Source organism: Mya arenaria, chromosome 9 (genome assembly GCF_026914265.1).
Source record: "Mya arenaria isolate MELC-2E11 chromosome 9, ASM2691426v1".
In the NCBI taxonomy this organism is placed as follows: domain Eukaryota; kingdom Metazoa; phylum Mollusca; class Bivalvia; order Myida; family Myidae; genus Mya; species Mya arenaria.
In genome coordinates, this window is record NC_069130.1 from 72,591,979 (window position 1) to 72,664,067 (window position 72,089).

At 35.5% G+C, this 72,089-nt stretch overlaps 1 protein-coding gene and 1 long non-coding RNA gene across 2 annotated transcripts; both read right to left on the bottom strand.

Annotated features, from left to right (window-relative positions):
- Positions 1-19,185: 19,185 nt before the first annotated feature.
- On the bottom strand, positions 19,186-19,923 carry LOC128246359 (keratin-associated protein 16-1-like). Its single transcript, XM_052964545.1, has one exon. It carries the CDS (start codon positions 19,921-19,923, stop codon positions 19,186-19,188), a length of 738 nt encoding a protein of 245 aa, XP_052820505.1.
- Positions 19,924-31,245: 11,322 nt separating this feature from the next.
- Positions 31,246-52,633, bottom strand: LOC128246474 (uncharacterized). The gene is made up of 11 exons (XR_008263258.1): positions 52,593-52,633; positions 45,989-46,044; positions 43,094-43,240; positions 41,993-42,181; positions 41,365-41,511; positions 40,979-41,174; positions 36,851-36,978; positions 35,597-35,709; positions 34,001-34,224; positions 32,994-33,116; positions 31,246-32,418 (listed from the first exon to the last, which is right to left on the bottom strand). It is a non-coding gene; the product is annotated as an uncharacterized LOC128246474 (long non-coding RNA).
- Between the last annotated feature and the right edge of the window lie 19,456 nt (positions 52,634-72,089).

The window sequence follows — 72,089 nt, forward strand, 5'->3', positions numbered from 1 at the left end:
TGGCCTGAATAACATTCCATCACATTGTAGCAAACAAGATGAAAACAAGATTTCATTGTCTAAGGTAATTACATGTACATGGTATGTGCTTATTCTTTTTGTAAAGAATAACATCTAATATTAACTTATTTTATGACAGTTGTAATATATATATGTACATTGTAAGTGCAATAAAATAATTACTTCAATTATTTATGACAGCTGTATACATGTACATTGTTAGAGCAAAAAAAAATAATTGTAAAGAATAACAAATGGAATCATTTTTTTTTCTCAGACAGATGTATTTAAACTGTAAGTGTGATAAGAAAATAACACCGATAAGTGAGACAATGCTGTCTCAGTTCAGTAACCTCCATCAACCTCTTTCAGCCGAAATACAAGTTTAACTGTGTTGCATTCATGGAATACCTTTTTGAAACCAAATATAAGGGATTTAAAGAGCAGTGTTCTCAACTTCGGAGGGTGATAAGTCGACCGAAGAATAACGAACTCGGCGTTCCTCGGAGGGGTTAACTCCGCGAAACTCTGCGGATACTAGATAAGAATCTACGCTAAAGCTATATTTATTTTATTAAAATTTTCAACAGATTACGACGGCTCCAGTAAATTGCTATTATTCTTTTTCCTCTGCCCGTTTTGCATGAAGTTAGCTTACCACAAGAATGCAGTCGTATTTCACTAGTTGCACATGCATCTTATAACCATGTTTTTGCTAATGACTGATAAACACATTTATTCTGTCAAACATGCGTTCAAAGTTCACAGCGCATGGTTTTGAAGGCCTCGTTTTCTGTGGAAAATTCCATGAGACGTCATAGCTATTTTTAACCATCAATAATAAAAAGTATATTCTACATTGTATTGATCACGCGCTTGACGTCAGAGGTCATGGTTCAGAAACGTGTAAATAGTCGGCTGCTTTATGATGCAATAACTTAGTGGATATACTTTAATGATTCAATGTTTATAATTCAAGACAATATTCATTTGGCGTTTACGGACATAAATACAAATTAAACGTTGGTACCTGTAACAATCTTTTACGCTTAGCAATGTGCATAAGCATAAAAATAAATAACTTCTAAACAAGAATGATTTCTTGCTTATCTGATTAGACTCGGAGTTCCGCCGCGGGATCATAAAATCGGACGATTCTCAACGCTATCGTTCATATGAAACTCGATGGTAAGCCAGCCACTCGGAGGAACTCGGGGGATTTTAGTAAGGGCAACAGTTTTACCCTCGGAGGAAACCCGCGATCATCGACTTCATCCCTCGGAGTGAGCGAGGAAAGTGGGTCTAACTCGTTGAGTGTACTGTATCTGAAGACTTTTTCTTAGATTTTAAATCACCCTCAGCTCTTCAAACTGCAGAATCTTCTACCTTTGACGAATTACTTTCTGTACTAGACAAATCAAAGTCACTGTCAGTCAATGAAAAAACAAACTTAAGTTTTTTGCTATCACTTTCTGTAAGTCTTGCATCTGTTTGAATGATGTAATGTGCAATTTACTGGAAGTGAAATATGCCCGTGGTCGGTTTTAGCTCCTCGACTGACCGTTTCTTTCGTCTGAATCGTCCCACATCTTCCAAAAAACCCTCCACACAAACCACCGCAGAGTCTGCCACAGCTAATTCGCCCAGGTATAATTGCCGCCCTGCGCGCATGAACTTCTGGTAAAATCCCCACCAAATGCCCCTGCACCACCAGGGGACCAGATCCATTCCCCACTATTTTTGATGTGAAGACAAACCACCGCATTCACCCGGCACTGTGGGGCCACCTGGAAGGTTAAATCATGGCCCATTTCCCAAGCTATCCCCAGTAAACCCCCGGACCTTGGGGGGGTGTCTCAATTGACTGGTGCATAATGATAACCTGATGAGACACATGCACCGATTAGTCCAAATAAATGTACGTCGATTGATTTTTTTTAGATTTTTAATATGGCAATCCTTCACGACGTTAGGGATTGGAAGAATCCCATATAACACGTCTATTATTTTAGACTAATGCACCGATGTGAAAAAAACAAAACAAAGTTATGGCCTACCAGAGTTAAACAAGAATAAACAATCGCAAATTAGTCACAAGTGTCAACTTAAAATTAGATATTTTTTTTAAATCAGTTCACTCCAGCAACTCGATAAAAACTAAAGAAACTGTTTTTTGTTTTGTTTTATATATGCTACTCAGGACGCCCATATAAAGAACAGCCAATCAAAATAAAGTTTAAATGCAATGACCCAATACGCAGCTAATACATACATAGAAAGTGTGAGGGTACGTTACGCTGTAAATAAGTATAATTATATTTAAAGTTTTAAAAATGCGATGATGAGCTTTTAATGACAGCAAATGAAAACTTAATAACTAGGGGAGGTAATCGTGCGGCGGTTACATTACACTTATCATAATGGCTTCCAGACAATTCGGCCCCTTACAAATCGGTTCCTAGTTGAAACGGTAACCTTTTGGGCCCCTTACCAAATCGGCCCCATCCTGTTGACGTTTCGGCCCCTGATGACAGAGACTTTCGGCCCTTATTTTTTATTTTGTTTTATATTCTAATTTACAAGAGGTATAAATCGGAACAGTACCTAAATATGGAACACCCGTTACAAAAGCATTAAATTTCCGAATGTGATCTGTTTATTTACGATTTTAATCAATATAGACGCTTGCCTTAAATACATGTTCCAAATAACACAATACTCCGGTAAATATTTAAAATGCTGCTATCATTCAATGTTGTTCATGTTCAAATGTCAATACATGGCACGCGGGGGAATGACTTCATGCTTGCCAAAATTACAGCATACTGGCACAGTCTGTATTTTTTTTACTTAAATCGTCAAATTTTACTGACAAGAATGGCAAAAAGAGAAGCTGGAAAAAAAAAAAAATAGTTTACTTAAACAAAACATGTAGCAATAATTTTAAAAGGTAACTCAAAAATAAATAACGAATTAAAACTGTTCCATATTTAGGTACTGCAGGGACAAAAATGGCAGTCTTTGACTGTGCGGTTAATAAAGTACTATTCATGCAGATTGAAAGTATCATGAAAAACACCATTTATATCAACCAATTGGTCTTGAATCCTAGTATGCTGATGGAAATTTTTGTTGCTGTGGTGCAAATCTAACTAAAAATATTTTAAAAAAGTGCCGAAAGTGTTCCGATTTAGGTACTCAGCCAGTATGTGTTTTACATAAAGTCCACTTAAAAAAACAGGATCAAGTATCGCCCGCCGTAGATTGCACCAACATTGTTCATGAACTCCTCTTATGGCGAGTTGTCACATTCCACACATGTGTCAGACGTCGGAATTTATGACACTTCACGAGTTTACAAGTTTATCCGTCTACTGGTACACTCAGGTCACCAAAAAATGACAAAAAGTACACAGCAACTTAACGTAATCATGAAGAAGTGTGCATTTTTATATTTAAAATAAGTAGGGTACATACTTCTTTAAACTGAACTAGATGATTTTAAAATGCGTAGTTTTTACAACTATTAATAAAAGGTTTAGATTTAATGATTTTTTTGCAATCTTATCAATATATTTCATGAATATATGTCTATTTGTGACATTTACAGATCTCATGTACAACTTCTTTTGAAATAAAATTTGACAATTTATATGTTTTTTCCTTTATATTCCAAGTAAAAATATGGGGCCGATATATCTCAGTTAGAATTTAGTAAATGGCCGAAACATCTCGAGTCAATTAAATTAAGGGGACGAAATGGCAGGGCCGAAACGTCGTAGGGGCAAATTTGGCAGTAGGCCGATTTGTTAAGGGGCCGATTCGTCTCGCTCCCATCATATTCACTAGCGGATCCCCCTAAAATTCCCGGAGCTTACATGTTCTTTGGTATGGAAACAATAAAATATACTATATTTTCCTATTTTTTCTTCGCTCGCTTCGCTCGCGTATCTTTATACAACATTGCCTTTTGAGATGTACTCGTACACAACACAGAGTGCACGCAATTTAAACGTTCCCGCCTTCCCTTACTGTAATAATTCGGCACTATATAACATGATCATGTTGATGCGCCGTAAAATCCATACAAACAAACACATCAGTCAATTAATTTCCTTTGGGTACATTTATACGACAACAAATATGGGTGCGCCGTCAAGTCCCACAAATTATACATGTATCTTCCCTCGTTTTTCCCGCTTAACGAAAATATACAAATTATATAAGCCACTTAGTCGTCCTAATAGAAACCTCGTTATGATATTAGAACTATAGGTATGCCCCTGGATCTGCTAGTGCAACCTTTAGAGTGATTAAAAGTTACGCCCCCCCCCCTAACCCAAAATCCTGGATCCGCCCCTGATATTTACTTTCATCTAAAACTAGATACCGCATCTTTTGGTTTCTTTGAAGCACAAATGAGTACGATTGAATATCGGAATGTTCAAAAGAAATTTCAATTTGATATTTAACTTTCATGAATGCCTTATCTTCAAAGTGCAACTTCGTTCGGATATCTTAGTCAACTGCCATATTACAGCAAAAAAGCACGGAAAAATTATATTTGAAAAAAATAAATAAGCGTGATTCGAGTGTTGCTTATAATTTATTTATTTTTTATCGAAACGAGAATACATTTTTTTTCTTTCCTCCGGAAACTAGATTCCTGAGTACTCCATAGTGAGCGCGAATCCCAGCCCTGCCATTGACTAACTTGTGTAATACTGATATATTCATTGCAGTACTCTCCACTATTGAAGCCCCTTATAGCCCAGTCAAAGTGTCACAATCTGACCGCAATATAGCAACGTTGTGTTACGTGGTATAACGTGGTTGTGACACAACGTAAACATAACGCGTCCTGTCGGCTAGTACGTTTTTTTCCTTTAATGGACTTGTTGTGCTGCCGGTATGCTACGTCGTGAACCCGCTGCACCCTCATTTTCCTGTCACGTAATGACACGCGGTGTCACTATGTTATACTTTGAAACACGTTATATTACGTTATATGCTGCTGTTTGCTACGCTGAACGAGGTTGTGTATTACGTTATGCGCTGCTGTTTGCTACGCTGTACGAGGTTGTGTATTACGTTATGCGCTGCTGTTTGCTACGCTGTACGAGGTTGTGTATTACGTTATACGCTGCTGTTTGCTACGCTGTACGATGTTGTGTATTACGTTATATGCTGCTGTTTGCTACGCTGTACGATGTTGTGCATTACGTTATATGCTGCTGTTTGCAACACTGTACGAAGTTGTGTATTACGTTATATGCTGCTGTTTGCTACGCTGTACGAGGTTGTGTTATGTTCCAGTCACGTTCAGATACTCATGATAGCACGTTATCTGACATTGCGTTATGCTCTATAAGCATTTATTCGTAGTTGACTCTGTTATGAGTGAAAACAAAGTAGAAGTACTTCAGTTTAATTTAAAAACAACACACAAATTTGCACTGTACATCCACTAAAAGACTTACGAATCATAAAAGAATTAAGGCTTTGTAGAAAGGCAATTTCCTTTGTAAATGGCCTAAGCACCAGGGGCCGTATTCAATAAGCAACTAAGATTGAACTTAAATTTAAGATTAGAAACTAAGCGTTTTGATTGGCCTGTAAATTTGACCAATAGGCTGAATGGGATCACTGAGGCATGTCTAGGATAAGATCAATATTTGATACTAGCCCACCCAGCAAACATTTTCCTTTCTACGACCATTCACACTGTACCACTGCCCCTGGCATGTACAGAAGTTGTCAGTTCCTTGCAGAGGTGAAGGCACCTAGTACTGGTTAACCGCCCAGGATAGGTGTGCGGTGGTTGAACTGTCACTCTGGGACCCTTCAATGTGCTCACGCCGGGACCCGGAGTATAAACTACTAATACCACCACCACCAGTGGATTTATTTCACTCTGGGACCCTTCAATGTGCTCACGCCGGGACCCGGAGTATAAACTACTAACACCACCAGCAAACATTTTATATCGGCCCGATGTCGGGCCGATATGGAACACTTCATCGGCCCGACATCGGCATTTACATCGGGCCGATGTCGGATGTGCAACACGGCTCGACATCGGGCCGATGTCGGCATATTGTAAGTAGCCGACATTTAGCCAGCATGATGCCGAGTTCCTTTTTCGTCCCTATTCTCATACATCTGGATTGTCATGCTCAATGACAACAGAACATGGTAGTTAAACATAAGATTTTGTCTTGGTTTGTCTTCAGAGAGAAATATGATAATATAATAAACCTACCATAAACCTACAGGCATAATATATACACAGTCACAAATTCCTACATAAGAAAATAAACTGTTTGATCTTACACATTTTTATTATCATTGCTTTAAATATTCAAACAATAGGGTTACCACAGAATGTGGATAAAAACCCTGAGCAGTTTTATCAAATTGTACAAGTTATGATACACAGACATGCCATAATACACACATACTGTCACTGTATAATAAACAAAAAAAAGACTTGAAATAATAGTTATTTCATTGAACAATACTTAAGGTAAAGCTCCTGCATTAAGGGGTTTTAACATAAGATTTTTTTTTCATCCTGATGTTCCAATGATGCACTCAGACATCTGGGTCTGCCTCATTTCCCTCCTTATTTCCCTTCCACCATCTCTTTCCGATGCTGTCCTCATTCAGGCGGCATATGTATCTCGTACCTCTCCCGTGAGAAACGACGGAATTTCACGACAGCCTCTGGAATAAGTGCGTGTACTATTAATACAGAGGTAGAGATATGTTTTTTTCAGGATATGGATATTTTCAAAAAGCATTTACAAAGAATTGGGTATTCTTAATTTTTAATTGGCTTTTTGTAAAATGTGATCTTTTATTCTTTTGTTTGTATAAAATTTGCCTTCATCCTTTCTTAAATTTCTGGACGATCATAAATTTGAACTTTGCTTGAATACAAAGATTAAGAACGGTATATACCTGTAGCTATGGTGCAACTGTTGGGGGATCTTGTAGTTAATGTTGTGATGCTTGCAGAACAGTCCTGCCATTGCCACTGTCACATGTAAAGGCTTTCGTGGTGTTGTCACTGACATTTATTCATCATCATCTGATTTAAACACTATATCCCTGAAAATGCATCACATTTGGTTACAGTAACAAATGCATTACTTGGTTATCGATGCAGACGCTACCATTGCAAGAAAAAAATACAAAGAATTTTTTTTTAAAACTTACATAAAATTGACATCGTTGTGTACAACTCATTGGATCTTACTAATGATGTATCACATCACTTAAGTCACATGCAGCTTTCGCAGTTTATGCGCATGTGTTCACTTCAAAGTTTAAAAAATAGCGTCTGCATATATATTTGTACTCTTAAATTGGGAAACAATTGTGCGCTATTTAAACGGGGAAATTCAGATGAGACAGCAACATGATTGTTGCGTTTATTCTTTGTATCATGTAAAATGATGTATTATCGGCCTCTGAGTAGCTCGCGTTGACAATTCTAGGCATATTTGGAGGAAAAACTGTATTTGCCGGTTGTTGGACCATCTGGTGTCTAGTCCCTTTAACATCACGAACCTTTTTCTTTTTTTTCAAAAAGACACAAATTTCGCAGTTGACAATTATTCATTATTGTGTATAACGTCATTGTTTGTACTAAATTGCTATGCGACAGAAATACTGGTAGTATACACTGAAAGTAGTACAGTTATTTTTATACATTGTCATATATCTATACTAAACCCCAGATGTACTTAATCATACAGCAAAGGGAGGTAACGGATACTAACGCCGCGTGAAGGTTACAATGCAGTTATCTCGCTCGAGTAACAATATAACGTGATCATTCCAGGCTCATTCAAAGCTCTACATGTTGGAAAAGTTTTACCTTTTCGATGTTGGTAAAATATATAATATTCATTAATCATGCACAGCGTCAAAACATACTTAGTATGGATAAGACTCTAGTGTCAAAGGTATTTCCATATAAAAACACAAAAGCCGAAGATTTTACCATTGTTGTGAGGTTATTTGTGACATATATATTTGATCATCCAAATACTAAACGGAAACGTCGAACCTGAAATACGACGTCAGTCTTTTGCGTAAAGTACGCATAATTAATGCTTTATTAAGTTTTAGTGGCAATGCGTTGCAAATGTAAAATAAACTGACAACTGTGTTTAAAATGGGCTTATTAATGTATGGTTCAAGATCTACCCAAGAACTTGAGGAAGACAACTTTCTATTTTTCAGTGACACTAAACACATTCCAAATGATCAACCATTATAATTTATAAGACCGGAAAGACCAGTACATACAACATGCTCAAACAGTGCGTAATTACAGGTCATAACAGGTCTGACACAACGGTACGTTAATTCTCGATCGAAACGACATAAGAAATAAAATAAATATAATTACATGTATAATGTCATGAGAACAGGCTTGCACACTCATAACACAAAAAATTATTAATTTACCTACGATAAAGAGGAAGCCGTGAACTCACATCAGATAACGAAGAAGCCGTGAATTATCTCTGATAAAGAAGAAGCCGTGATTCACCTACAATAGCTAGGAAGTCGTGATTCAACTATGATAACGAGGAAGGCGTGATTCACCAACAATAGCTAGGAAGTCGTGAATCACCTGCGATAACGAGGAAGTCGTGATTCACCTTTGACAACAAAGAAGCCGTGATTCACCTGCGATCGCGACGAAGTCGTGATTCACATCTGATAACAAAGAAGCCGTGATTCACCTGCGATAACGCGGAAGTCGTAATTCACCTCTGATAAAAAAAAAAGCCGTGATTCACCAGCGATCGCGAGGAAGTCGTGATTCACCTCTCATAACAAAGAAGCCGTGATTCACCTGCGATAACGAGGAAGTCGTGTTTCATCTCTGATAACAAAGAAGCCGTGATTCACCAACGATCGCGAGGAATTCGTGATTCCCCTGCGATAGCGAGGAAGTCATGATTCATCTGCGATAGCGAGGAAGTCGTGATTCACCAACAAACGCGAGGAAACCATGATTCACCAACGACAGCGAGGAAACCGTGATGCACTAACGGTAACGATGAGCCGTGACTCACCAACGATAGCGAGGAAACCGTGATTCATCTACGATGGCGAGGAAACCGTGATTCACCTACGATAACGAGGAAACCCTGATTCACCAACGATAACGAGGAAACCGTGATTCACCTACGATAGCGAGGAACCGTGATTCACCAACGATAACGAGAAAACCGTGATTCACCAACGATTACGAGGAAGCCGTGATTCACCAACGATTACGAGGAAGCCGTGATGTACTAACGCATACGAGAAAACCGTGATTCACCAACGATAACGAGGAAACCGTGATGCACTTATGCTAACGAGGAAGCCGTGATTCACCAACGATAACGAAGAAGCCGTGATTCACCAACGATAACGAGAAAACCGTGATGCACTTACGCTAACGAGAAAGCCGTGATTCACCAACGATAACGAAGAAGCCGTGATTCACCAACGATAACGAGGAAACCGTGATGCACTTACGCTAACGAGGAAGCCGTGATTCACCAACGATAACGAAGAAGCCGTGATTCACCAACGATAACGAGGAAACCGTGATGCACTTACGCTAACGAGGAAGCCGTAATTCACCAACGATAACGAAGAAGCCCTTGCTTCTCAAGTGTTGCCAGGATAGATCTTCACGAAAAGCTTCCGATTCTGCGGCTCGCTGCCCCTATGTGCCTTCATGTCGCACTGTATAGGGCACTGTTTTAGAACTCTTCATTTTACAGGGTACACACATGTCCTTCCGTTATACAACTTATACAGTCATAAATTCATTCATAGCCATATTTTCGCACCTTTCATTGTGATGACCAAAGGTGTTACTGTCATTGTTATTATAATAATACATTCATTTATAGAATATTTGATAATAATATAAATAAACTGAACAAGCAATAAACGGAAGGCAGAAAGTAATACTAAATCGCTTAAATAAGGCAATTTACTCATTTTTTTAGGAATTGTCATTCCTGACTTGTGCCTCTTAAACATGATATTATAACATGTCGACAAGAAGTTGGTCGACGTAAGCCAATTACAAAGATGTTGACAGGACCCCTCCTTGACTAACAGAACGTCAAATGGCTCTGATTTAAGTCCTCGTACTCTTACCACACATTTCAGGTCATTGTACGAGCTCATTAAAAGTCGCAGACATTTACCAGTGTATCCGGATTTGCCTAACTTGAAGAAGAGTTCCATGTGCAAACGTGGTCAAAGGCAGCTTTCTAATCAAATAAATTTATATTTAGCCATATTTATTTAAAAGAACCTTCCATTAATAACCCCGTTAGATTATCCTTTATTACTACTATTCATATAAGCTAATGTATGTGAATACACAACTCTTAACTCTATAGTATTTGTTTGCTTGAACGGTCTTTCATTGCTGACGTCCTTGACGAAAACCAGACTTGTTTTGGTTAAACGTCAACTTCAAAAAAAAGTAACTGAAATAATACTAAAACGCTGAAAACTGTTGCGGTGTAGAAATACTCCTACCGCATTTATATTACCTTGTTCATGTACATCATGTATATAATATATCTTAATAATTGTTTACTCTTTATACTTTGTCAATGATTTTCCAATGAAATACTATTAGTTTCCTGAATTGGCTTGTTATGAAAGAAGCTAAAACAAATCCACCGACAGTTGACGATATCGCGCACTTTTGCCGTGTGAAGGAGAAATGCCACGTCTCGGAAATTCGGGGGAGGGTCTTCAAAAAGATCCGTTTAAAATTATATAACATCGCATTTTTACTCAAAACCTCTGTTGGAACATTTCTCTATTTGTAGATATTGGTTAGTAATGGAAAAATAAATTTAATTTTGAAGAAAATATTTATAGAGATTATAATTCCACAAAGTAAAGAGCAGGGATCTGAGGGCTGCGGCGCCCATACTTAATGACGTCATGATTTCACCCTTAAGGTGGTAAACAAACACTGATGCGATTACAAGCGTGCAAAGAACAACTAACATTTGTTTTTTTCAAAAACAGGCGCAAGTCACTGCACAGAATGAGATCAAGGAAATCTTTATAGTTAATACACTGGTGTTTTTTTTAAATGTGGAGAATCCCCATAGAATTGAATCAGCGCTATATATTATGGTCAAGAAAGACCATTCGTGATCATAGTTTTTACGATCGAGTTGTTTCCCTTGCATGAATAGAAAAAAAACACATGATTTGTCTGTTTTCAAATGTCACTTGCGCAAACGGACGAGGGCAAAGGAGCGAAAGAAGTTACCTCCGCTCCTTTGCCTTCGTATTCCGTAAAGATTATTTGTCGTTTACTTCTGTGGGTACATTTTTACGGGTTGGTACATTTCCTATCTTAACGCTGCACTCTCAAAGATTATATGTTTATACAACATTTTTTTATTTTTTTTTTGTCTTGGAACGAGCATTTTTTGTGTAAAAATCTGCAAACCAGTGATAAAAGACTGCTGACGAAAAATCAGATCGCATATTTTCATAATTCCGTTCCAAAACGAGTGTTTTTTTGGCTTTAATCGTTACTTACGGTTTAAGAAAAAAGCATAAAACATCAATTTTAAACTTAAATATAGAATGTGCAATCGAATGTTTGACATCAGTCTCATATGAGTGTTTTCCTTGGATTTTCGAATTAATTGGCTCGTTCTTAGACAAAAAATAAAATAGTTGTCAAAACGTTCGATCTGTGAGAGTGCAGCTTTAATTTCACTTTCTCATTAATGCATGTACACGCCTAGTCATATCTCATAACCTATAGGTCTAACAGGTGTTTGAGTCTAGACTACATGACTGGTAATGAACAAGGAAGTTAGACATAAAGAAATAAAACAACTGAAAATGTAGCTTTAAACGGTACTGTAAATGTGATTTCTATATTTTTCCATTGTTTTTAGTATGGCTAGTGTTTTACTCAGGCCACTACTTTTATATAAATTGGTTTACAAAACCGGCGGGTCTAATTTTCCGAAAAGTAAAAAAAAAATAAAAAATGAATTTCACTTTTTTTTTCAAAATTATTTTCCCGACCGTATGATTTTGGTGCGAAACGAAAGAAAAACGAACAGATAAGAGTACGAATGCAGTAGATCTCGACAGGTTTGTTGTTCCGTAGCCGTATTCGCCAATTTATAGTAATACCATGTGAGCCAGTCAACTGTTATGGCAGCGCCGGTGGCAATGGCGGAATTGACGATAGCAGTCATTCTTTGAATGAAATAATTAATTAAAATATGCAGGAGTTGTTAAAATAACATTAGCAATAAACATTGGTAAATTGAACAGCCGACACAAACAATAACTGTCACGTGATTGTTATTTTTCCCCGCCAATTTAGGTAATGAAAATATTGTTGTTTAGGCCACTCCTTTTTTATTTTTTGGTTTACAAGAATTTTTGGGAAAAATGTCCACCGGGCGGTCGAAAAAAAAAAAAAAAAAAAGGAAAAAAGTCACAAAACGTACTCTTAAAGGGTAAAAATCAAAGAACAACATAAAAACATTGAAAATTTATATCATTTACATGACATTTTAAATTTTTAAACTGCTATTAATGCATGTTTTAATACACTCAAAGTTTCAAAGTTCTAATTAAACACACAGTTTAAATCTTACATACTGTGCATATAAAACATCAATGAAATTGACTATAAAACATGTTTACATGTATAAACTATACTTTTTTTTAAAGATACATTGAATATCACTCAGCAAGACATCTGTTAAGCTTCAAGGGTATGTTAAAGCAAAAGTGAATGCAGAACACTAAACTGAACAATATTAAATTGAAACAAAAAAGAGAAGGCAATTTTACGCATTAAAATACAAAAAATTGCACTGTATTAAAACAATACATACTATTTTCTAAACATTGTTTCAGTTATTTCAATATTGGAAAATGCCAATAAAGTGAAATAATTACCAATTTTGTAAATAAGGAAGTAACATTTTATGAAGACATTTGAGCTTTAACTTTGTGAAAGCAATTCCTGAAAAACTAAAAACCAAACTAGACCTAGATTTGAGTTTTAATAACCTTTACCATGGTGGGTCCTAGTTGTGTGTAACTCGATCCATGCTAAGTTCGGATATTTTCGGACCGGGATATTTACCATGGATTGTTCACCAAATCCATTTCAAATTCAAATCTTGCAGCAAATTACCACATCAGTACATAAAAATCACATAACAAAATAATAAATCTAGCATGTGACTTAACTTTATGTACCAATGATAGTAACCGAGAAATCCATAATTATGTATCGGATATTTTCATCTTCTTCTAACTCCGCCATTTTGTGTATACACGAGTTCACAAGGCATCTATACTTCATGCTTGTTTATTTTTCATTTTAAAGAGTATTCCTTGGTTACAACAACAAATCTCATTTATAGTGAAATATCAAGTTCATTACAAATTGAAATGGACTTATTCAAAATAGTTTTCCGTGTTATTTTATCTAAATGTTTTGCACACAACTCATGGCATTAGTATTAAAATGTCATTGAGGCATGTGTTCAACTCTTTCATTGTTTTTACTTTACTATTAACCCAAACATGAATAAACATGTAATCTAGAATAAACACAAGCTTTACATTGACTCAATAACAAGTATTTCCAAACCATTTTGTGATTTCAAATCCACGTTTTTATGTTGTTCTCTGATTTTCACCCTTTAAGAGTATGTTTTGTGTCTTTTTTCCTTTTTTTTCGACCACCCTGTGGACATTTTTTCCAAAAATTCTTGTAAACCAAGAATGGTGTTTTAGTTTATTTTAAGGAGCATTTAGAAAACGGTATTCAAATTGTCAGAAACCATTATGATTCTATTATTTGGCTAAAACTAGAACATAATTTCTTTCATACTGAAGAAGATGTGTATATATACATGTGCAAGCTATATTTGGGGAGCTGACTCTCCTGTATACAATACTATAAATGTTGATCTATTCGATATTCTAGAAAATGATATAACATATTTTTCTGAAATTGGCAAGGTATATATTGCTGGCGATTTAAATAGCAGGGTTGGTAATAAATGTGATTTTATTGTACATGATAATGTAAACACTGTATATGATGATATTGATTATGTTCCAGACTACACCTCTGTTAGGGCCTCAGTTGATACGGTTAACAATAGTCATGGGATCAAATTGCTTGATCTTTGTAAATCTTCATGTATACGCATTGTCAATGGTAGAATTGGCGATAGTTGTAAACATACATTTTATTCTCATAACGGTTCTTCCGTCATTGACTATGTATTGACCAATGAATGTAATTTTTCATTGTTATCTAAGTTTACTATAGGTGATTTTACTGAATGGAGCGATCATGCCCCGTTACATTTTCCATTGTATTGTAATAATTATTCACCGAGTTATGAGACATTCAGTGATGTTAAATATAATTGGGATAATACGCTACGTGAACAATTTCGTTCAGGATTAATTACAAAATTGTCTGTACTAAACGATATTGTTGAAAATATAGACTATACAAGTAGAATGTCAATTAATAGTGTTTTAGATAGGTTTACAACGACTATCCGTGATATTGCAGATCCGTTATTTTCTAAAGTGTTTAGTTATAGTAATAAACCATCGTTTGATGATAATAGTTGTATGAAAAATGCTGATTGGTTTGATAACGATTGTGTTGATGCAAGGCTATTATACCAAGAGGCTTTAAGTAGTTATAACATAGACAAATCTGATGTAAATAGGATTACTCTTTGTTCACGAAAGAAGTATTATAAAGATTTAATTCGTAGAAGGAAACATTGTTGTTATCGACAGAAAATGAAGGAAATTGAAAATTTAAAGAGATATAAGCCAAAAGATTTTTGGAAATTTTTCAAGACAAAAAATAAAGTAAATAATCATAATATTACTTTGGATCAATTTAAAGATTTTTTCGAAAATCTTAGTAATAATACTTTTGATAGTAATAATAATGATGCAGAGGATTTCTGTTCAAACCATGATTTTAATGAAGATAATTCTACATTTCCAGAATTAGATCAACCTATATCTGTTAATGAAGTACACATGGCAATTAAGCATTTAAAACATAATAAGGCTGCTGGTAGCGACTGTATACTAAATGAATACTTTATTGATTGTGTCGATATTTTATCCAGTCATTTATGTGATGTATTTAATGGTATTTTATTGTCTGGTTATTTTCCTGAAAAATGGACTGAAGGTGTTATAATTCCTTTACATAAAAAAGGTTCTGTTAATGATGTTAATAATTACCGAGGAATTACACTTGTCAGTTGTTTTTCCAAAGTATTTACTACTATATTAAATAAGCGTATCGAAGCATTTTGGAAATCTAATGATACTATTTCTGATGCCCAATTTGGATTTCGGAAAGGTTGTTCTACTGTTGACGCCATATATATATTGACGTCCGTTGTAGAAAACTATTTAAATGAAAATAAACGTTTATACGTTGTGTACGTTGATATGTTGAAATGTTTTGATAGTATTTATCGCAATGCACTATGGTTAAAAATGTACAAATCTGGTATTAAAGGTAAACTGCTCAGAATAGTAAAGGATATGTATGAAAATGTTAAATCATGTGTGAAATCATGTACTTTTTACTCAGACTATTTCAGTTATGCTGTTGGCTTGCGTCAAGGGGAGGTAATGTCCCCAATATTGTTTTCTCTATTCGTAGAGGACTTGGAATTTTACCTACTGAATAACACTGCGTCTGTTTATTCAGGTTTAAATATTGATGATATTGTGTTAATTTTATTACTCTTTGCAGATGATATGGCCATTTTAGGCAAAACACCAGAGGAATTACAAGAACATTTAGACAACCATAATTTATATTGCAATGCATGGGGACTAAAAGTAAACACAATTAAAACAAAGATTATGGTGTTCCGTAAGCGGGGTAGAACACGTCAAAATGAGACATGGACTCATAATGGCCATAACATTGAGGTTGTAGATAATTTTAATTATTTAGGTACTGTTATTAACTATACTGGTACTTTTGTATTGAACCAAAAACATTTAGTTGGAAAAGCCCTCAAGGCTATGAACACATTGTTATATAAATGCAAGCAATTTGATCTTAAACCTAAAATATTTTGTCAATTATTTGATGCCTTTGTTGGTTCTATACTTAATTATGCATCCGAAGTATGGGGTTTTAGTAAATCCAAAGAAATAGAACGAATCCATTTGAAATTTTGTAAACGATTGTTACAAGTGAAATTTAATACATGTAATGCTGCTGTATATGGCGAACTAGGAAGATATCCTCTATATATTAATAGATATGTACGCATTATAAAGTACTGGTTTAAAATTGTTAATAGCAATAATATTATTCTGAAGTCTATGTATACTCATGCACCTGATGATTACAATAATAAGGGTTATACCAACTGGGTTTCAAATGTGAAAACTTTGTTAAATAATTATGGTTTTGCATATGTGTTTGATAATCCCAATGCGATACATGTAAATACATTCATTAGTGAATTTAAAAGTAGAATCGTAAATACATTTAACCAAGAATGGTGTGTAACTGCTAGTAATAGTCCAGTTTTAGATATGTATAGAGTGTTTAAACCCACTTTAGATTATGAGCAGTATCTAGATATTGTACCTAGAACTCTACGATTGTATTTTGTTAGATTAAGGGTTTCTGTACACCCTTTAAGAATTCAGACAGGAAGGTATGCTCGTATTAATTTACCTCGCAATGAGCGTTATTGCTTATGTTGTAATACTAACGATATAGAAGATGAATACCACTTTATTTGCATTTGTCGTTGTTATGCTCAATTACGAAAAAAGTACATTAAACGATTGTATTATGTTAATCCATCTGTATATAAGTTCCATAATATGCTTACTTCAACTGATAGGTTGGAGGTTATAAATGTTTGTAAATATATGAAAGAGGCATTTGTTATTAGAAATACATTAATTAACATTGTGACTTAACTTTATGCAGTTTTTTTTCCTCACTGCCTATGTTAAAAATTGATCTATGTACTATTTATTACTCATACATATTAGGTTTGATTGAATGAATTTATTTAATTAGTTCTTTTGATCTATAGTCTATTTATTATACATAAATATTAATTTTACTGTTTGAAGTCATGAAATTATTTCTTTTGAAAATTATAATGTTTAGACACGTGGCATTGATTTGGGTTTGAAAGCTATATTGATATACTACCCAAGAATCTTTCATTGCATTTGCTTAAATTTAGAATTATGAATCACAAATTTCCTATTGAAGTAGGGCGTGGTCAAAATGTTGAGAGATTTCGTAGAACATGTCATTTGTGTAGTAGTAATAGTTTAGGTGATGAATTTCATTATTTGTTTGAATGTCAACATTTTTCAGACGATAGAAAGAAAAATATTAAATTGTACTTTTGTCGTAACTCTAATTGTATTAAGTTAGATCAATTAATGAACAGTAAAAACAAAAAAGAACTTATTAAACTGGCTTTATTTTGTAAATCCCTTTTATATAATGTCAAATAGTCATTCTCCTTTAAAAACAATACGACTTATTTGTCTTAGTATTTCCTATTATAGGAAACTGTATGTAATATATGTCCACTTTGTTTATATATGTTTAATTATTTGTTTGTTAAAGCGTTATTGTTCTGATCACATGGTTGTAATAACCCATGATCTAAATAAATCTTGAAATCTTGAAATCTTGAAATCTTGTTAAGTTATCAAAGACAGAAAAATGTTATGGACATTTACTTACTTTTGCAAAAAGCATGACTATATATCATCACACATACATTCCAGGCTTAACCATTAGAATGACCATGATGGTACTATGTATAAAGAATGTACGTTTCTTAATGATATTATGAACTTTCGATTATTGTCCGATAGTAAATCGAAGTACTTGGTCCGATTCGATTCGATTATCGATAGCAAATGGAGTCCGATTTTCAAACACTACTTTGTAGCATGGTGAACAGTATATATATAGTAATATTGGCAGAAATTTCGGTACAATTAATAACGCAAAAAATGAGTGTGTTGATAACAGAAGAAGTAACTCCTCCTTCCACGAGTAAACAACAATTCACAGTTGTGTGAATCAGTGTGGTAAGCGAAGTATACGACATTCGACATTCAAAAAATTACCTGTATGCCTAAGGTTGAATGTCATACTTTAAGCTAACTTCACACAACTTCAATTTACGCAAAAGTATGAACAATGAAAATAGTGAAATCTTTTTTATATATACAAATAAATGTTAGGACAATGAAAATAGTGAAAAAAATATATTAACAAATAAATGCTGCAATTTGGAGAGCACTTGCAATAGAATTTCATATCTGTTTCATCATAGAGAAATCTTTGTGATCTGGCCTCGCAAGACCATGTACAGCCGGGGTTTCTCGGACAATTATCGGCGATTCCTTTAGAATGAAGTTTTGTTTCTTTACTTTCTCATATAGGTAACGTTCATCCGTGAACTGTCTATTTAAAAGAAAAATCGCTCATCGACTCGGACCAAGACACGTGCGTGGACACCAATTCGGACCAAGAAACGGGCGTGGACACCCGCTCGGACCTAGGCGCGTGCGCGGACACCCATTAGGACCAAGACACGTGCGTGGACACCCGCTCGGACCAAGACGCGTGCGCGGACACCCGCTCCGATCAAGACACGTCCGTGGACACCCGCTCGGACCAATACGCGTGCACGGGCACCCGTTCGGACCAAGACGCGTGCGCGGGCACCCGCTCGGACCAAGACGCGTGCGCGGACACCCACTCGGACCAAGACACGTGCGTGGACACCCACTCGGACCAAGACACGTGCGCGGACACCCACTCGAACCAAGACGCGTTCGCGGACATCCACTCGGACCAAGACACGTGCGCGGACACTCATGCACGTTTGAAAAATACCCATGTCAACATGTTTATTGTTGAGCGATTTTATCCGGAAGGTCCCGGTCATGGACACTGGCACAGACACTGGCCACGGTACACGGAACTATGGAATAACGGCCAAACCACACACAATACACGACGTTATCAAAATAACCAACTTATTCGTAATTGCAGATGTACACTGATCACGTTGGGTGTTCACAGAGCTGTATTTTGCTTTCGCCTCGTGTAACTACAATATACGAACAGGCATCATTACACCATATCGGTTCTGTAATGCTATCATCCAAGCAGGCATCATTACACCATATCGGCTGTGTAATTCCATCATCCGAGCAGGCATCACTACACCATATCGGCTGTGTAATTCCACCATCCAAGCAGGCATCATTACACCCTACCGGTTTTGTAATGCTATCATCCGAGCAGGCATGATTACACCATATCGGCTGTGTAATTCCACCATCCAAGCAGGCATCATTACACCCTACCGGTTTTGTAATGCTATCATCCGAGCAGGCATGATTACACCATATCGGCTGTGTAATTCCACCATCCGAGCAGGCATCATTACACCATTTCGCCTGTGTAATTCCATCATCCAAGCAGGCATCATTACACCATATCGGCTGTGTAATTCCATCATCCAAGCAGGCATCATTACACCATATCGGATGTGGAATTCCATCATCCAAGCTGGCATCATTACACCATATCGGATGTGAAATTCCATCATCCAAGCAGGCATCATTACACCATATCGGCTGTGGAATTCCATCATCCGAGCAGGTATCATTACACCATATCGGCTGTGGAATAACATCATCCAGGCATACATCACTACACCACATTGGATGTGGAATTAAATCGTCCAAGCAGGCTCGTTGTCTGATGTCTCGTCGTACACACGTGATACCAGGCATTAAAGATTGTGCAGATACATGACATTGTGCCCAATTGTAAAGGTGCAAGGATTTCTTTAAAAACTGGTTGGAATAATTCTTGTTAACGGTTTATTGAAGTATGACGATGACGAAATATACATCACATGTGATTGGCTGGAATATGGATTTCCTATCGGCTATTGCAAAACTGACCTACCGGGTTCTGACCCAATCAATCATAAAGATACTCTCTTTTTTCTGATCACGTCGATAAACATAGTGTCACGAAAATGCAGCATTGGGCTATGATAGGGCCATTTAAGGAGTGCTGTGCTGTGATCTATGCTTTTCTCTTAACACTGTAGAGAAGGATGAACATTCTAGAAGAGTTATTGTGGACTTAAGCTGGCCAGAATTGACAACTGTCAATAGTGGATTTTTTAAAGACTTTTATCTCGGTGAAGAGGTTACGTTAACGTGCCCGACTGTGGATTCGTTAGTTAACATTGACATTGTGCTAGATTTCGGACGCAGCGCTCTTATGTTCAAGTCGGACTTATGTCGTGCATATAGGCAAATATTTGTTGACCCTGGAAATATTCATTTTCTAGCCAGTGGCGGTTCCAGGATTTTCTTAATGGGGGGCATAACTAATTTTAAACATATAAAACCTTTTTTAATGCATTATTTTAATCAACTAAACGACATGAATTAACATCAACGCTGTCACGGATGTTTCGCAGCTTCAACCGTAAAAATCTGAAAACAGTAAACTTACCCGTATAACCGCAGCCATATTTGTTTACATTTGATAAGCTGTTTATGTAAAACGCGATGCCGATTTATCAGAATCGAATGTAAAGCAGAATTATCGAGTGCTTTTATTTTGTTGGGAATAAAAATGAACGCCTGTTTACCGGAATAAGCATGTTTATACTCTTTTTCTGGGTTGAGCTGGAGCAAAAAGCCAGGGAGCTGGAGCCAAAGCGTGGAGGCTGAGCCAATACACTGTTTAATAATGCACTCAACTCGGCATATTCGGAATTGTTGAAGTTTTGTATTTATAACTAGTATTAAGATATTGTTGTATTTCTTAAAATAAATATTTATTTATGAATATTTATTGCAATTTATCTGATAATGAAATGTTGATGGAGCTAAACAATCCTTTCACAACATTTTTATAATTGTATGGTTATTGTTTCTTGACCAGTGTTTTACTCCAATCAGATTCCAAAATAAATTAATTGTAGTGGATCAAAGAAGGTGTGTCATTTAACAAAGATTAGATAAACGAAAAACTAGTAAACTATGTGCTTAAATGCATCAACTCTGAAATGAAATGACCGCTAGTTCACCAATCGGATTGAATACGTATTAGTATTAATTTTCTTATTTTTCTGTACATTTGATTAATATTTGCTATTAATATATAGCAAGGTCGTAATGCAGCATAGTTAGCACACGATGTTTAGCCGATAAACATCAGTGTATATGTGTGTGTGTGTGTGTGTGCGCGTGCGTGTGTGTGTGTGTGTGTGTGTGTGTGTGTGTGTGTGTGTGCGTGGTCTTTCATTTGGGATTGACAAAGTTAGTTGCTAGACATTGTGGGTATAGTGATGGTACCCGATAGTACAGCCACAGCGCCAGACTTAAAAAGAATCACTAACTGGTTTAAGTGTACATTTTTGTCATTGAAAAACTAATGTATTTGTTTACATTACGGTTCAAAAGTTATACATTGAAGTTCATCGCATTTTTTTCTTTACCATCCGTCTTTGATTAAAACACTTTTTAAAATCCCTTAACCCTTTTAAGATATTGTCAAACTAATTAATTTATCATAATATAACACAAAACGGGGTTGCTTTATTATAACGATAACTTAAAGAATTAAACACCTTATAAGTATCATCATTTTTTTAAAACGTAATAATAAAAACCTGCGATCTGATATTTTATCGTAGATCACTGGTTTCCATGCATTTATGCAATGGTTGGCCTATACATATTCAAATATTCAAAGACATGAAAACAAAAGTTGTTAAAACGGTTAATCGGTGAGAGTAAGGTTTAACTGCATCTAGCGATGAGTTGAGATCCTTTTCGGATGATCCCGGGGTTTTCGTGGTGCATCACACCTATTGTACAAATTCATACTCATAAAGTTATTCCACGGATCAAAAGCGATCGGTTGTCCGTACGTTACTATCGTGTCATAAGCTGTAAGGTAAGTCCATCACCTACCGCGAACAACAGGTATAAAACAAGTCTTCAATATACAATTGTGTTATTCCCGACGTCAGGCCTACGACTATTCAACGATATAACTATGATTTTCGTCCGATTTTAGTCGTCCTCAGAATCTTAGGCATTTCCTTCGGTTTACCCCACGAACGTTCTACCAGTCGCCTATGTGTATGACGTGTCTCCAAACCGCACATCATTTCTGCAATTCTCGTTGGTTGATCCTTCATATGACAAGTCGTGGTACCGTGACACTTACAAGAAATGGGTAGATCGTCACAACAAGTGCGTGAACTGCATGGGAAAATATTTTGAAAAAAATGGCGTGACGTTATGTTGGCGTTTTTGATATCAAAACCTTGCTTAAAAGGCAAGTTGTACACGAAGACAAGCGACATGAACTAGACTGCACATTCGACAAAAACAGTTGCGTCATCTCGGTGACAGAAACGAACACGGAACTATCACCACACCAAGCAGTTTGTTTTCCGTCGATAAAGATAAATAAATGATGTCGAACATGTAAATCATTTTTTTTATATCATCATCATCATCACCATCATCATCATCATCATCATCATCATCATCATCATCATCATCATCATCATCATCATCATCATCATCATCATCATCATCATCAACAACATCGTCATCACGACTGACTCGAAATACCAGCCTTGGCGGCCTCACACACGGCGATGCCGGAAGCCCGGATTGATGTGGAAGGGGGGTCAGAACCGGCAGCTGCTTAACCGCCTCCGCTCCCGTTTATCCCTCCACGCATATCGTCCGCACAAGAGCCATGTCTGTATGTTCCCGGCTCAACTTCTCACGCTGGATTATAAGAAACGGTAACTGGTTCGTGCACATGTAAAAACTAATAATCACCGTATATGATGTTTGTCGGTAAACACCAAACCACAAAGAAAAATGTAAGCACAATATTCTTTAACTTGTTTGAATTCTGTGCTCGGTCAAGCTTTTCCACACCATCCAGTATCGAAGTACATTTTCACAATATGTTTCGTCAACGAGCACATATTTCACAATTGTGTTCGTCTGTTTTGTCAACGAGCACGTATTTCACAACTGTGTCCGTCTGTTTCGTCAACGAGCACGTATTTCACAATTGTGTCCGTCTGTATCGTCAACGAGCACGTATTTCACAACTGTGTCCGTCTGTTTCGTCAACGAGCACATGTTTCACAATTGTGTCCGGCTGTTTCGTCCACGAGCAGATATTTCACAATTGTGTCCAGCTGTTTCGTTGTCCGTCTGTTTCGTCAACGAACACGTATTTCACAATTGTGTCCGTCTGTTTCTTCACAAGCACATATTTCACAATAGTGTTTAGCTCTTTCGTTGTCCGTCTGTTTCGTCAACGAGCACATATTTCCCAATTGTGCCCGTCTGTTTCCTCCACAAGCACATATTTCACAATAGTGTCCGCCTGTTTCGTCAACGAGCACATATTTCACAATTGTGTCCGTCTGTTTCGTCAACGAGCACGTATTTCACAATTGTGTCTGTCTGTTTCGTCAACGGGCAAATATTTCACAATTGTGTCCGTCTGTTTCGTCAACGAGCACATAGTTCACAATTGTGTCCGCCTGTTTCGTCAACGAGCACATATTTCACAATTGTGTCCGTCTGTCTCGTCAACGAGCACGTATTTCACAATTGTGTCCGTCTCTCTCGTCAACAAGCACATATTTCACAATTGTGTCCGTCTGATTCGTTGTCGCGTCTGTTTCGTCAACGAGCACGTATTTCACAATTGTCCGTCTGTTTCGTCAACGAGCTCATATTTCGCAATTGTGTCCGTCTGTTTCGTCAACGAGCACGTATTTTACAAGTGTGTCCGTCTGTTTCGTCACAAGCACGTATTTCACAATTGTGTCCGTCTGTTTCGTCAACGAGCACGTATTTCACAATTGTGTCCGTCTGTTTCGTCAACGAGCACATATTTAACAATTGTGTCCGGCTGTTTCGTCAACGAGCACGTATTTCAAAATTGTGGCCGTGTGTTTCGTCAATGAGCACATATTTCACAATTGTGTCCGTCTGTTTCGTCAACGAGCACATGTTTCACAATTGTGTCGGTCTGTTTCGTCAACGAGCACATGTTTCACAATTGTGTCCGGGTGTTTCGTCAACGAGCACATGTTTCACAATTGTGTATGTCTGTTTCGTCAACGAGCACATGTTTCACAATTGTGTCCGGCTGTTTCGTCAACGAGCACATGCTTCACAATTATGTATGTCTGTTTCGTCAACGAGCACATGTTTCACAATTGTGTCCGTCTGTTTCGTCAACAAGCACATGTTTCACAATAGTGTCCGTCTGTTTCGTCAACGAGTACATATTTCACAATTATGTCCGTCTGTTTCGTTGTCCGTCTGTTTCGTCAAAGAGCACATATTTCACAATTGTGCTTATTTCGCATATAGCTGATGTATGTCTAAATGTTGAATTCGTTATATCCAAGTTTAGTGTTGTACTTGTAAAAAGGAACCAGAACTCTGTTTTCTCCCACCTCAGATAAGTAGATCCAATAATTTAACCATGCTAGAAATTCTTATCTTGCCCACGGGCGAAGATAAAATGCCCGTATGGAACTCCTTTTTAATGGTCGTCACATTGTAATTACCTTCCTTGTTTAAAGACTGTCGTCTGTAGCATAATAGAAACCTTGTTTTGTGCCAATATTTAGAACGCTTATTAAATATTTCTTGCATCAAAAATAATGTTTCACTTTTTTAGAAATATCTAAATACCGATTTGACTATTAACATAATCTGAATCAATGCGTGCATATCCATGACAACCACGAATAGTCGCATATCCATACGCAAAAATAGTTCCAGCAAAAAATACATTTTTACTTAAATTTGTTTAACTGAGGTGGAAGAAAAAGCATCTACCATAGCCGCTTGTGTAAGATAGGTTCATCCCGACCCTAGCGCAGGGTGTTTTGCGGAAACTCGGTAAACTTCGTTTCCGCGAAAAACCCTGCGCCCTGGTTGGGATGAACCTATCTTGCACTCTTGGCCATTGAATATACTTAAAATACATATCTATCATATTGCTTCCCTTGTTTGAATTATCCATTTGTTTGTTATGAAGCCAGTATGACTGAACGACTGCAGGATAATACTGATTTACATTTTCGTAGTATGAACTCGTGCGCATTACAAAAACTAGAGTTTTGTTGCCCTTATTCACTCAATAGAAAAAAAGAGTTTTAACTTTTCATTAGAACTTGATTTGTTTTGGATGGAAGTGAATGAATTCTACCTTATAATAGTTATCATCTGTCATTTGTGGGGTTTCATGGCTTGTCTTGTGATGTTGTACGACAGTCGTAGGAACAAAGTGTCTCGTAGAAACATCTGTCGAGGCTTGAATAAGGAGTACCCTTTTTAAGCCACGACAAATTCTTCGAGTTTCTGCCAACATGTAAAATCGGCAATCGTATGACATTCACACAACATTCGTATAAAAAAATCATGATCTGGATGTCCGTTAGTAATCGCTCGAAATCCTGCCGAAATGAAGCACCTTAGACGGAATTAGCATGATTCTCTGATGTTACTCCTGCGTTATTCATAAGTCACTCATCCATCACAATGTGTAGTGGGAAATGGTGCATTTATGCGTATTTAATTACTTTATTCTCCAATATTGAAATAAAAAGTAGACTTGGACGGTTTTAGAGGGGGGCGCTAGCAGGGTGGGCCCTAGTGCATGTACGCGCTAGAAATGATTTTGGCATTAGAAAAACACTTAAACTTTGCATAATTTTACAACATCATGTAATGGTGTGTCCCGCATTCTTGGTAATCAGTGGTTTATATCTGTGTATCTAACAATCGAACTATACAGAAATAGAGAACCAGTGCCGTGAGTATGTAAAGGACACGTGACTGGACGTATGGCCATATGTTACCGACAGACGTACGAATGAACAACGGAACAATAGTGTTCCAGTCAAGTAAACTTCCAGATGTATGATATACAGAAGATGTATAAGACAACTTGTGTGTAAATTGTGCCTGTGTATTTTCAAACGATATTTGAATGCCGTTAAGGAATGTTTGACAAGAAAAATGCGTCATAAAACGGTCATTTGAAAATGTCTTAATATGAAAGAACTGGCACGTTTTCATGCTGAAATTTGATATTTTCTTGTTTCAATTAAATTTCGTCATTTTGGGTAATAACTTAATAAAATTAAAAGTCAAAGTAAATTCAAATAAGTACAGAGACCATGGACGCCGTCAAAGCTTCGCATGTACTATTTTGCCGTGTTCGGGGGCGCCAACAGCCGGAACACCTCCAGACAGACTCACGGGGCCACCTACAGCTGCGATGATGTCAGTAAACTGTCCGCCCATGAACTTGAGGGTTTCCGGCATATATCTGCCGAGATTCAGGTGCAGTATAAATTTCTTGGACAGATGAAAGCACACATGGACAGTCATTGATCTAATAATGGAAAGAGTAAACGAATGTGGGGCTAGACGAACGACATTCGACACTGAGTAAACGAATGTGGGGCTAGACGAACGACATTTGACATTGAGTAAACGAATGAGGGGCTAGACGAACACCATTCGACATTGAGTAAACAAATGTGGGGCTAGACGAACACCATTTGACATTGAGTAAACGAATGTGGGGCTAGACGAACACCATTCGACATTGAGTAAACGAATGTGGGGCTTGACGGCGAACGACACTCGACATTGAGTGAACGAATGTCGGGCTAGACGAACGACATTTGACATTGATTACGTTTATGTCGAGCTAGTTCGACAAATAATTTTGTTCACTTAATGTTGACCTGACCTGCCTTGACAATGGACGTTTCACACTAGGAAATGAATGTTGAGTTGCCTCTTCAAACAGCATATAACGTAAGAAAATATAAAGCTCAGAAAATGAATGTTGTGCTGGCTGGTCAATATTTGTACATGTTTTTCAAAACAAAATGGAAACTATGACCGTGCTAAGCCAAGTCCATATATATATATATATATATATATATATATATATATATATATATATATATATATATATATAAATACTCTGACAGGGATATTCTTAAAAGGACTCGCTCATGTTATTATAAAATGCACTTTTTCGTATGACGAAATAAAGAGTGGCAAATCATTAGGAGTGATAATTCTAATATACTGACGGCTGGCACACTTCAACAAATGTTGGTTTATGCTCAAATATTGTCTTTAAATAGAGTTAGCAACGCTTTTCAACAAAATGCTTAAAGAATAAGTCATCCTAATATCTGTGTATACGTCCTTGTGGTAAACATTGAAATGTGCCCTTGGGCCATCATCTACGCAGTCAGCAAAGGGAAGTAACGGCTATTACCGCTGCATGTAGTTTACTATGTAGTTAGCTCCCTTGAGTACCTGCATGAAAAATGTTAACACTTGCTTGTGGTGTTCTACAAGTCAATGTTCATCTTTCCTTTCCAGTGGCGTAGCTACAAATAGGCCAAGGCCTACAACCTTTTTAAAATTGGCAAAATTAAATAACCCAGAAATGCAATAAAAGCTAATAGCTACTCAAACACTTTGAACAAAAGTTTGTATTTTTTTAACAAAGCAAGTTTATTTAAACTCCTTGCCGTGTGTATTGCTTGAGTTTGTCACCTTTGCAATAATAACTAAGTGTGTGCAATGTTTATATAAAAGTCCCAAAACTCACATAGAACCATAGGACCTACAAGTTTTTAATGTAGATGTCGACTGTTTTAATAAATATAAAAAAGTAAATTATTTTTCACACTCCTAAATATACATATATCATTTTTCTTATTTAGTTTTAGTTACAGTTTCCCCTGGTTATTATTATTTTTCAAGTTGGAAAATACTTTTGCAATTGATGTTAGTGGTGTGGCCTAACCGCGCATCCTACCCCTGTGTTAAACAATGTGGTTCGGGCAAGGCTGCACTTCATCATTGCTTATTTCATGTATAAATTATCAAAACAGCCTGACCATAAATAAAAATTGTTACTTTTGTTAATCAGGTTAACGAAATTAATTTCTTTTTTCGGCGATGTAAGCAATAATTCTCAGGTATTGACGAATTGACGAAATACTCCCATCCTTGTGGATATTTAGCTACTTTCCGTATGTTTTACGTACATGTATTTTGATTTTATTACAGAGCTCATTAATTCTTTGTAAAAGTGAATACATATTATATAGCTATTTTTCAAATATTTATGAGTAGATAAATGGTTTCTAAAAGAAATTGACAATCCCCCTGCGTACCAAACACTCCATCAATTTATACTCTTGCGTACCTAAAACATAACACGGATTACAGATTCTGCATACCAAATATATTTCCAAGATTATTTTCATACCGGGTACTGCGTACTGCAGTCTTGAGTAATAACTGCTCTTTTAAAGCTATTGAACACTGCATATTTAAAGCTGCACTCCCAAAGATTATTCTTTTGACATTTTTAGTTGTTTTTATTTTGTCTTTGAATGAGCCATATTTTGCAAAAATGTCTGAAAACTAGTGATATAAGACTGCTGACAAGAGCAGATCGCAGTTTCATATTTGCGTTTGAAAATGTTTTATGGCTAAAAGCGTTACTAACGCTTTAATGGAAAATTAGATTTTCGGCAGCTTACCAAACAATGGAGATCTGTTCTATTGCGAGATATCTTATATGACTGAATGGAAGGCACTGGTGCCAAAATGACCTGATTCTGAGACAAAAATAAATAAACAGATCAAATCTGTCAAATTGTGCATCATTAACTTAAAGGTGGAACTTAGTTTCAGAGATCACGATAGATTGAGAAATAAATTACTGAACATTTCAATATAACTTGAAACAATACGCCCGAGTGTACGTGAAAACATTTATATTCATCTTTGTCATTTATCATTCATTTACTTCAATACATCCTCTTCACCCCCAGTGCATTATAGCCTATATAGTAGTATAGATGTCTTCAATCAAACATGTACATTTTTTTATAAAGAATTTAAAAAGAATAAAGCTTTTTTAAATTTTGCATTATTTACTGGTTTAGAAGTGATGTGTTTAGTTTTGATCAAGCGGATGTAACTACAATGTATTTTAAACGTAATTCTTAAAGTTGATTTTTCACTCTATTTTGTAGAGGTGCCACTATAACGTGAAGAGATTGCAAATGGCGTTACGCCTAAGGATCCCGTTTAGCCCTTCCGGCAATTTTAGACCAACTATTTCAGGATAAAGCCTTTACTCATTTCCGTAACAAATACTTTTGCAGGGGCAACACATGCGTTAGTTTATTGCTTGAAACTTGGTGAAAGGAACAAGTCAAAAATACATATAATCATAGAGTGCTTATAAATCCGTTTGAATCACATTAAACAATTCAGGAAAATAGCTATCATCAACATTTATGAAACATGTTATACTCGTGTCTGTTGCTCTCAAATAATGAAAATACTGAAAACGTACAATTATATTCTCACAGATACGCTGGGGTCAGGTTAAAAACCAGAGATAAAACATCGCCCCAAATTGAAGTGTAAAAAGCTCTGGAAAACTGTTTCCACCGTACCTGATCAGACAACATAATTATATGCTTTCTAACAATAAACATGTAACTTATGTTACTTACATAACACTTAAGATATGGTGACCTACAGACCCAACGGGTCGGGTGCAAATGTTTGTATATATGTTATAACTACTTTGTTTGAATTGCACATGTCACAATAATAAACAATTTACTTACTTATATGCTTTCTAACAATTAACATGTATAAGCAGATATAAAATGATCACTCTGTATGAATTAACGAAAAAATAAAATCTGCATTTTAATGGCCTTTTTTCATAACTGGAACGATTGCTGTGGGCCTCGAACTGACCAAATCAAAAATAGTCCCCACACTTTCTGGAAATTTCCCGCTTAAAAACCCAATCTTTAAGATAATATGAATAGTTTGTACATGAAACAAATAAAAACTGAAAGGTTCACTCAGTGATTCACTAAAGTAGGTCAAGCAGCAGAGTTAGTGTAAGTACGTGTAGTAAGTGCAGTGTAAGTAAGTGATAACAACAGCAAGTTGCAGTAATTCACTGACCGACTCATATAATGCAACTTTCAAATAGAAACATGCGCATTGTTTCTTCAATGAAAGCACATTTGTTTCTTTAAGTAAACTATAAATTATTTTAATGTACAAACCATTTTGATTTTTTTTTTTTAAATATAACTGTTTTTTTTTCTTTTAAAAAGTTGCAAGAAAGATTTGAAAATCTGTAGAGAAACCAGAAGTATTTGAAATGATAGGAAAAAGTCATAATTATTTAAATCTATTTAAAACCCCAACATGTATAACAGAATCAAGACTTGCTGAAGACACCAAGGCCACTACAATACAGACCATCTTAGAAATCAGAAACACTGAGAGAAGATAATGCATTGAAAGTTAAAAAAAAAGAAAACTGTCACATAGAATGTAAATAAAACATAAGATTGACAAATCAAAAACTGAAAGTTAACAACAACAACAACAGAATGTCACAAAAAATAAGACAAAACAAAATTCATGAATGTCACATCAGAAATAAGTCAAAACAAAATTTAAGAATGTCACATCACTTATAAATGAACTAAGAATGTCGCACCAAGGGCAGTGTGATAAATTAGTTTATAATGTCCAAATTTAGATACATTCGAATTGTATTAAAGTATTCAACCTCATTTCAATTTCCAGCGAGATCTGTTAATGGGCCGAATGTTCAGAAGTTGTTAATGCAAATAATGTGTTGAACGACTTTGTTGTTAACTTTTAAATGTGAATTATTTGAAGATGTGTGGTCATATATCTAACTGGAATGGGTCTTGTTTAATCAGAAGTCCAAATTCTTGTAAGAAATACTGCAGCTCACAAATGTATCACTTAAACTTCTACAGCAATAAGGATATCAAAGTTAACAATTATGACGTTAACAACGTTGTTAACTTTAACAAACTACTGAATAGGCCCAATGTATATCTTTGTTTGCCTCTTGGTCAGTGTTATGGACATTCTTGTATTTAATGCTCTAGTCGAAATCTCTCAAAATTCAAGTGTCTTCATTCCAAACATATGCAAAACAATTAACCAAAACAAAATGTCCATATTCCTAATAACTATATAACTAAGCACTACAAATCTAATTGCATATCTGTCTGCCGAAGAAAAGAGGAATGCTATGGGCAGGACCTTAATTCAAATATGTTTAAGTAAAAGGTGGATTTGGGTTAGAATGACAGTGGACAACAGGTCAGGGTGTGGGGCAGGACAAGGGAGTTCAGGACAATAAAGGTGGGTCAAGAAAAGGATTTGGTTCGAAAATGGCTGGACAGTAGACAGGGATGATTATGGGGAGGGATGGGGTAGAATGTTAGGAATACAGCGGCCCCTGATTTCAAACAAGGCATACACGATGGAGAGACAGCCAGGGAATAAGGCCAGATATAGGATGGACAGACAGATGTACAAATAGATGCATTTCATATTCAATTAAAATTAGAGTACGTTTACGTGCAAAAGTTACAAACGCACTGTTTTCTATCCAATAAAACTGAAGATAAGTGATATGACATCCAAATGTATTAACAATCACGCACGTATGTATGGGTAACCAATCAAAAATCCTCGGCCATTTTCCATCGAAAACAACCTCAGACGTATATGGCTGGTTTACAATGTCAGAACTAGGTACACTTTAACTACGCTGCATGGATCGCGTAGTAATTTCAATTAAGTTAAACTTAAACACTTAACTCTAGGAAATCTTAATTGTGTGTGCAATCATACACTTCACTGGCAATTAAATTAAACTGAGATATAAAAGCACGCCAAAACACTACATTTAATAAATAATATTACATAAAATTTTACGAACTAATTCTTCCCATGTGCTGGCAAACATGCGAGGTTGTTTTCAATAAGAAATGGCCGAGGAGTTCCGAATGATGGATAACACGTTTTTCCACTTGATAAGCGAGGCTAGTTCTTGAAGAGAAGGAATCATTTGCACTGAAATAACCACAAAATGTTCACTGTCTTGTAGTAGAATAGCTGCAGCAGTCAGAACAAGCATTTTGTTCGTCGTGTGACTGTTTAAATGCTGTTTTAAGTTCAAATGCATAATGATATACATTTTATTTCTCGATGGTGGGGGAGGGGTAGGCACTTCTCTGGTGTCTGCACTTGAATCGTTATCCTCGCCTTTTCTCCGTGATGCTGGAAATGTACGATACAAAAAGTAAGCATACAGTTTACACAAGAGGGTCGAAATAGCCATAATATTGCTCATTTGATTAAAATAAACAATATGTCAATGGTAAGGGTGTTGCTGTTAGTTAGGGAGTAAGTGGTTGCTAAGATATATGATGATTGATAAGGAGGTTGGTTATTGTAAAGGGAAATTAGTACTGTTCCTCAAGTCAAGTCAAGACATTGTAAGCCAGTTGTTCACATGGACAATGAATGTGATTGCAATGGCAGCAGATTACTGCCTTGACAATGGTTGCTTATGAAGTCATTGGTAGATATGGATGTAGGTTAAGTTGCTAATGAATAAATTAGAATTTAGAAAACACTATCGCTGGAAAAGGCAGTAATTGTAAAACAATGTGCTGGTAGTTGGTAAACGGTTTAGGGGCGGATCCTGTGAGGAACTGACGTTAAAGCGAAAACAGATATGCATGAAAGTATCAACTACCACTGACCTTGATCTAAAATTAGTTTATACTCTTAAATTGGATAAAGAACAATTTCTTCCAGGAAAAAGGTAATCATCATTCCTAGAATCTCACCAGTAGAAGGTCTTTCTTGGCCATATTTTGTGATTGGCGGGGGATTTCAACCGACGTCCCGAAGGGTGCTGGTCTCATGTCTGCTCTAGCACTGCTCTCTGAAATTTGACAGCACCCACCAGGCTGCAAGTAAAATATTAAAGGTTGTTTGTTGTAGTTTGCAACATACTTGGCTGTTTGTTGTAGTTTGTATAAGTCTGTTTGTCTCAACCTGGGTTCGATTCCTGGCCTCACTCAGGGTGCATGAGAGTTTAATTTGTTAACACCAAGCCAGGCAAGGTTTTCCATCAGTTCGCTGGTTCCCCCACAACGACACAAGACCACACTCTCGCGCTACATCATGTAAATGGGCATCGGTTTATTTAACTTTCTTCAAAATCATTGTAAAATAAAGTTAAAATTAACTTGCTTTTCGCTTTTTATCAAACTTTTTTTATTAACTTCTGCTAATCGAGTTTGTCACATGTCAGTACCGGCAAAATACTTAATAGTAAAGATCATCAGGATCTTGAGGCTTTATCAGTTGACCCGAAAATAAGTAAGATCGTCTACTGATGATAAAAGTGGGCACTGTTTTCGACTGTGAACCAAATCATAAACAAGTACATGATTAGAAACGATCATAATACTTCCGGTAAAATGACCATGACCTTGCCATTTGACTGCTTCCACAAATGTCTTTAAGATATTGAACATAATCAATGTGCATACCAACATTAAAGGCTATTCACCAAGTTGTTAAAAGTTATTGATCGGAACGCCAATACTTTTTATTGACACAATGCCTTTGACCATGACCGAATGACCCAAAATCTAGAACGGCATCTGTTACTAGAAAAGGCCAATGTGCAAGACACTACATCATGTCCTTTGAAAGGTATTGTTCGAAAACGAGTGTTATTCCGCAGACGACGTCGTCGTACAATGCAACCCCTATAATTATGTCAGTAATTCCACGCAGGCGTAACAGACACTAATATGATAACATTTATTGCAAAATGTATTACCTCCGTTCTGCAATGATAATGTAAAGGTGGTCTAGTGGAAGGTCTTGCAGGCTGGAACAGACTAAGATGATTGCCTATTCTTGAAGAGTACGCGTGTGACTTGCGCCGTGATGTACAAATGGTATGGGAGGAAGATCATGCAGGCTGGAAAAGACTAAGATGGTTGTGTATTCTTGAAGAGGACGCCGTGATGTACAAATGGTCTGCGAGGAAGGTCTTGCAGACTGGAACATGAACACGCAGAATGAGGGGGTATGTTGAATGGTTGATTTAACAGCCAAGTGGTTGGCCTCCATGGAAATATTTTTTACAATCTAAGTAAGGTCCACGACAAGAGACTACCTACCAAATATGAGGGTCTTGACCATGCAGGTCCAGAGAAAATGATGTACAGAGATATAACTATAGAAATATATAGAAATCCTGGGATTCCAAAGATGGGACCAGGGATATTATTTTAGCATGTTAACTTTATTTAAAACTTATGGTCTCTCGGGCTGTGCCACCTTTAATCCCAGGGACATTAGTTGAGCAATCTTGTTAAAGGATGGTGCTGAGTATCAAATATCATTGAATTAGCCCATGAGATTTAAGAGAATATGTTTTAAAGAGCCATCATAATATCAAGATTCTACATAACACATATCAAGGGTCTTGGGGTAGCGGTTTCATACCAGAATATTTTCAAGATTCCTTAAGTATGTATGTTACTTGTGAACCCCAGAGCATTATTCGTTCATACTTGTGAGAAAACCACTATATGATGCTACGTACACATTATCAAAGGTCTGAGGCTTGGTTTGAGATTTGAAGATTTTCCAAGTTCTTTTTATATATATATATTTTTTTATAGGAAACTTGTGACCTCCAAGGCAAGGGCCAGTTTTGACACAATAAAAAAAAGGCCATTTAAAAAAAAATAAACATGGAAGAGAGCCATCATATAATGTATACCAAATAACAAGATTATTGATTCAAAGAAAGGGTTAGGGTGGGCAAAGATTTCCATATATAAGTACATACTAAAACTGGTGACACAAAGGTTGGGGCAAGTTTTGACCCCTGGGGCATAATGTAGCAAATTTGTGGCCTCAGGCTCATGGCTAATGTTTTGATCTTGGGAAAATATTTCCAACAATCTTGGTCAAGGACCACTATATGTTGCTACATACAAATTATCAAGGGTCAGGCCCAGCTGTTACAGACAAGAGATTTAAAAGAGTTTTCAATACAGTTTTTTAAACAAGCAACACCAAGGGCATGGTCAATTTTGACCACAGAGTTTAATATGTTTTTTGTAGAGGACCACTTTCAGACAATGTTACACAACGTAGATCTAAGCTATAGGTTTTTCAGGTTTGGTCAGGAAGATTTTCTGAGCAATATGAGCTCTGCATGGAATTCATTTCTTTGATCAATTTTGACAGGGCACCACCAAAAGAACATTTCTGTGAAGTTTCATCGAAATTGTCGAAGTGGTTAAGCATGAGATATTGTTAACAGCAGGGGTTAATGCGGAATCTGAATTCATATAAGATTTTCCTATTGCCAATCTCTTTAGCAGGATGTACATTGAAAATAGTAAATGCAGCTCACCCATATTTGCATTGTGAGCAGACAGGTGTAGGGATTCAGAAGAAAGTAGTTCCACTGATTGGTTGAAGGCTGGACAATGTTTGATGCCTTTCTATGTCACACTGGACAAAGTCCTGTAAAACAAATTATCACAACAATCAATGAATTTAAGCATCCATAAGATTTGCAGTGGGAATCCATTGCTCTTGAAATGTGAATGGTTTTTTTTCACAATTAAGAAAACATGCACACTTATATTGGTACATGTATATTTATCGACTTAAATTGACATTACACACTGTGCATACTGATTACGTAACTGTCTTATACCAGAGCTGTCACAGGAGTGACGAATATACCCAAATGCCGCCTCAGGACACTGGAATGCCCATCTATTTCTTTGAGAAGAGGCCATAACTCTGAGGTAATTGTACACAGCATTCCCACCCATCATGCTTAACCAAACTGTGATCTTTAATTGAATCTCATTGAGTCAATTAGAAGTTAAGCTGCTGACAAGAAAATGTAACAAAGGGCAAGAAATTCGGTAACAAAGGGTGAGAAATTTGGTGAAAATAGAGTTTTGGTTCTTGCACACTGCACTTTCTCTCATTATGCTTAATTAAATTCCATCCTTTATTTTTCAAGTTATGCTTTGGGCAAGGAAAAATAACAAAGGGTAATAACTCTGTAATGAGCTGAAAAGAAGTTATGGTTCTTGTACACTGCACTTCTTATCATTTTGCTTTACCATTGTAAGAAGTTTAGTAAATTCCTTGGACTTGGCCCCATTACCCCTAAACTCAATAGGAGTCATCTACTGGTCTGCTGAGGCCATATCTTTATGTCAAGTTTAATTACCATCTCGGTCTAGGAATTGTTGAGTTATCACTCGGATAAGCTTTGGCCTACCGATGGATGGACGGAAGGACCGACCAACCGACAAAACATAGACTAAATCTAGGATTGCATTCTAATGGCAAGTTATGGATGTAATAGTAAAACATGCAACACCGCTAAACGTGAACTGCCAGACAGCTTTGAAAGTGAAATTTAAGGCCCTAGGGTGTGCCATGATTTACGATCGCTAGCCAACAGCAGGCATAATTGCGTATGCCAAGGCATTAACCTCCCTTCAACCAGATTTTGGCAGATTAGATGTCCTGAACATTTATCATCAATATATAGTTATATACTGATACACAATACACTGGCTTATATAACCTCGATTAATAGTGCATTTGTGTCACCAGTAATCACCTATCATGTACTCACTCTGCACTGTGCTGCGCTGTCAACGTCACTGTTCATCCTGCAAAAGATCTGGCCACTGGAATCATTGGAGAAAAGACGGAGGCATTGCCATTTTCAATGATGATGTTGGTCACCAAATTGAACAGCTTCTGAAAAAAAGTTGAAAATTGTTCTCATAGTACAAAGAATACAGACAAAAGGTTAATGGCAAACAACATCATAGCCACATGTTTCATTTTCAAATATATCACGCCTTTACCCATTGCGACCAAATTTGGTGATGATTGGACAGATGCTTAAATTGTTAATCAGACAACATACTGGACGCCTCCCGCCTACACCTATACATACACTATTTACATGCCACCATGAATAAACTAAGTTGTGGCCTCAAGTTACTGAGTAGGGGCCTTAAGATACTAAGTTGGGGCCTTAAATAGCTAAGAAGTGGCCTTAAGTAACTAGGTAGGGGCTTTAAGTAACTAAGTAGTGTCCTTAAGTAACTTAGTTGTGGCCTCAAAGTACTTAGTCGTTGTCAAAAGTAACTTAGTTGTGGCCTCAAAGTACTTAGTTGTAGCCTCAAGTTACTAAGTAGTGGCCTCAAAGTACTAAGTAGTGGCCTCAAGATACTAAGTTATAGCCTCAAGTTTCATTGTAGTTGCCTCCAATTACTAAGTAGTGGCCTCAAGGTACTAAGTAGTGGCCTCAAGATACTAAGTTATAGCCTCAAGTTTCATTGTAGTTGCCTCTAATTACTAAGTAGTGGCCACAAGGTTCTAAGTTATGGCCTCAAGTTACTAATAAGTTGCCTCAAGTTAATCAGCAGTGGCCTTAAGTTACTTAGTAATGGCCTTAAGTTACTTAGTAATGGCCTTTAGTTACTTAGTAATGGCCTTAAGTTACTTAGTAATGGCCTAAAAGTACTAAGTAGTGGCAACAAGTTACTTAGTTGTAGCTGAATCAAGTTGTGGCTTCAAGTTATTACTAAGTTGTGGCCACAATACAAATAAAGTGTTGCAGTTCTTACCTTTAAAATATTACATTGACAATGTTTCTGTCTTAAAATATTAATTTAGAGTATCTGCACATATACTAGCAATTTAGAGACTGTGAGGTATGATAATACAACAAGAAACAAACGACTATGTAAAATTTGTTCAATGACAGCAGTAGAAAGAGAATTTCACTTTTTGTGTGTATGCCCTGTATACAGGGACCTAAGGGAAAACTATTTTAGAACTTACTGTAGTAGTTGGTCTACATTAAACACGGCTGCAAAACAGTGGCTCTAGCTCTTTAAGGAGCTGTATATAAAAACAGAGTCAATGAAACTTCCCAGCTAGAGCAAAAGAACGGACATCATCATAAAACGTAAGTATGACTCGTTTTTTTATAAGCAAATAATTCATCCGATATCATTTCTGAACTTACTAGTGGTAGTGTAAATATCTGATTTCCGTAACTTGCATAAGAACTGCTTAATTCAAGAAAGATGACATCCTTAAAGGTGTATTGCCCATTTAGCAGTTTTTTTTATTCAATACAGGCAATAAGTGTCTGCCTTAATGATAAGCGAGTGCAAAAAGGACGTACTTGGCACAGACTGGTACTGATGTTTGAAACATAATTCTCCAAAACTGATCTTACTCAATTACATAGAATAAACCAGTCTAGTAATTCTGCCTGTCAAAAACATGCAGACAAATACTATCATTATCTGATGAAAACCTTTTTTCTTCTACATATAACTCTACTGAAAGAACTTAAAAAAGGTTAGTTTTCTAAAAATTAATTGCGGTATACTTATGAAAATTGTAATCAGTATCAATTTGACTACAAATCTGTAAATTCAAACATTGCTGCTTTATCTCAAATGCCCCATTACATGTTTTGAACACCAGTCAAAACAACCAGAAAACTAGAGGGTAAGGCGGCCCTCTATCACTCACCTGATTGAAAAAAATGGTTCTTAAGTTATTGATTGAACAACATACTAGACTCAGCTTGCCCGTATGTCACAAGTGAAACTATAATTTGTCCATTTTTTTTTTTTAAACAGGCATATAAAAACATGAAAAATTTACATTTGTGTAAAAAGTCACAAAGGGCAAGAACTCTTAGAAACTAAAAAGTTTGAGTTATAAAACTTGTCACAAAAAAGCACAATGTTACTGTGAATAAGTAAATGAAGTTTGAAGTTGATATCTTTATAAAGATTGTAAAACAATAAAATAATAAAAAAAAACAAGAGGGCCCTGAAGGCCCTGTATCGCTCACCTGATCCAATTCAAGTGTGAAATAAGTGTTTTCAGGGCGAGGGCAATTGTGACAAAACTCTTCGCTATCAGGCTTAGACCACAATTTTAAAGGATCATCTTCATTTCAGCTACTTTTGATCATAATTATAAGTTAAAATAAGATGGTTAATTGGTAATATGGGCTTTACTGCCTACCAATTCAGGTTATATGGTGCCAAACAAGACTAAAGTTTTGGGTTTCACATCTCATTCACATCCAAATATAATCATGAGGTAAGGAATCAAAACATTTATACCTGCTGGAATTAAAAAATATATTACTTAGATCCTTCCTAGTGACCAAGTTTTTTTTAATATCACGCATGATTTTTTTAATATCACAGATGACCCAGTTGCAAACCTTACCTTGCTGTAATAAGTACATTCTGACCAGGTTTTATATGGATAAAGTAGAACATATGGCCTAAACACTGTTTAAATGTTTTCTATGATTTGACTTCGTGACCTTGTTTTTGAACTCGGGATATGCAGTTTCAAACTTGAAAGACTTGATAAACACAAACATTCTGACATAGTTGACCTGGCGAGTTTCATAGTGATCAAAGAGAGAATGAAACCTTTACATTGTTTACAAAGTTTTTCTATGATTTGACCTAGTGGCCTGGTTTTTGACCTCTGATTACCCAGTTTCAAACTATACCTTAAGATCATCAAGAATAACATTCTGATCAAGTTCCATGAACATATGGTCATAAATGTGGCCTGTTTACATGCTTTTCCTATTATTTGACCTGGTGACCTAGTTTTTGACTGCACATGACCCAGATTCGACCTTGCCCTAGAGCTAATCAATATAAACATTCTGACTAAGTTTCATGAACATACAGTCATAAATGTGACCTCAAAGAGTGCTAACAAGCTTTTCCTATGATTTGACCTAATGACCTACTTTTTGACCACAAATGATCTGGATTCAAACTTGACTTAGAGATTATTAATATAAACATTCTGACCAACTTTCATGAAGATACAGTTATAAATGTGACCTCTAGAGTGTTAACAAGCTTTTCCTTAAATTTGCACATGACCCAGATTCAAATTTGACCTAGAGATTATCAATATTAACATTCTGACCAAGTTTCCTGAAGATACAGTCATAAATGTGACCTCTATAGTGTTAACCAGCTTTTCTTTTAATTTGACCTGGTGACCTAGTTTTTAACTCCAGATGACCCAATCTCGAACTCATCCAATGTTTTATTGAGGGTAACATTCTGACCAAGTTTCATTAAGATTTTGCCAAAATTGTGACCTCTAGAGTGTAAACAGTCACATTGTTGACGACGGACACAGGGCGATCACAATAGCTCACCTTGAGCACTTCGTGCTCTGGTGAGCTAAAAATAGAAATAGAAATAATTTTAAAAAATGTGAAAAATAATTTTGATAAATATGCCCAAATAAGGAACATTTCTGTGAAAATATTTTGAAACTGAGTCAATGGTTTCCCAAGGGAAGATTTTCAAAGATTTCCATAATATACATATATAGTGAAAACTAGCTCTGCCCTGGCAACCCTGTCATTTTTTATGAATCAACATGGGGAATTTGACAAAGGGTCAAATCCAGTCAGTGGTTTCTGAGAAGTAGATTTTTATTTTTTTTCCTTTTAATTGCAATGGCAACCAGAGTTGACGACGGACAAAGGACAATCTTCTATCACAATAGCTCACGCTGAGCACTTAGAGCACAGGTGAGCTTAAAATTGGAATAAAGAATCATTTATGTTTATTATGAATACCACAGCAGTCCTTTTGAAATATATACATAGCTAGCATACACATCTTTCATGCAACAATGCAAACACTTGAAGTCTGTCGATCAGTCTTACCACCACCCTCTTTCCTTTGTTGATGTCGCGCACATCGATTGTGATGTTCCATGATCTGATTTCTACTGCTACCAGACAACTTGTCATGCTAAAGTCACAGTTCTATTGTGATCGCCCTGTGTCTGTCGTCAACAATTTGACTGTTAACACTCTAGAGGTCACAGTTGTTCGCATTTTGCTTTCACAGCAAAAGGACCTGTTAAAGATATATAGTACTAATATATCTTAAAAGACTTACAATGCTTACTAAACAATTAAATTTCAATCTTTCTTAAACAAGGACAAAATACAACAGATGAATACCTGTTGACATTTAATCCTTATTATGCTTTTTTTTTAAGTTTAACAATATCTAACACATATTATACAAACAAAATTCAACATACTTGGATTGTTTCCGGCAAATTGATCCAAGTGAGCGGCTGGTTGAGGGTAATGAGACCAGTCTAAATTCTGATGGCAATCTGGCCAAACCGGTTGGGAGGGTGTAGCTGCTCACCAACGATACGGTATTGTACAAGTCAGCTGCAAGTCTGGGTTTAGCAAAAACAAACAGCAATTTTACTACTTCATGTGGGTTTAACATTGAAGAATATGTAGATTTCTAAAATATATTGCTGAATATGCTTAGCAGACTTCAGCTTAAATAATGTTTCTTAAATGTCTCAAAAGTGTTTTTTCAGATCAAAACAAAAAAAGAACTTTAGTCTATGTCAGCAACATCTTAATTTAGAATTGTTTTACTAAAGTGTAACTTATAGAAGAAGGCAGGACATGATAAAATGTTTAAGAATTGACACAAAAAAGAGTAAAAAAATAACAGCATGTTATGTTTCATCATTGAAAAAATACTTACATAAATGAACATGAAGCATATAACTTAGTAAATCAGATTCACATTCTCTATACTAAAGGGAGATTATCACCTGAGACGATGCAGAAAATTTAAAACAAATATTTTCAAAATATTTATAAAAAAAAGAAGAGTGATTCAAACATGGAAGATGTACTTACGACTGGGAGGTCACTGTTGATTGCGAGCACCTGTATAACTTGTACTGGCCCATGCCCCGGAGATGGCTGGCTCTGAAGCATGTGCACGAAAATAACGGGCCATTGAAGTTTTGTAATGATGAGTTACCACAACACGAGAGGCACTGGAATCAGCTGTGGAGCCAGGGTTGTCTCTCAACTATCATCATTCTACAGTTAAATAAACCTTCGTTTAGAATGGCAAACAATGCGTTATAATGAATATCTTTAATGAAAAGTGAATACAAAATATATATCTCCAACAACCCAAAGAGATATGATTAATTTGTCTTTGTTTGTTTACCAAAAGTTTTCATGGTAATTGTTTATAAGCATACTTTGAACTATTTTGATAATTACTGGGGTGCTTTTTGGCATCTTGTAGTTGCAATTAACATACAAGAATGGCCGATTTTGGTGATGACGAAAACTACCAAAAGGCAGTGTCGTCAAGCTCTGATAAAATTTTGGTGTCCGGGCATTCATGCGCCCAATATGGTTTATGAACAGGAAAATACAGGTTCCATCACCTTTACGTCTTTTTTTCAGACTCATAGTGGTTGTTCTTTTGAAAAAAGTAGTGCTTCAGTGTAGTTACCCGCATACATGTAGCCATAATAGGGCTCTGCTGAACTTCGCTCAGTTTAGAGCCAGTATTATATGAGACTCTATCATAGTTTTATACTCACTTTTATTTTTTCTCTCTTATAATTAAATTTTTAGTGGGACTCAGAGGCTTTAATGTTGAACCCTGTGTTCAAATTTAATTTCTTATTATGCCATTTCAATGGTCATAAACAATTAATGCAGGTTTTTTTTTTAAAGCATCGGTTGTTGATTGGCTTATACACACCCAATAATTGATCATAAAGGAAGTATCAAAATGGTTTTAATAAAAAGAACATTATGACAATGAACTTTTTTCATGAAACTTGATTAAAAGAACAATTAATGTTATGACCATGATTTATATAATACAGATTTCATAAGGCAGGGTGTGGTTTTAACCAGCAATGGATAATCAGAAAATCTTCATCAGGAAGCATTTACCTACTATAATAAGGATAGGTCCTGAAGACTTACCCAGCTCCATCCCAATTGCATTGTGTTGCCTTAGAGATACTGTGGGCTGTGTGGTAGCAGTCAGCTTTGCCACTGACCTGTACACTTGCCCTATAGTTGGCTGTCAAGAAGATGTCTAGCTATTTCTCTTGACACATACAGGTACACCTGAAAAAAGTAGCACTGAAAAGAGACCCTCTCTCCTCAATGAGAATCTCTCTGCAAAGAGATTGTCTCTCTGTGAACAGACAAATTTTCCATGAAGTGACAATCTACAAAAAGAGATACACTTTTAGAGTAACTCTTGTGCTGCAAAGAATAAGTCCCTAGTAACAGACACTAAATAGTCCCTAATAACAGACACCATATCACCACAGGTAACACTTAATTCAAACCCTTATAAAGGACACCATCTCCCCACAGGTAATGCTCGCTCCAAATAAGATTTTGTTTGAAACTTTAATTGAGATTCTCTTTCAGAGTAACCTTTGCGCTGCAAAGAATAAGTCCTAAATAGTGAGGACACCACATCTCTCCACAGGCAATACTCGCTCTAAATGAGATTCTCTTTCAGAGTAACCTTCGCGCTGCAAAGAATAAATCCTAAATAGAGGACACCACATCTCTCCACAGGCAATACTCGCTCTAAATGAGATTCTCTTTCAGAGTAACCTTCGCGCTGCAAAGAATCAGTCCTAAATAGAGGACACCACATCTCTCCACAGGCAATACTCGCTCTAAATGAGATTCTCTTTCAGAGTAACCTTCGCGCTGCAAAGAATCAGTCCTAAATAGAGGACACCACATCTCTCCACAGGCAATACTCGCTCTAAATGAGATTCTCTTTCAGAGTAACCTTCGCGCTGCAAAGAATCAGTCCTAAATAGAGGACACCACATCTCTCCACAGGCAATACTCGCTCTAAATGAGATTCTCTTTCAGAGTAACCTTCGCGCTGCAAAGAATCAGTCCTAAATAGAGGACACCACATCTCACCACAGGCAATACTCGCTCTAAATGAGATTCTCTTTCAGAGTAACCTTCGCGCTGCAAAGAATAAGTCCTAAATAGAGGACACCACATCTCTCCACAGGCAATACTCGCTCTAAATGAGATTCTCTTTCAGAGTAACCTTCGCGCTGCAAAGAATAAGTCCTAAATAGAGGACACCACATCTCTCCACAGGCAATACTCGCTCTAAATGAGATTCTCTTTCAGAGTAACCTTCGCGCTGCAAAGAATAAGTCCTAAATAGAGGACACCACATCTCTCCACAGGCAATACTCGCTCTAAATGAGATTCTCTTTCAGAGTAACCTTCGCGCTGCAAAGAATAAGTCCTAAATAGAGGACACCACATCTCTCCACAGACAATACTCGCTCTAAATGAGATTCTCTTTCAGAGTAACCTTCGCGCTGCAAAGAATCAGTCCTAAATAGAGGACACCACATCTCTCCACAGGCAATAATCGCTCTAAATGAGATTCTCTTTCAGAGTAACCTTCGCGCTGCAAAGAATCAGTCCTAAATAGAGGACACCACATCTCTCCACAGGCAATAATCGCTCTAAATGAGATTCTCTTTCAGAGTAACCTTCGCGCTGCAAAGAATCAGTCCTAAATAGAGGACACCACATCTCTCCACAGGCAATACTCGCTCTAAATGAGATTCTCTTTCAGAGTAACCTTCGCGCTGCAAAGAATCAGTCCTAAATAGAGGACACCACATCTCTCCACAGGCAATACTCGCTCTAAATGAGATTCTCTTTCAGAGTAACCTTCGCGCTGCAAAGAATCAGTCCTAAATAGAGGACACCACATCTCTCCACAGGCAATACTCGCTCTAAATGAGATTCTCTTTCAGAGTAACCTTCCCGCTGCAAAGAATAAGTCCTAAATAGAGGACACCACATCTCTCCACAGGCAATACTCGCTCTAAATGAGATTCTCTTTCAGAGTAACCTTCGCGCTGCAAAGAATCAGTCCTAAATAGAGGACACCACATCTCTCCACAGGCAATACTCGCTCTAAATGAGATTCTCTTTCAGAGTAACCTTCGCGCTGCAAAGAATCAGTCCTAAATAGAGGACACCACATCTCTCCACAGGCAATACTCGCTCTAAATGAGATTCTCTTTCAGAGTAACCTTCGCGCTGCAAAGAATAAGTCCTAAATAGAGGACACCACATCTCTCCACAGGCAATACTCGCTCTAAATCAGATTCTCTTTCAGAGTAACCTTCGCGCTGCAAAGAATAAGTCCTAAATAGAGGACACCACATCTCTCCACAGGCAATACTCGCTCTAAATGAGATTCTCTTTCAGAGTAACCTTCGCGCTGCAAAGAATAAGTCCTAAATAGAGGACACCACATCTCTCCACAGGCAATACTCGCTCTAAATCAGATTCTCTTTCAGAGTAACCTTCGCGCTGCAAAGAATAAGTCCTAAATAGAGGACACCACATCTCTCCACAGGCAATACTCGCTCTAAATGAGATTCTCTTTCAGAGTAACCTTCGCGCTGCAAAGAATAAGTCCTAAATAGAGGACACCACATCTCTCCACAGGCAATACTCGCTCTAAATGAGATTCTCTTTCAGAGTAACCTTCGCGCTGCAAAGAATAAGTCCTAAATAGAGGACACCACATCTCTCCACAGGCAATACTCGCTCTAAATGAGATTCTCTTTCAGAGTAACCTTCGCGCTGCAAAGAATAAGTCCTAAATAGAGGACACCACATCTCTCCACAGGCAATACTCGCTCTAAATGAGATTCTCTTTCAGAGTAACCTTCGCGCTGCGAAGGACCAGTCCTAAATAGAAGACACCATCTCTCCAAATGCTCGCTCCAAAAAAGACTCATTATAAAAAGAAACTCACTCCTCAAAGAGGCACTCTCTCTGCAAAGAGAAACTCACAGTAATTTTCTGCTCCAACAAAGTGTATCAGTGCCATTCTGTTTGATGTCTTCCACCTGTTAAAAAATAATACTACATTTTTAATGAAATTTGTCAGCTGTTAATGTACAATAAAACAATCGAGCTGTTTAGTTTTTTCCTGAATTTTAGTCTAGGCAACTTTAAAGTCCTTGATCTAACAAGTGGGCCATGCATGATGGCCCTAATCCTCTCACCTCATTGAAAGTTTAAAACCAGAGGTTTTTTTTCTGAGAATGAATGAGTTTATGGCAATGCAACTTGGGATTAAACTATCATCCAGTATTGTTACATGTTTTAGTGGTTAATGTCATCAAAGCACAACATTGATATTTGTTTGCAAAACTGTACACATGATCTAAATTTCATTGCTGAAGCTTAATTCAAAAATAAGGAAGTAGGTCAAAAAGTGACAGCAGGTTTTTTAGGGGGCATTTTGGGAATATGACCTATACCCGCAAGATTTCGCACAATTTGGAAAAAATCAGGAACTTCTTCATAAAAAATGACAAAGAATATAATCTATATAATACTTCAATTAATAAAATTTGCATTTTCAACAAAATATGTAAAGACTCCCTTAACACCAGATTTCACAGCCTAATCCCTTTGTTTTAACTCTTTGTCAAATGTTTGATCAGAGATTGGTCCACTTGAACAAAATTGCATAAAAAAAATCTCAATTAGATTAGTTTTGTCAGTTTTTCAGATAGTAATTTCACATTTTCCATGAAATGATCGAATTCAAAAGACACTATCTTTCAGTAAAGGCTATTACATGGCTTGTGTTGTTTTTTTAATTTGAAAACATGTTTTGCTGGTAGAAAACTCTAAAGGTTAAAACTCTACTTTAAGAACATCCATTTGCAGTTATTATAAAATAAATAACGCCTTAATTGTTTTGTTTTTTTATCAAATAGACATTAAAGTATTAGTAAGTAAGATAGAGTGCTAAGACCTTGTGATTAGACAGGCTTCTTAGATATCGGGACCCGGATATTATATTAGGCCACAACAAATTGATCATTTAATCGTCAGAATATGCCGCACCTAAAATTCGAAAAAATAAATAAAAAACTTTATTGCACCCGCACTTATTATTTGGCCGCGCAGATTTTTTTTGTATAATTCTGAATTTCCCCTAATTTCTAAATTACTTTTACTTAAATGTAAACCTGCAATGTCGGCTTCATCTTTTTATGAAGGTATTTCATGCTTTTCATTTTTCACGAGTCTGTCTTTGGACAAAATCAGGTCCGGGTAACCGCAAAACAGCTTATATTTGTTGACAGTCTTTTTTGCTCTGCATATTTTGCAGGACGCACCGTTGGTATTCATTTCAGGTATAAATTTTCAGTTCACTAAATCAGTTTTCGTTATGCAAAATACACATTTTAAATGTAAATCAGTGCGATAGTCAATGGATTATAGTCTTCAGTAAACAACAGCAGTTTGACACAGCGTCAAAGGCAATAATTATCTAAGGCCACACCAAATTGATATTTCGTTCCGCGGATTTACCGCCCCTTTTTTTTGAAAATGTAAAAAAATTATTTTTATTTTTTTTGTGCGCCCGCACCTCCATTTTGATCGCCAAGTAGATTTTTTTCAGATAATAATTTATTTAAAGGCTAAAAATAATCAAGTATAATTTTTCTACGCTAGTTTAAAATTCGTGTTTTTGTAAAGGGAAGTTACCGATGCGTAGTGTTTTTGTACTGTATATCGATCGGTTTAGCATTGGTTTCAATAAATTCAATCAAAATGGCGGCTTCCGGTATAAACAATGTGGCTCGAAATTAAATCTTATTTTTTAAAATAAATCTGTTTTAAGCATGCTTGAAGTCATTGTTGATCGTCTCATGCACTAAAGGATCATTATTTAAAGCAATCATTATGCAATAAAGCATGTGTATCTAAGACTGGTAGCGATTATATTGCGTAATTAGTGACTCGTTTTGAATGGAAATCGGACAGGTCAACTTAACTGGAACATGAGTCATTGTTTGGTCCAAATTGATGTATCAAGCTCATTTTTTATCAAATTCTGACAAAACAACAGTTATGAACAAATATCTTTTCACCAATAGCGATATAAACACTGGTCTGGATATACCTTAACATAAGTAAGCGACTAAGTTTATCACCTTATATTTTGTTTTTATTTGCAGCATAATCCGGGATTGTAATATACTTGTCAATTGTAACCACTGCCCCGCCCACCCCTCGCCCTTGTTCCAAGGGTATACCGGGGACAGCAGAGGCAATGGGCTGTGTTTTTACCTTTCAGGTGGCCTCGCAGTGCCTAGTGAATGTGGTTTTGTCTTCATATTGAAAATAGTCGGGAATGGGCCTCACATAGGTATTCGGGGTTGCGGGGCCATTTGGCAGGGATTTTACCAGCAGTGTGTCCCTGCAGGTCGGGTATTTTACCCAGGTTTTGAGAGACTGGAAGTCAATGTCCCCGCTATTCCGACTTCTGGACTCAATAACCCCAAAAAGTACTCTGAAAAATACCCTTGTTCTTTTTGTTTTAATAAGCACATGTCATTGCATTTCCTGTGATAATAAAAACAAAATTTAGTCTATGTTATATGGAGTCTGATGTTTGATGATGACTGTGTAAGTGATCATTTTTTACAAATCCCAAATCAATCCTAAGTTATGTCTAAATACAGTTGTATATGATGTTAAACTGATTCAGGTAGATTTATATAAGTCTTTTCAAACTTTTTTCTAAAAGCAGGGTTATTTATTATTATGAATGATCGTCATATTAAAGTACGTTTTAATTATATAAGACATTAGATTTATCGATATAATGTTTGTACTAAACACGGATGAATAAATAGTATGTATTCCGACATTTTCCCAATTTCCATTAGAGGTTCAGTTCAAGATGGCATTAAAAATTGGGTTTAAGGGCAATTATTTTGAACAATCTTTCTTATTTATATTGAATATAAGGAAAAATATATTTTTTGCTCTTCGCTCACTTCGGTTTTTATGAAAACTGAAAAACTTTTATTTTTATTCTTTTTTGCTCGCTCGCTCCAATTTTTTTGGGCAAAAATCCGAGGAACTAAACATGAATTTGGTGTGGCCTAAGTGTGTTTTAAGTAATTCATTGTTTTGTACTCAAAATTTAGTGCTAAATAAAATAAAATCAGATTTTGGGTACAAAACTTTTATTCAAATACACGCCAGACACACGACTTACAACCATTGAAAAGGTTTTCATGAGTTTTTTTTTTTTTTATTCTAAAATGCATTTCTAAGTATTCATACACTCTTTAAGTGTTATGAACTGATAAAAAAGTAGGACTTGTAAATGTTTTACAAACAGTCTGTATTTACACATATAGTATTATAATAACATAGTAAACATCAGTAAAATTAGAAAATAAAACCTATAAGTATAAGGACTGTTTTAATTTTCTAAATTCTTTGTTCTGATGCACCAGTCAATTGTAGTCCAAATAATTGTACGTTTACGGACTTTTTTACGATTTTTGATATGGCAAATCCTTCACGTACAAATTGTAGTAGTATCAAAAGTGAGTAGTTATTCCGATCGGGATTCCGGGTTAAAGCATTTAACTTCTAAAAAATATCATAAAAACAAGAAATATTACCAGATTATGTTATTTTATATCAGTTCCATACATAAAAAGGTCATATCCTACTAATAATTATGAGTTTGACGTGTTTTTTTCATTTCTTGCTGTCAAAACATAGCAATATATACATGAAGGGCACCTGCAAGGCTTCACCTGGGCACAATTTTTAAATAATCGGAACATTTCGGCCTGATGGCCGAGTTGTTACGATTGTATTTACGAGGTCTATCTCGAAGCTGGTCGGAGGTGGCCGAGTTATTACGATTGGGTCGAGTTGTTTCGCTTGGCATAATTGTTGTCTGTGTCAGTCAACTTTCGTTTTATTGGAAAGGTAAACAATGTGTTTTAATGCATTAAATGCTTGTTTTGTGCAAAATAACTATTCACTTACGTGGTATAAATGAATATAAACCTTTATGATCAATTTAAACCATAAAATACTTCACTTAATACAATTTCAATTATTTTCAAAACACCCCCGTTTTTTTGCACAAACCTGTTAATAAGACGTTAGGGATTGGAAGAATCCTGTATAACCCGTCTATAATTTTAGACTACAGTCAATCGTAGCGTGTCCCCCCAGGTCCAGGGGTATACCCCGATAGCCGGGGGAAATGGGTTGTGTTTTTAAATAATTGAAGCAGTACCAAACAAATATGCAAATGTGGCACTGGTCATTGTATTAAGTGCAGGTGTTGAATTAAAGATGTTTCCATTTCAAGACCTCACCATGTCAGACCTGATGAACCTATGGTTTATAGGTCTGTGCCTTGAAAAAGAATAACATGACCACCTCCATAGCTTCAATGCCTGTAAGAACTTAATAGCAGAGACTTTCAGTCCAGCCAAGCCCAGGCAAAGTCCCCGCCCTGCGGGACCAAATGCTTGTGAAAACAAAACTGAATGTCCATGCACCCAATTAGGGACTCTACATAAGGCCCATTCCACAGTATATTTGGCTGGAAGACAATACCATCTCAGTCACCCGACACTGCGGGGCCCCCTTGAAGGTAGTCATTCTAAAATGCCATCCATGCTTCTTTTTTTAATGATGGTTAGCCTGGCGTTTTTGTTGATACCAAACCAGTTTCAGTTTTGGTTTCAATGGTTTCAGCAGTTACAAAACCGATTTTGATAGTTTTGCTTGAAGTAACAAATGCATGGTTTTGTGTACATTTTCAACAATATGGCGGAGCTACTGTACAGTACACTCAACGAGTTAGACCCACTTTCCATTTCCCTCCACGGATTTTTGCTATCGCGGCCAACACAATGATTTTATTGACTGTCCGCGTTCCTTAGAGTTTGAATTTAAGGCCCTCGGAGGGTGATCAGTCGACCGAAGAATAATGAACTCGGAGGGGTTAACTCCGCGAAACTCTGCGGACACTAGATAAGAATCTATGCTAAAGTTATATATATTTTATTAAAATTTTCAACCGATTACGACGGCTCCAGTAAATTGCTATTATTCTTTTTCCTCTGCCTGTTTTGCATGAAGTTAGCTTACCACAAGAATGCAGTCGTATTTCACTAGTTGCATATGCATCTTATAAACTTGTTTTTGCTAATGACTGATAAACACATTTCTTCCGAGAAATTCTAGAGGTTACACATTTTCAGAAAATCAGGTCAAACACGCGTTCAAAGTTCACAGCGCATGGTTTTGAAGGCCTTCTTGCCTCGTTTTCTGTGGAAAATTCCATGAAACGTCATAGCTATTTTTAACCACCAATAATAAATAGTATATTCTACATTATTGTATTGATCACGCGCTTGACGTCAGAGGTCATGGTTCAGAATCGTGTAAATAGTCAGCTGCTTTATGATGCAAAAACTTAGTGGATATACTTTAATGATTCAATGTTTATAATTCAAGACAATATTTAATTGGCGTTTACGGACATTAATACAAAGTAAACGTTGGTACATGTAAGAATCTTTTACGCTTAACAATGTGCATAAGCATAAAAATAAATAATTTCTAAACAAGAATGATTTCTTGCTTATCTGATAAGACTTGGAGTTCCGCCGCAGGAACATAAAATCGGACGATTCTCAACGCTATCGTTCATATTAAATTTGAGTTCAACCCCTTGTCTATATAATATATATAAGAATTATTTTTTTCGAGAGAAACCCCAGCTGTGATCGAAACCCCTACCGGAGGCGGTTTCATCGGTTCGTTCCATCCGAAAACTAGTTCCTTCGAGGAAAGACAAAAATAAACTCGATGTTTGTTTTTCGCAATTATAGTGGTGTTAATCATTCAATTACAACAAACAAAGTGGTTGGTGTTCAAATTTATAATACTTCATCGAACTGGATACATGTAATCGTACAACATTACACGCATAGTGATATTTACTGAGGTAATTTCATATATTGGATTTTTGCGAACGTGTGTCCAAATGCGATGATATATGGATATTTATGGATAATTTAATACTCTGTTGATTTCAGTCTTTTAAAAGTCGTTTGTATATTGACATAAGTCATTTTATTTATAACAAAAACATTAATTTAACTGTAAACATTGTTTACTTCATTTTTTGGAGGATTGCAAAATTTGAGTTCAACCCCTTGTCTATATATATATATATAAGATTTTTTTTTTCGAGAGAGAATTACCCCTGTGGTTTCGATAGTTTCAAAAACTGGTTTCGGTTTTCATTAAAAAACGATTGAAACTGGTTTTGGTTTAATTTGAAACTTTTACAACAAATATACAGTTCGTGAAACCGATATAAAACCGAAACCAGTTTATTACCAACAAAAACGCCCTTAGAATGACTAACCTCGAAGGTAAAAAACATTTCCAAGAAAAGTGACCACCATGTAGACAACAAATCGAATAAACACAGCTAAATACATCAAACGAACACCAAGAAATGTCAACAAACATGTGAATAAGATTCTTTATCAAAAGATTTGCAAGGAGTTAATATATAAGAATATTTACACACCTTCGAGACTTCGAGGCGTTTCCGCCAGGCGCCAATATTTGCTTCCATCAATAGTTAAAACGTCCCATAAAACGTCCATATATGCAAACGGTTAAAACCAGACTGGTACGCTACCAATCTTCTACGCAGTAATCTCCCCTGACTTGCAGAATAGATCTCTGTCAGTATCTCGATTCCAGCTATGTAAACCGTTTTTTTTAATGGTTTATTTTTTTTTTCTATTTTCATTCTTTTTCGAATTTCAAATATTCAAGGTGCATTGAGTTTTAAAGGTAATATATGATAAGATAAGTATTAAAGTTTGTTATATTTCGAGTCGACAAAGTATGATACAAATAACATACATATAGTCTCGTGGCGCTTTTTTATCCGTCTTTATTTTAACGTCATGTAGATATATAACAGATGTAAAATGGCTATAAAAATAGAATGAATGGTTAAGATGAAATGAACAGTCACAACATAAATTGCAAACACATGTCTGTAAGTGAAGTATTGGTATATGAGTGTAACTGTTATCCCATGCAAAATGCATTATACAAAATAGTCCTTAGTGATGGCTTCGAAAGCAGTTAGCATTTTATTCAATCTTTGAATAATTAAGTGCTTTCGAAAAAAAGAGAGAAAAATAGTAAGATAATGTTTAGGTAGAAGGGAAGAAAGGAGGCATTTATGCATTTTAAGTAGTGATTCGGCAGAGGCCATATGTTTCCATGGACGTTTATTTTATTGTTGATAACAGCCGTTTCGCGCTCTGTTTTTCTTTTAGTTTTACGTAGTTAAAGAACAAAATCAAATTTAAGTATTATTTTGGCTAAATGTATTTCTAATTTAGATCACTTTTCAATCAATTGTTTGAGTCTTAAATAAGACAACAAAGAGATAATGCCTCTCTCCCGCCTGACAATGACTGATTGCTGTTCACAATGCAAGGGCGAAATTGAATTTTCTTAGTGGCACTTACTAATAGGAAGTGGTCTTCTTCAAGTTCTTGGAAGGAAGCAGATCTTAAACCATACAAACATCTAAGCCATAATTATATGTTTAAGTTAAGCAATTAGGGCTCAGCCGAACAGATCCATTTGTTGCTTTAAAGGTACAAGTAAACATTGTATATATCATACGTACGTCACGCAAATGACTGCTGTGGTTTTTCAGATTTGGCAGTTCGGTTTAATATTTACATGATTGAATCTATATCATGCTTAGTGGTTATATAAGTTATCATAACCTTCTTCACATTAGATATAATATTTACATTCAAATAAAAGACATTTTCAGATAACATAACAACCATGATAATTACTTTAAATTTGGCTTTTCTGTTTATGTACATGTATATAACGTAACTGGATGGCAGACCGCTACCCATATCAAATATTATTTTAACAATGTAGATGAGTAGTGTTCCACCTACATCATTATAAGGTAGGTCAGAATATAATTATTCCATAATGTATAACACATTGAAAATTTGAAAAGATCTGGTTAAAAGATATTTAGGTCCTTATAACTTATTTTTTATATTACTATTTATATTTTTAATTAAGTAACACAACTTTTAATCATGATTTGTCGACGATATTTCAATATATGATAAAAGCTAAATATCCACTAGGGTAATATAATTGACAAGAGACGAAAGTTTCCAAAAATAATTCGTCATGAAAAAGATAAACGCCCAGTTCATGGTTGATTTTACCTAACTGAGGCCACAGGCAACTATTTAAAGTAAGCCAGGGGCAGCTGTTGGGATCTGCATCAAACTTTCAAGTCTCTGTGCATGAAATCGCATAAAGCGCATTTCTTGCACAACATATTTGTTAAGAAAATGAAAAAAATATTTTTTAAAATACGCAATATTCAATCGGGACTTACACCATTTTACACCTATTTATCGGTACCTTCTGTAATTGGCATCGTTAGGTCGTACGGTCGTGATGTTGACAAATTTGAAGGAGTACAATTTACGAACAAACGGTCAGGAAGCTTTCATTGCATTTTAGGACCTTCTGACACAATTTACAGCAACACAAATGGTAACGTCTAAAGATTTTATCAAAGCGCATTACTTGCACAACATATTTATTTATTTATTTTAAATTAAAAGAATATGTTTCAAAATACGCATTATCTTCTGGGAAATGAACGAACCTGCTCCGATATATTCGCGAAAACTACAGCTCAATCCTCAATCGTGGAAGAATATCTTGTTAAAGTTGTCCTGTTTCTGTAGTCGATGCTAATGTACATTTCAATACAGGACAATTGTAATTGTTGTTAGTTATACGATAATTAATTAATCCCTTGTGTGAGTAGTTAAATTTTATCAAAATACGGTTTGCGAATATTGTTATCATGCATTTCGAGTAGTCATATCAAGATTCTTACGAAGGAATTCCCTTCCCAAACGAAAAGTGGGTTTTATTACTAAAACTCGCTTAAACCCACATATTAGCGCGTTTTTTTTTCTGGGTTTCTTCATAAAATGTGTGTTTAAAGTGTTGTTTTTTGTGGTCAAAAAGAAATTTTTAGTGAATGAAATGAAAAGGACACAAGATCAGAATATCATTATTAAAAATATATTTATTAGGATTTTTTTTGTAAAAGATATTGTGATTTTTTATCAGGAACAACAAATAGGCTTTGTCAAAGAAAGCACATGCAAAACAATTTTTTTTTTAATTTTCTGGCAACATCCTTCGATGAACATTTTAAAGATATACTTATTATACTAAAAAATAATAATTCATTGCTGAAAAAAGGCTTTAGTAGTATTTAAATGTAGGTATATAACAAGAGCGCCATCTGTCCTTCTTTTAGGACACCAAGTTCGGTAATAAGTAGTTGTATGTTAAGCCAAATGTAGAGAACGGACACTGTAGAGACTTTTTTGTCAGTTCAAGGGTCATAACTCTGTAGTGACTGAGGCGACATTGCTGGTAATCTGATATCAAACCAGACCAAGCTATTTTTCCCCTGCATATTCTGACCAAATTGGTGATGGAATAAAGCAATTCATCAGACACTGCTGATTTAAGTTAAATTATACGGATAATCTATAATATATAATGGATACTCAACAGTAAGCAAATGTTAAATGGCTCGAAATTGGGAAATTATTAAATTAAAATAATAACATGTAATCTTTGGAAAATGGCAGAAGCTAGTAAGAGTCAGAATAATTTAAACTTTTTTTTCTGTTAAACATGTTAAACATGACGCATATTGTAATAATTGCACATTAAAGTCGGTAGTCATGTTTACCGTTTCAAATATTAATAGAAGCGTCTTATTTATATTTTTCTGCAATTTTGAGTAAAAATGGAACAGATTTAGAGTCTCTGCCAACAAAAGTATATTTTTTCATGTTTAGCTCTTCTATGAAAGTTAACAAAATAAGAGTCTAACAAAGAGCATAGCTCAATAAAGAGTTTTTCCATCAACTAACCTGTGTCATTACAGTTTACGATAATGTGTCTGGCCATTTCAGAGACATGAACTTTACATAATTAACACGTGTAGGGTTTGAAATACTGAACGATTAAAGCATTCACCCGAACAGTATCATTTGTGCATTATAAGATCTGACAAGACAAAGACAAACAATGTATTTGCTAGAAGGCCACCCATGCAAACACCACACTATACATACATGAAAGCTACTTGTGCAAATTAGTGAGGATGGATTAAATAATAGTGTCTGTCAAAACATAGTTTGTAATTAAAGTAAATTTGAATACACTGATATTGATAAATCATTTATACAATACTATAAAGATCTACTAACAATCAAAACTTGTAACAACTATGTAATGTTTATTCCTGGAAAAAAGTATTTCTCTTTTCAAAAGCTGCATTATTACTTATTAGATCTGTATGAGTGGAATGCACAAATAAGCGCAGCAAAACACGTGTCGTTCGCTTACTTCAAGAAAGACAACGGGCTACCTGCTATTTAAAATGTTTGCATTTGCTTGCATCTGTACTTCACAAATTGTAGAACATGCATGGGGACAAAATGACAAATTGACACTGTATTGCAAAATAAAGATAGTTCTCAGTGAAAATATTCGAAAAAATCAATGCCTGTCGGGAACAGCCAGGTAAATGTCTATAAGAGGCATATAGTAGAAATAACTGACGTCTCAGGCCGGATTCCCTATCTATATTTAAGTTTGAGAAATCTAGTTCAGATTGATATGTTATTATATTGTATAATTCTGAGTGATGCACACGTTATAATTACTATCATTAAAATCATTCCAATACCTACACTTAGAGAGAAGCAAATGATAAATATCTCAGAGATTAGATTTACTACACCAAAACATGGCTGTCTTCCGACCTGATGCAACATGAATTCATTAAACAATAAACGGTGGAAAACATCAAAGTGAGTGAATTTTCGTAAGAGAAACGCGACATGACTTTTTTTAATCAATTGGTTTTGAACTGGATTTTAAGGAAATGAGTGCTTGTCATATTCGTGAAACGCTAGAATTCACGGAGTGTGATTGCTCTTTGTGGCACAAGGAAGATGAAGATGAATGATAACTTTAGATCATTCAACAGTAGACACAGGGGCCAGAAACAAATTATGTGTGTTTATTTAAGCCTATATGTATATACATATCAAAAATGATTTGTTTCTGCCCCCTGTGAACAGTAGAGTAAAAACAAATATAACTTCAGACTAGAAGATAAAATTACCGAAATACGCATGAACGTTACCGAAAGACGCCTTGTAATGCATTTATTTTTAATAATCCTGTATATATAATGATTATACGCATTGTAGCCAAAAGTTAAAAAAAAATATGTAGAAATAATGACTTTATTGACAAAAAAACAACCTTTTTTTAGTCAAAAAGAGTTGTCTCCCATCGTCAACTGAAATACGATTTATGGATATGGTTAAACTGGAGTAAAAATGCAAGAAAGTTACCGAAAGACGCCTGCTATTGTATTTATTTTTTAATAGTCATATATATTTGATGATTTTACGCATTGTATCCATAAACAATTTAAAAAAATATATCTAGAAATAATGAGTTTATTGACAAAAGAATTTCCTTTATTTAGCCAATAAGAGTATTCTCCCGTTCTCAACTGAAATATGATTTACGGATATGTTTAAGGTGAAGTAAAAACATGAAAAATACATACAGTTAACTTAATACTATTTTTTTATTTTATTTTCCATCATTTCTTTACATACATGACATATACATTTGAATAACATCGAATAATATGGAAGGCTGCATTAAACATAGGTCATAAGCATAATTAAATTAAATGAAATATTGACCGCTGCAAATAAAATGATAAACATACAAAATTTATGTATTTAAGGGGCTGTACTCCGTATGATAAAAGAGCGAAAAAAGAAGAAAGTTGTCCAAAACTGACATAAACTTGGCAATGATGTGTACAATGCATTGAAACTTACTAACTGAAGTACCACATATTTTACGATTTACTTAAGTTTAGCAGTTATTTCGTATTTTTCCGTTAAAAAAGATTACTGGGTATGTCTACCAGGTAGAATTCATTTATTATGCGTGATTGGCTAGTCGGTGTTATCACGTGATATTACCGAGGAAGGTGTATAGCTTAATTATGTCACCCAATTAGAGTAAGTCGTCGTAGCTCAGTGGATTCGACGCTGGACTGTAAATTTGGCGACACGGGTTCGAACCCGGTCTCCGATACATTTTTTTTTACATTTTGGTACTTTTTTTACAATTATGATATCAAAGCGTAACACATTCTATTAGATAATTGTCCTGAGATTCGTTACAGACAAAACAACTTTTTTTGGTTCCAATCTGGTGTACAGTCCCTTTAAAATCATTGACAAAGACATATACATTTGAAAGACATAAGCTATGGAAAATGTACATTGCAAACAGCAATGCTAATGAAATGAAAATTCACCTTGTGTTACAAAAAATGTGTCACATATACAAACAATAAAATTGACATTGAGTTATAAGAATGTATTAATAATTACCTTTGAATGCACTATGCGTATATATGACCATGAAGAAAAGAAAGTTGTTACTACCTAAGTTCATATTGGCATGGCAAAAATGTTGCCCCGAATCGAATTATGTTTCATTATTATGTGCAATAATTATTGGTAAATATGTAGATATCATCATTGTTGAAATCAGACAGTTGAAAATAAAATACCTTATTTTATATGTTTTAGCATGGTGCATTAGAAATAATAGCCTACATTTCCAGTGTCCCCAATGGGTTTGGAATAGTCTGAGTCTTATGACGTACGTGGGCCCTTAATGCTGGTTGTGCGGACATTGACCGGGCGTTTGCGTTCTCCCGGTTTTCGGCCGTTGGTCCTTGGTAAAACCACAGAGGACCGACCGTCAGTGGATGTTACTACGGACCGATCTCGGGGGACATGCCTACGGAATTGTTGGTATTGAATGTCGCGCTGGGCCAATGACATCGACATCCAAACAGTTTTGGATTTATGGAATTGGGAGTGGGTTTCGGCAAGGTGGAATTCACCTGTCCCTACAATGACAGACCTTAACTACTAAGTATTTGAATTGACGTTCTACTAGCTTATTGGACAGGTGAACGAACTTTGTGAATGGTTGTGACCTCCAATCTACAGTTTGTTTTAGAACATGGTTCATGGACTCGCAATTGTTGTTTGTCCAGTTTGGGGGAATTGCCTCCTTCCTTACAGGGTCGGTAATCTTTTCCTTAATACATGATTTGAGGCGTTTCCGGAAATACTGCAGCTCCGGCAACATATGATAATCCACTGTATGCACATGATTTACAAACAAATTTGTTGTTTTTGGCACTCAAAGACTTAAGGTCTTGCTCGGACAATTCAGAACATTTAGCATGTACCAAATTTCTACAATTAAAACAATGTATGCATTGATCACTACTACAGTCAAAAGCACATATAACACAAGGAAACTCTTCCATCGTTAAGGATTTCAGAGTGTTAAGTTCGGGGGGGGGGGAGCTTATTTACCCTCGCCATCGGGTTATACCTATTTTGAGCCCGGCCTCCTCAACAATGCTTTGGGTGTAAGCCCCAAAGGGAATTGCTCTATGATGACCCTTGGCATATTTTGCCTTGATAAAGATGCCGGTCCCAAAGAGGTCACTTACAGGGTTACCTATTCTCCGGGACTGTACCCTAGCCCAGAAGTTAATGATTTGCTGTCTCCTCCGCAGGGCCAAGGGAAGTATACCCGCCTCTTCCTCGAGCATGCATGCAGGGGTACAGGGAAGGTCTCTCAGAGCTATTCGACGGGCTTTATTCTGTATGTTTTCCAAGATGTTAAGACTGTTTGGCGAGGCATTTGCATAGACTTGAGCAACATAGTCTATTTTTGAACGTATTAAGGACTTATAGATGACCAGTAGACTGTGTTTGTCTGACCCAAGATTGCTATCACTGGATATTAATTTATAATGTGTTTATAACAAATTGAGCCTTTTCAAGGGGTTTTTAAGCATTTTTATCTCTATATTTAAGAAGTGGTACAGGGCAGGTAGAATGACCTTTTATTCTGTGAACCTTGTTCCAAAAATCTCTATTATTTGACTTATTTAACCTTGCTGATTCACAGAAATCTTTCCAGTTTTGAGTTTAGGCCCTTAAAATCACCCTCTTAACTTTTGTTTCCAAAGACCTATATAAAATTAAATTGTCAGGTGAGGGGTTTCTTTTTAGTTAGATAATGCCTTTTTTTCTACCCTGGATAGCCTTGGAGCATTCGTCCGTCCACCATGGGACCGTTTGACGTTTGGGCTGCTTACCAGAAGAGGAGGGAATACAACTCTCAGCAATGGATAGGATTTTATCAGTCAACTGACGATTAAAATGTTCCAGCTCTTCCAGATCAAAGAGAGAGAAAGACCCAGACACAATCTTTTAAATTCACCCCAGTCTGCCTTTTCAACGTTAAAGGCTGGCTGGTAAGTCTCCCGTGAATTTGAACCTCCGTTATTGACATTGTTGAGGGACAAAATGCAAGGAAAATTATCATGAAAACAAGATACTGTATGCCAACTACACGTAATTTTCAAAGCGTTTATTACAGATTTTACTCCCCTAAATTTTGTGTATGTTTATGCTGTATATCAAGTTTACCTTCATAAAAAATAGATATTAATGTATTATAGTTTTGCTAACATAGTACAGTGTAACGGTTGGTGGTGTGTAGCCTTTTGTCCGTTATTTTTTCTTAGGCCTTAGGCGTTAATAATGCAAGGGAGGTAATATAAATATACGCATGTGTACTAAAGAAATAATTTCTGGGGATCGGTGGATTTCTGGCTTATATCTTTACTATTTTTTGATGTCATTGATAACTCTGCTGCTATTAAAAACACTTTATACTTTTCTATGCATGTCAATGATAATTTTCAATTAATGATGATACAAACCAATAAAGTATCCAGGGGTGTACAATTCGTCTGCTACTAGCTTAGTACAGACAACTTGCTCCAAATTCGGACAGCATGAGACGGTCGTGTATATGTTTGCTGTTAAAATATTCATCACTGTTAAAATGGTAAAACTGAAATCAAAGATAATATCACTTGACAACTTAAATATATTATATTTAAGTTGTCAAGTGATCAATGCCATATTCATAATATACAGAACATACAATGCAAAGGTGCTCGTCACATTGCCTGGATACAGTAATACATATTTTTTTTTTTTTATTTTTTTTTATTTATTTTGGTCAAAATAGTGAATATATGTCATCTAAAAAATTATTCCACAATTTTTCATGAAAGAAAATTAGTATCCTCGACTAACCATGATTCGCGGATGTAAGGAATAAATAAAAAATAATAAAGTTGAGCAAAACAATAAAATAATTTAACTACTTTTGTCAGACATGCCATTTATTTATCCATATTTCCACAAGTATTTAAGGACAAACGGTCAATAGTTCACGTAAATAATGTCAACAGAGTACAGACACTGAAACTAGGCCGCCATCTTGATTCTAGTAACTTGATTCGCGAGCTCTGACGTAATCAAGTCAGCACGTTTTAATTAGGCCATCACTATTTTGATCAATTGTTTTTTGAGAAAAACAGTCAAACATATCTTTAAAAATGTTAATTTCAAAATTTCAACTTGTAAGAAAAGATTACAGTATTTTGTAAACATAAAACATTAAATCATGTCAAATTACTCTTAGTGGGGGAAAGTATAATTTAACCCAAAGACAAAACTGTCTCTTTAAGTGTATTTTCAGGAACACTGAACATTCTAGATGACTTAAGGACATAAGTGCCTTCCTCTCTGATCATTTTGTACATAAGCATGGTTAAGGGCAGTTGGAAATAAATTATGTACTGCTTTATCACTGCTTAGGGATGCACCTAAAACAGAAATTAACACTCACTAATTTCTTTATTTTGACACTAAGACTATGGGGTCATGAAAACACATATTATAAGTTTGCTTTGCCTTCCTACAAGAATTTAGGTCACGTGACCGTCATTGATAAAATGTATACAAAGCAGACGAAATAACCAGCGAATTTCTAAGGATGTTATGTGGCAAATATGGTTGGTTTCTATGGCAATTAATTTGGGTTTAGTAAAACTATGTTGTTTGCAGTGTTAACCATTGTTTCAAGTGAAGTTATCTGTTTTAAAGACATTTTTTCGCGAGTTGGAAAGCATCTGCTCTTGTAAATAGTTCGTAGTAAAAATGACGTCATAGCTTTGCAGATACGTGCATTTCACGTGATAACCAGGTAAAAACAAAGATGGCCGCGAATCAAGGTTGGTCGCGATTTTAGGGACTAGGACGATATAATATATAAATAAATATTTATTTATATATTATACTAATTTTCTTTCATGAAAAATTGTGGAATAATTTTTTAAATGACATATATTCACTATTTTGACCAAAATAAAGAATAATAATAAAAAAATATTTAAAATAAAAAAAAAAAAAAAAATATGTATTACTGTATCCAGGCAATGTGACGAGCACCTTTGATACAATGTATATCATATCGCGTAAAATACAAAACTAAATAACTATTGTATACATGTAGAGTAAAGTCAATATATGACAGCGAGAGATCAGTGTGAAATAACGTTTATATAGGCTACCACTAGTCATAATAATAATGATACTTGTTTCTTAAACTAAATGCATATAATTAACATACATGGCTAAATTTCTATTCACTTTAACATTTTCGGATTGCATTAAATTAACAAATTTTGGCACGTTTGGTCTATTTCGATAATACTTATTGATATATGAATTTCGTAATTCGTTATACAGAGGGCATTCAAGAATAAAATGTAATTCATCTTCCAAAACATCACACACAATACATTTTCTTTTTTTTCAAAAGATATTGGTTCAGGTCTGTGCCATCTTCCTGCTTCTATTTCTAATCTATGAGATGATACTCGTAATTTACATAGATCTTTTCTAAATTTATATATATTAACATTTGTCAAATAAGGTTGCAACATAAAATTACAAAACATTGTATAAGTTCTTGCATGTGATGAGTTATTAAGTTCTGACCTCCAATTTTGGACAAATGTATCATTAAGTCTAGACTTCAACAAAGACATAAATATATTTTCATCACCAACACATTGATTCAACCAAGCATAATGCTATCCAACAGATTGTTACAAAGTACATACAGATTTTGCCCAAGACTTACAATTTGGCTGTGTTTCTATGTAACTACACATTTGAATGTAATCGCCTTTAGTATATTTATGATCTTCTAATTTAACAATTTTTAACCAATATCTTATTACATTAACAGCTCTTCTGCTTAATAATGAAGTTTTACCAAGCTCCCCATAGATGAAATTATTCTGAGTTTGAATTTTAACACCTAAAACTTTTTTACAAAAATTTAAATGAACTCTTTCTAGAACAAGAGAATTATAGCGATTCGTGATGGCAATCGATTTTTAGCTAAACATTTTATGTGACCAAAATGCCAAAAATCATTGCCCAGTACTAGGTGATTGAAATTCAATATAAAAAAGTGTAAGGTTTCCCATATTGGTTACAAAAATGTTAACACAGATTATGTCATGTTTGACTCCAAAAACCTATTCTGAAATCGAAGAAGATGTCTCTGAAAGGACTTGGGAATACATTTCTCAAATAGCCTCAGTTTTGACTCGCAATATACAAAACTGTACTGTACGTAACCAAAGCAAACAGCATGATAGGTCTTATCAGGAGAAATTTTGTGTATATGGACTATAAACACTTTCTGATGCTGTACAAAACACTCATTTGGCCTCATATTGTCTATGGATATATAACCCTTGTCTTAAGAAACATAAACAGATTATTGAAAACAATTATTGAAAACTGTCAAAGACAAGCAACAAAATTAGTTCTGGAAATTTCTCATCTACATGTAGTTCAGGTTTTCAATATGTAAAATGTGGTGAGAATGAATTATCTAGATCCTGAAAGCATTCAGTGATAATACAACACACATTAATCACTCAATTAACCTTCAATTGCTATTCCTGAATCTATATTTAAGAACTAATTGTTTTGTTGACACTTGCTTTGGAAACTTGGTTGTGATGGCATATTTTTTTATAATTGGCATGTTAAAAAAACAACTTTTAATTTGCTATCAAAGATTTTCATGGCTTTTGCACAAGTCAGTGGGCAGCCCTTTTAGCAGGTAAAAATGTTGTTGGTTTTTTGTTTTGGGCACAAGTACTGGTATTTTTTCAAACATGTTGGGGACAAATGGAGTACAACATTTATAAATCAGTATATATATAGCTCATATATGAATACTGAGATCCTAATTATATAGAATAAGTGAAATAATTCTAACATTATAATACACTGGAGGGTAATTTATTTTCCAGGGCCGGGCCCCTATAATATCCAATAAAAATTAACCTTGAATGTAAACAACTGATAAATGTATATCATGTACTGTCTGTTACCTAAAACAGCATTAATACAAATATGAACTAGCAATTTTGTAACCAAAAAAGGCATAACCAAAAGTCACTAAGCGCCCATTTTTTAATTGTTTCACAATATGACTAGTCTATTCAAGCTGAAAGCTGACTAAGTCAATTATAAGAAAAGCCATGCTTTGTTCAAGAGCAAATTCAGTACAATGGTTAATGTTATTTATTCCTTTGTTTTTAGGAATAACAAAACATCACTCCTCATAGGAAGAAAAGATGTATGCTTAAAAGCATGGTCTGTCCGTCTGGGCCGGTGCCCAAGAAGCACAAACTACCAAATAGAGAATACATTCCTGGGTAAATTGCTTCAATTTTTATGGTTTATAATAAATCAGACCAATGATAGAATTTTTTTCTTATTTGAATTTGTATTGAAATAGAGTTACAAATGTGTGTTTGTTATTTTCAAAACAATCATGGCTGACCCATTCCCTTGATATGATTAACAATTGTTATAAAATGTATTCAGGAAGATAAATAAAAGATTGCATCCTTTAATATTGAACAAGAACTTAGTGCAGTCAGTTGGTTAATCAGCTTCCCAAAAAGACAAGGTGACAAGATGCCGAACAAGTAAGCATAATATAAATAAAAACATATATGTAATATAAACTGACACCAGTCATTATATTCAGAATGTCTGAATTAATAGCATCATTATTTAGAAAGATGTTTACTTTAAATTGTATTCATTTTCTGCAATTGTGAAGAAAGTCATACTAACTTTTGAAATTATATTTGCAATTATACACATCATTGTCAATCAATTTAAACTTAGATCAATAAATACAACTCTAAAAGACTACATTTAAATAGTGATATAATTAAAAAATTTACGAACTACTTCAACAGATATACCCGCATACATCCGAGGTTGTTTCGATAAAAATGGCAGAGGAAATGTACCAGCAATATTAAAAAATGTTCAAATGATGCAATTTCTTATACATCTTCAAGTTAAACCTTTGTATTCCACCAATTTATGGTGGAAAACATGAATGGTACTCTACATTATAGTATACTCTTAATATCCAGTTAATTTTCCATACTTGAATATTATTGAACTTACATCAAAATGTAGCATAATATGATTTGAACATGACACATTATCTCTTTATTTTTGTACATTTCAAAATATCCATCTTGTTATATTTTTTTAGTATGGAGCACTCAAACTACTACAAACAGATTAGGAAAGCCAAGTCTGAGCCTGAGGCCGAGTATCTGCATAATCCTGGTAAAATTGATCAAAATGCATTTTTTTACTAATAATGTAATCATCGGAATACCAAATCAATGATTATGAAAAAAATATAACTTTTCCTTTATAAATGAGTGTCAATGTCAAAAGTTAACCCAATTAAGTTATTATTTGAACTTGGATACAGTATGTATACATATATGCTGACAACGTATCAGCCTATAAAATTATCAAAGACAATGTTCTTTTTCTCATTAAATCTGGGATTCCAAATATTCTGTTTGTAAATTAGGCAAATATTGAAGGCCATGCATGTCAGTAGTTTCCAGTCCATCAGATTGTGATACACTGGTGTATTATTGGGACATATACCGTTTTTAAATCTTCATATTACTAGAAGTTTTAAAATGATTAAAGATTAAAAATAATGACTTTCTGTTAACAGGAAGGTATGGACATGGAGAAAAAATTAGACTCCCGCATCCAACAACACCAAAGTCCTGGTCAAGCACTTGGAAAGTGCAATTCAATATTGTGGGCGCCATTGTCCATGGGTTGGGCATGTATTGGTTCTTGGATCCTTTCCACTGGCCGCATGGTGGCAACTATACAATATCAACATTGTGTAGTATTTTCGTCATGCTCGACACTTTACCTATAGTGCTGTGCCTTCAGTAAGACAACTGCCCAGGTGCAAACAAGAATAGGTATGATTAATTTTGGAGAAAATACATGTAATGATCTGATAAATGACTGTTTGCATGTTTAAACTTTCAAAATAACACAATTTCTCTTTGGCAGAAATGAAAAACAATCATGTGTTGATTATTCTAAATGATTTAATACAAAAGCTTTATTTTCATTTTTTGATTTCTTTACATTGAAAATTTAATTATATTATCATGATTATGAAACTTTTTAGCAGATTTGGCATCAGATTCCTTGCCCTTCTGGTGCAGACAGGAATTTTCAAAAAAATTAAACTTTCATTGACCTGATGGTTGGACAATTATTCTCAAGATACATGTCTCATCGCCGATTATGTTAGAAAAACAATATTCAGTTGCCATCTATATGAAAAACAAAAATACTTATTTTCTTATCTGTGAAATATTGGGGTTGAAATATACATTAATATACATATTTTCTTATCCTTGAAATATTGGTCAACCCCAAAAGGGCATTTAAACTATGTGCGCACAAAAAACCTTTGATTATCATTCCACTTGTTCTCTCTACTTAAAATAGTTCCAAATTAAAAGAAGAAGAAGATTTTACAGCTTCATTCTTTTATTCATAAATTGGGGGCAATGAAATGTTGCCTAAGTGAGAAGAATAATCATCCACAATTCAAAAATAATTACATTCTTAATTTACAGCCATAAGGACAACAATCATATGGAGCTGGTTGGAGGTGCTAGACATAAATGCCATCAGAAATCATTCACAACCTGATCTGTTTAAAGTCATCAGAGGACAGTGGCACCACCATATATTACAAGAAATGGAGCACTGATCAGGTTATTGTTTCATTAACAAAAGCATTCAAATTAAAATCTACCCTAAACAACATAATATAAGCTAATTCCGTGTATCTTATTAAAGGACACATTTGGTGCAGCCATGATTTGATTTCGATATTAACATAAATTAAATTATTTGCATTCAATATGATAGTTGGGTACCATTACGGTAATAATATGAGTAAGGGAAATACACTGAGATCATAGTGGCAATCAGATGTTTCATGGACAAGAATGTTACTGGAATGGACCAAATGTAAGGGATACCTCCTTAAAAGACACCAGAAGTTTTGGCACATCCCATAAATACTGCCTTCTTGTGATAAGGTGGAAGAAAAAGTGATAAATGATACCTCCTCCATTTGCAAGTAAATTGCTTTTCATCTCCTCTTTAAAAATAAAGCACTGTATCCGCCCCTGAGTATACAATTTAAATTTTAGGTTGTAAATTATATATAATAACTATAATTATACAGGACCTAGTACATAAAAAATAAACAATACGAAGGCCTGACAGTAATTTTGATATTCATGATTAAATAGAATTTGTTAACCATAGAATGCAATAAATATTAAACATACAATAAACTTCCATATCACGAAACATTATTACAGAAGATAAAGAGTATGGAGCAGATGATGTTATCACAATGCCAAAGGCTAAAGTACAGTTCAAACAACACTATCAACAAATGGAAGTTGAGCAAGAGGAAGCAGAGGAATTAATTCCACCGGTTAATACTAGCATGTAGTCATATGTTCAAGGGCTACATCTTTTTTAAATTTCTTTGCTCCAAAGATCACATTTTAGCTTTTTGGTAAAAATGCAAAAAATTATACAATTCAATTTCACTTCAAATATCATTGACAAGGAGTAGAAGTGTTTAAATTGAAAAATGGAAATAGCATCACAGAATATTGATACATTGAAATCAGTACATAAGTGATTTTTTACTGCAAACTTTCAATCACAAAATACATCTCTCAATACATGAACTTAACTCAACTCAACTCAACTTTATTCAGTACATAAAGGCCTCCGGCCCAAAATACAAACTATAATATATACATCATTAATTGTAATACAGTGATGTCATTGCTTAATACAAATTGTTTACAAATTTCAATCCGCCATTTTTAACAAGTAAAAAATAAATATTGCCACTTGTCGAATAACAAAACTATTATCTGACTTTAGGAGTCTGTAAAAGGCATGTAGGTCAGATCGACCCGTGAACCAGCTAAATAAAAACTGATTTCTTACAGTAGAGAACCTTGGGCAACATGAAATTCATCTTCTAATAAAAGCCTGTTCTCGTTGATTAAGCAGGACGCACATATTCTGTCATTTCTGTCTATGTTAAGATGACGGCCAACTTCGATATTTAACCGGTGATTTGAACACCTAAATCGCGTGAGCGCACGGACAAATTTATGTGACAAGTTTATGGAAAGATAGTTTTCCGGATTTAGTAAGAACTTAACATGTTCATAGAGATCGCATCTTGAAGATGAATTAACGGTATCGTGCCATCCCTGAGTCATACAGTCGATTAAGCTTAAATTGCGTGTTGAAAGTATTAAGTATTGAAAGTATTAATGTCGCCTACGTCTTGCCATAGCCAGACGTAGCCAAATCCATACTGAAATAATGTTTCTCTAACTTTTGTTACCCAATTTATTCTTCCAATATCGTCTTGACGTTTTAAAATAACGTAACAATGTTTAGGGTAGCGATGGTTTTGCATATGCAGAATTTTACACCAGTATTTTATACATTTTGAATAATATATCACGCAAAGTGGAGCACTACCACATTCACCTAGTGCCATACAATTATTAGTACTTATATTTAGACCGAGAAATTTTTTACAGAACGAACTTTGAGCTCGTTCGATTTCAGGGGCGTAACTACAACCCCAGATCTCCGCTCCATATGTCAGAATGGGGACTACCATAGAGTCAAACAGTTTAAAAAGTTCCTTGTTATTAAAACGACCAAATGGTCTATCATAAGATTTGATAGCGAAAACTGCTTTCCTGGCCTGCAATGTTAACTGGTGTTAACAATACAACAACACTATTCAATTGAATATGTTCATTGTAAAATCAAGGCTATAATTAATATGTTAAATAATCAGTCAATTCAATATTTGTGCATGAGTTATTGAAACTTAGCCTTGGATAGCCCTGCAATCAGGTGACATAGTTCTTGTAGACACTGTTCGCTATGCAGATGAGTGGCCACATGTCGAGAGTAGTCAGGGTGGGGGAGAATGCTGCCATTTTGAAATGGTTTACCAGGGCAAAAATTTCATCATGGACCCCAGCAACAAAATGAGTTCAAGCCAGCGGGGAAAGACGGAACCTTACATTGAAGCAATTTCCAGAAGTGTTATTTGGTATGTTGGCTTTTCCCTCACTCCAACGGGACTCCTTCCAAAGCATCCTGGAGATGCCCTTGATAAATACTTTGAGGATTAACAATGTTACATGTCAAACACAATCATCGGCAAAAATCATCCTTTCATTATTTTGTTATAACGACATTTTAAATGATGTATGGTATATAAATATTATTATTTATTTTTATGTACATGATACACTGCTTACATTATAGCTTATTAGGGGTGATGGTTTACTGAAAGGAGTGATCTGTCTATATCAATGGTCGCATGACAGGTATCCTGACCTTATTGTACTGACGTCTTTGAAATATGAAAGATTACTGTTAACCTTCAGACATAATTATTACAAATGAAATAATCAATGAAAATGCCAAGAATAATTATTTTTTCTATGAAAATCAATTTCTTTCAGATTTCATTCTTTTAAAGGATTGTCATAAGTGCATCATTTTCTCAACAATTTATGATCATTGGTTTACCCACGTTTCCATAGCAACCATGGACTTCATCCCGACATATTTTGACTGCATTAATAGTCTGTGTTTAAAACAGACACATGTTATAAAAATACAAAACTGATTCATTATTTTTATCTGAAGTAATGTTCCTTAAAGATTCTGTCATAAGGAAATAATTAAATTATAAGCTAAATATGATATTGATACGTTAATAGTGCACGTCATTTGGATAATGGGCTTTCGTAATGACGTCATTTACATGACGTCAAATTTAGTAATCAAATTGCGTAATACATGCTCTCACTTGTACACACGTAGCTTACGCAATTTAAGTGATTTCATCATGACATTTTCAGAATGTCTTTCTGAAATATCATCTCATTTAAATACCTTAAAACATTGTAATACCAAATATATGTCCGAAGGCCCCAAATCACGCGACGCTGCTCATATAGTGTAAGACAGTTAAACTTCGTAATTAGATTTTCTTTTGATTTTCAATCAATATGAATCAAATCAAATTTCTAGTGAGTTATTCAGTTGCAGTGTCTTCGATGTCAGAAAACCAGCTATGTTTCTTAGCAGATTAACATGTTTCGGTATTGTTGACAGTACTCCTGTATTTAATGCCTAACACTTTAGTGTGGAGGTGTCATCTGATACGCTCAAAATTGCCTGTTTACTGAGACAAATATCCAGAATAGTTTTCATGAGCGCACTGTCTTTCTCTGTCATTTGCAGGTACTCTGTGTCATATGTGGGCAGAAATGCAGAGTGGTACCACCAGTCACTTAAGCCACCTTTCCCCTCACAGACGAGAGACTCGTGTCGACAGTGATTGCAGTTTCCAGAATAGCACTCAATTGTAGCCTCAGAACTTCAGGTAAGCGGTAAATCTGGCCTATAATGTTGCCACTACCAATCTCTCGCAGTCTTTCAATAATTCTAGAACAGCAAGCCATTATGTCCTTTATGTCACAGTTTGGTGAGCAATTTTAGAAACAAAATTTGGGCTCCAATTAGTACTTCTGGCTTTTTAATTTGCCGAGATCCAAGAAGCTATGGATCAGCTTTCCTACAGACATTCCAGGTACAGTTCCTCATTTAAATCCTGTACTTGAAGGTGAGTTTTTGCATCGCTGTCAGTCGTCAGTATGCAAACCAGTATATGAGCATGAGCCATCGTTTAGTCTTAAGGTGGCTCCATGTATTGCAGATTTGCTATACAGCAAGCATAGCCACCTTGACATTCAACTTCATAGTTTGTCTTGCACAAGTATGCACCTGCCCAGCACAGCTTGTTTTGGACTGCAAGTGCCAGAACATACTTGTGACTAGTGTGATTTTCAATATCCACACTATAGAAATGAGAAGCAGCTTGTCCAGGTTTGATGTGGTTGGAATTAAAGCGGCCATCCACAAACAGACTGAAGTGATTTGGATTTTCGGTTATGCTCAATGACAAGTTGGCACTCAGCTGCCAAGTCATCCTCATTGAGTTTAATAGTGTTTCTACTGGCTACCGGTATATGAACAAGTCTCTGCATATGACCTCTTGCAGGAGCTGGACTATCTATAGATGTGAGAAGCATATTTGCCTTGGTAATTCCATCAGGTCTCATCCTGAAGCCCTGAGAAGCAAGCAACCTGTTTATTGCAGCTTCTTTGCACTTGCATGATTTCTTATTGAACATTCAAAGTATTTCTATTAAAATAAAAGCTCTATAAAACAAATTTCATATGGTGTGATGGGACTAAATCAGGGATAAGGAACAAGTATAACACAAAGATTGTATCATGTTTTTTTATGTTGTGTAAATCTACTTATTATCTCTGGAAAAACATCCTATTTGGTCTGATCTCCATTTCTAAAAAAAGAA

Excerpts from the sequence above, each read along its gene's own strand:
- LOC128246359 (XM_052964545.1), bottom strand. The coding sequence starts at position 19,923 with ATGCCTGGTATCACGTGTGTACGACGAGACATCAGACAACGAGCCTGC.